The sequence below is a fragment of the Lytechinus variegatus genome, chromosome 1, assembly GCF_018143015.1.
Source record: "Lytechinus variegatus isolate NC3 chromosome 1, Lvar_3.0, whole genome shotgun sequence".
NCBI lineage: Eukaryota > Metazoa > Echinodermata > Echinoidea > Temnopleuroida > Toxopneustidae > Lytechinus > Lytechinus variegatus.
In genome coordinates this window covers 91,268,902-91,340,990 of record NC_054740.1, presented here as the reverse complement: position 1 = coordinate 91,340,990, position 72,089 = coordinate 91,268,902, and the positions used below count along the sequence as shown (strand labels likewise).

The 72,089-nt window shown below is 35.6% G+C and overlaps 3 protein-coding genes across 3 annotated transcripts in view; all 3 read left to right on the top strand.

The window, feature by feature from the left end:
* The window catches only part of LOC121428493, an 11,320-nt gene extending 2,667 nt beyond the window's left edge, over nt 1–8,653 (top strand). The window contains exons 2-3 of the mRNA XM_041625130.1: nt 7,471–7,668; nt 8,331–8,653. Coding sequence (XP_041481064.1) covers nt 7,471–7,668; nt 8,331–8,501 — 369 coding nt within the window. The 3' untranslated portion in view covers nt 8,502–8,653. The remainder of the gene's footprint in view (nt 1–7,470; nt 7,669–8,330) is intronic.
* Nucleotides 8,654–15,165: 6,512 nt separating this feature from the next.
* On the top strand, nt 15,166–60,431 carry LOC121405588 (microtubule-associated protein futsch-like). Its single transcript, XM_041596521.1, has 11 exons — nt 15,166–15,303; nt 15,926–16,057; nt 29,514–29,552; nt 38,377–38,499; nt 38,742–39,002; nt 40,198–42,818; nt 53,651–53,792; nt 54,442–54,585; nt 55,747–57,705; nt 58,134–58,275; nt 59,367–60,431. Exons 1-11 carry the CDS (start codon nt 15,166–15,168, stop codon nt 59,954–59,956), a joined length of 6,291 nt encoding a protein of 2,096 aa, XP_041452455.1. The 3' UTR covers nt 59,957–60,431.
* An 11,117-nt stretch (nt 60,432–71,548) lies between these two features.
* Nucleotides 71,549–72,089, top strand: part of LOC121428485 (stomatin-like) — a 2,863-nt gene continuing 2,322 nt past the window's right edge. The window contains exon 1 of the mRNA XM_041625117.1: nt 71,549–72,089. This exon is cut by the window's right edge and continues 2,322 nt beyond it. Within this exon, the coding sequence (XP_041481051.1) occupies nt 71,947–72,089 (143 nt within the window). The 5' untranslated portion in view covers nt 71,549–71,946.

Sequence of the window (72,089 nt, the reverse complement as noted above, 5' to 3'; positions counted from 1 at the left end):
GCCTCTCTCTCTGTCTCTCTCTCTCTATATATATATACATACATATAAATATATATGAATCATGAGATAGAGACACATATCTCACCAACAAATTAATGCGAGCACGAGCTGAAATTTCTTTATATTCTGACCTGAAAGCTTGATATTCTAAGCATTTTTGGTTCCAATGATTAAGATGGGTATCTAAAAAAACGATAGATGCGAGTGCGAAGCGTGAGCTGAAAATTTTGATATTTCGATCTGTAAAAAAAATGATTTTAATGGATGTTTTTAATAAAGAACAAGATATTTATCCAACAAAAGATTATTGCAAATCGAAGCAGGAGTTCTTTTGAGGTTTAGAACTGAAAACGGGACATTCTATTCACCTATTTAATCATGAAAATTATGGGTTTTGCTGCAGAAATGATGCGAGCGTGAACTGCGAGCTGAACATTTTTTTATATTCCAATCTGAAAAGCGGACATTTTGAGCAAGATTTTAAATAAAGAACTAGTTGTGCATCTCAATCTCGCTTGCTGATTTCTTTGTAACATAGCAATCTTATTTTATTTTTTGCACATGGAGGATTATTGGGGGGGCAAAATGATGTGTTTGCCCCCCAATATTTTCACTGGTAGGGCGATCGCCCCCCTACCCCCCCCCCCCCCCCCGGATCATTGCCTCTGCTGATAATGAATATAATAATCTTTTAAAAAGTAATTTACTGTTCAAAATATGATCAGGATTTTATCTCTTTATGAGCTCCTTTACAGGTACATATTAGAAATAGCCATTGTTGTTCAGGGACATACTTCCCACCAAATTAGTTTTGACATCCATGACGTTAGTCACCATCTTCAGATTCCCTTTGTCCCACGTGTGTGATTTTATGTTGCATTTACGTGAGCAATGTGTTATTCGTTTCCTTGATCAAGGCATTTTGAAAGGTGTAACATAGGTGGCAAGGGGGCCCCACTAGCTGCAAGAAAATGTGTGAGCTGACTGAAAAAAAAACTTTGATAGAAGCTTAAAAGCTGTTTTTTACATCGTCGGATCCTTGCAAAAGGTAGCAAGAGGGGGAAAAATGGGTTTAGCATCATCATCGGTCTTCATAAAGTGCACTTTGTTCTTGTTTGTTAAGAGATTAGATAAAGTGAATGTGATTATGAAGGAAGCATAGGCAGATATGAGTAGATACAGCTGTAGAGTGCAAGTATATGATGAAGAATGGAGGAGTTCAGATGGAACTTTAAATGGAATAGTTGCCCAAAAAGGGCAAAGACCGACACTTTCGATTATAAACCCCCAGTGGCCACTGCAGATTCCCAAAAGCCAGGCTTAACACACTGGCAGATTACAAATTCATGCCCTATTATCATTGTTCAGCTTGGCGAAGATTTTCACGCCAGGATCTCCACCCGAACAAATGCCCAGCGCTGCAAGGAACGTTAATGGAGGGGGATTGTCGATCTCGAGTTTCGTCAAATTTCCTGGACGATGTCAGGAGGTGTCTGATTTCAGGACCAAGATCAAAAATTCAATCATCTTTCCTTTTCTTTTGAGAGTGTAAGTAGTTTGAAGACCACAGCAACACTCTGAGTAAGAGCCACCTTGGAGGGCGAAACGGTTTGGCTGGTCTGCTTTTGTACTTTAACAGGACAATTGTAGAAAAGTGAAAAGGAAAAGCGTTGTCACTGCCAGTGGCAATTTTTACACCTTGGCACAATCTGCTAGATGTCAGAAAACTCTTCAAACAAGATACTCATTGGTAGTTTCAATTAAAACAAAAGGACTTAGGTCCAATAAAAACAAACACAATCATATCCTGCTTCTGTCTATACTTTATAGTTCAATGTGCATTTCTTGGCTTCCAGTCTTCACTTATTAGGTGGTCTGTCTATGACAGATCACCTATTGATTTCGTCAGAATTTTCTTTATTATTTATTATTTATTCTTAGCCCCTATGTTTGTCGCCAACTTTTCTCGGAATTGGCTGAATCAATTTTGCTGATTTTTTCGTCATTTATAGAGTCTATCATAGAGACGGCATACGAATCTTTTAAAGGTCATATGGTCATGATGACGTCATCTACGCGCCATTTTGTAAAATTCTTCATTTCATCATATCTTCATTATCAATTATCAAAAATCAACAATATTTACATGACATTAACTTCAGGTTAAAGGTCAAATGTCAATGTCATCAAAGGTCATGTAAAGGTCATGACGCGCGCGTACGCGCGCGTCAAAGGTAAAAAAATTCTCTAAATGACCTATAAATTTTTTTGGGTACGTTTCAGGTCATTTTAAGCATTTCAAAAATTTGCGCGCGCGCACGTATGCGCGCGCGTTTCCGCGCGTTACACCTTAACACAACGCAGAAAAACCGTTTCTTTTAATATCATTGCATTGCTAATAAAATTCTGAGCAATTTGATACCTTGATCAACCTTCTACAACCATTAATAACGAAATTAACACCCATTAAAGTTTGCAGCACGTGTGCGCGCGAGCTCTCACTATAGGCCATATATGGGCAAAAACATGCCTATTGTAAATTCACTGTAGCTCTTTAAAAAGTCCGTTGACCCCCAATTTTTTTTTCATATATCGATAGAGTATGAGTTGTAGATTTGATTTCATGTCACCATTGTCCCTAAATTATATCGTGACGTCATCAAATAGGCGCCCAAACTAAAAATTTTATTTTTTTCAAAAATGACGTCATCAAATTTATGCAAATTTGGCTGTAACTTCTCGAATATAGATCATTTTTCGCCCAGATTTCACTATGTTGTAGTTTATAATGTACTCTTTCTCCTCAGTTAACATGAATATTCGTTTTGAGAAACGCATCATTGCGTAAAACAGCGATGAAAAGAGGCATGTCATTTTTCCTCATTTTGCGTGTAATCTCTATGGGACATGACTTTTTCCCAAAACTAGATTCGACATTCCTCTATTTCGTGAGCCATATCTCCATTTTTTCTTGTCAGCTTTCCTTGAGCTTTTAACATGTTGTAGCTGAGATTCTGGGCTATCGGAAGTGTGCCCTTCATTTTTTGATCAGATGCCGGGATCATGCCCGTATTTCACTTGCAAAATTGGAATTGTAATTCTCAAAATTGCTTACGTGTAATCTCTATGGGAAATATCGTGGCTCAATGGATAACGCATTTGACTTGCTTTCTCGAGGGCGGAGGTTCGATTCCTGGGGTAGAAAAGATGATTTTTTTTCATTTTTTTTTTCTTTTTGCCACCTCTTACATGATCCTTTATGATAATTAAAAGGTATGAAAGTTAAAATTTAGCAAGATAAAACAGATTATAATTGTTTTTTTCATATCACATGTATTTTGTGTGTAATCTCTAAGGGACATGACTTTTTCTCAAAACTAGATTCGACATTCCTCTATTTCGTGAGCCATATCTCCATTTCTTCTTGTCAGTTTTGCCGGAGCTTTTAATATGTTATAGCTGAGATTCTGGGCTTTCGGTAATGTGCCCTCCACTTTTTGATCAGATGCCGGGATCATGCCCGTTTTTCACTTGCAATATTGGAATTGTAATTCTCAAAATTGCTTACGTGTAAAGTCTATGGGAAACATTAATAATCACATTGAGCAATGGTCAAAATTTATTCTTAGGATGTCTAGAATCAAGATTATCAATCATATCTAAATTATTCATTTTATACATTAGCCGACTCTGAATGAAAAATCATGACAGACCACCTAATTCGTCCGCATGACGAATTAAATTCTAGTTAACTTCTATTTTTGTTACATCTATGCAATTTCATTCTTTGCAACTAGGTTTGAGGTAGTTTCTACTGATCTCATAGAGAATGAATTTTCAAATTATCTTCTCTATGGTGACATTGGATGTTTGTAGATTGAATTGATTATGACATGCTCAGGGCAATCACCCTACACGATGAATCAAATTTCATTACATTTCTGCATCTCATTGTATATAATAAATCTCCGGAGCATTCACACCTCCTTCTGTCTTTAAAATTAATATCTTCTTACTTTAATCTCCAAAGTGGATTATATCTAGCATTTACTTTTAATGTTAAATTATACACGAAATAATATTTTCGTTAAAAATTCTTATAAGGTTCATGGATATCTTGCCATTTTTTCTTCAAGTTTTCAATATTTAATTATAATTAGTATTGGGCTAGTACTTGTATCAGTTTTCATAACACAATGGTACAGCTATCATGAAAAGTTCCCAGCTATTAGATTAAGTGAATTTATGTTTTTAAATAAATGTATATATATACACATATATATATATATATATATATATATATATATATATATAATGTTAAACGCCCCCCTCTTGATAATTCATAGTGATGTGTGAAAGCCAACTGCCCCTCTAATTTTGATCCTTCTATTGACCTAATCCAGGACAGATTGTTATTTTTAGATGAAGTAGTCAACACATTATATGCCTCTCTGATTAATTTCACCCATCATAATCTATTCTGTACTGTGGTTAATGTTTGTGTCTCTTTCAATCTCGTGAAATTATGCATACTTGCATGCGTTTGAGTGACAGGTTATTTGATACGTTCTAATATTTGCCCCTCTCCCTTCTCATTTCTTCATGAAATCTAAAGATGAAAAAATGTTTGCATTTTTTTTTAAAATTATCTTCCAGTTCTGTATTATTTGTTTTCAAGTAAATTTATGCACATTTCGTTTCTGTTGAACCAGATTACATCATTCTCATTATATCCTTTTATAAGTATCACAGTGATGGCGAGGATTAGAATAAGAAGTCATGAAAATAAATATACTATTTTCTACTAAATCAAAAAAATGTAAATAATCATCATTCTCTCATTGAGGTTGTTGGTCTCTCTTCTGCTTTGCTCTAATAATGAAATGAAATATAATGTATAAATAAATGAAGGACTAATACAAATAAATTATTGATGAAGTATTACAAGATTTGAACAATTACAATTTCATTGTTTATGTCTGGGTCTGGTCAAACTATTACTTAAGTGTTTCTCTAATTATTACCATACATTTCTACTTTTGTCAGGATGGTAACTTCCCTTTAACATCCCTTCCTATTTACTCCCCCCCCCCTTTCCTAGGTCTTTGCTTTTTACCCATTTTATTTATTGAAATACAAACTGGGTAGGATTTCATGAAAGTTCTTGTAATTTTCAAAGATAGGTATATAAGCTGGTGCAAATTTTAGCTTGTGATTGGTTGAGAGCAAATTAGTCGCTGAAAATCAGTGACAAAACTTTCATGAAACACCCCCTCCCCCAGGTTCTTCTATTCTTGGCTATCTTCAATCTCTTTGTTTGCCGAGCCCGCGACACATGATGCCGTTTTCATTCATGCTCTCGTCATGTGAATGTAGAGGTGTCATCTACACATGATTGCCTCAGGAAAAACACAAACAATAACAAGTGCAATTGATTTTATCTCGTCCAAAATTAGGAGGAAATTTCCCCAAACTGATGCAATCAGAGAGCCTTAATTGTCAGCTGCAGAAAAAAAGAGAAACCAAGGAATGTAATAATAGGCCCAAATCAGCATAACGAACGAGGAGGGTTAAAAATTATTTCCTTAATATGAAATTAGGAACAAGCTGTTATCTGAAATAAAATCAATCGTGTGATGATTGGAAGCTGGGGGAAGGTGATGAGGACCTCAGAATCCCGGAGGGCTTACTGTCAAGGCGAAAACTCTCAAGACAAACAATACAATGATATCAAGGACACATTAGATGAATTTTAGCTCTTGAAAATATTGAATTACAAATTTTTTACGGAAAAAAGAGGGAGGAGAGATTCATGTAACACCATCATAGTAGGGTTTGTCAGCTATGTTTGCAGCCAATTTCAGATTTAGTATTGGATTTCTCTATGGTAATCACAATGATTCGGTTATATGATTGATATAGAGGTAACATGATTTTAAGGCATTTCCACATTCTGATATTGGATATTTCTTTATTCCAAACAGAAGAAAAAAATGGTATTGAATTGAAGAAAAGAGAGTTGTTAATCTAAAAAAAAACATTTGTTAAAGTAACATACATTTATAGCAAATTGAGTTTAGGAATTGATGAAATTTATTATTCGTGATTGTGTTAGTAGAGAATTCTTGTAGGGTTCAACAGTTCCCAAGCCAAGTTCTCAAGCAAGATAGAAAGATCTGAAGTCATTATGTCATCTTACCATGCTATTAGAAAGAAAATTAGGAAAGAAAGGAGAGGACAAGGAAAAAAATATGATAAAGATGTTGCCTATTTTCCTTGGGATATCCCAGTGCTGTGACTCACATCAGCCTATCCTACGCTTTCCTCAATTACTGGGCAGAGGCTCAGTAGTGCCCCCCGGCCATGAATTATCAATAGATGAAATGAAATGTTAACCTCATCGACGGAGCTGGGTGTGAAATACATTTCAGCTAAGAGGCCTCTTGATTTGTCCCGTAATGAGCTCCTCTTACATCTAGTGTGATTTTTATTGCTTGATTAGTTGAATAAACTTAAGAAATAGTCAAGTATTTGTTGTTATTATGGAGGGCATCACCCTGTGTGAGGGGTCATCATGGTAACTGTTTAAGGTAGGATAACTAATGCTTCGGAGTGAGGTGCAAACCAAGTTCACCCACCATACTTTATTCAGGATGGAAGTTATGCTCACCAGCAGAAACTGAAAAGCTTGAATCAGTCGTCCCCTGGAGGACTAACTATTTTCTTCTCGTGTTTCCAGTCTGTAACACCTTAGATCATGCCCTTTCCATCTTATCATCCGTTGGAGGGGGCTGTCATCTTTTGTTTTTTAGCAGCATTTTGATTGGATGGGGCATTTGGAAGGAATAGGGGAAGTCATTTGATTGGTTTGCACCAGGCATGGTACTCTAGGTGAAAAGTTCATGAGCGACAAGACAATCGTTTGTGTGACATGGTGATGTGGTTCTTTCCAATGAGTGGCACCAAGGACAATCATTTTTATTTGAAAATAATATGTGAAGGGTATTAACTGAATTCTGGAGCAAGTTTTATGATTTATTTGAAAGGATTTGTCCTCATCATGAAATATGTGAGTATACCATTTTAATAGCAGGCTCTACTGAGTTCATCCCCCTACTACTCTTGACTACCTTTCTTTCACCCTCCATCCAAACTTTCTCTCCCTTTATGATGTAAAAGTTCAATCCAGGAGGACCTTTGAATAGTGTTTTTTAATTAATGAAGAAGTACCATATCGTGGTTAACCATTATCTTCATGTAGCTCTCTGTTTACCTATGTTTGTTCCTTTTGTGTGTGTTGTGAAAAAGGTTTTACAAAAACATGCAAACTAAATTGATTTCTGATCCAAGTCCCAGAACTGTAAACTTAAGAATGTAAAAACAATGTCTTCTCATTTAAGCTTAAATCCAGGTACATGTGCTTACATAGGCCTAACTATATAAAGTTGTTTTCCTTTCTTCTCACTGCAGAAAGAGACGACGATGCGGGAGCTGATGCAAGAGCGTGAGGCCCGTAGTTCTCTGGAGAAGCAACTAGAGGGTGCTGTAGCAGAGAATAAGTCGTGCAATGCTCAGCTGGAAGCATTACAAGAAGAGATCATTCGGCTGAGGAGTGCTAGTAGTGTGAACTCACTTTGTGATAATGCTGAGAGTTGTAAACGGTTACAGGTAATAATGACTTTAGAAATGATTTGGGTTCCCTCTCTGTCATCTAATTGCTGATTTAGATCACTGTAGTTAATTGAAAGCTTTTCTTTGTATAGAAGTTAAGTCCACCCCAAAAAATTGATTTGGATAAAAAGAGAAAAATTCAACATATTGCCAAAAATCGAAATAAAAAAATGAATGAAAAATAAGAAATAGTGACATTTCAAAGGTTTTGCTTATTTTCACTAAACATTTATCTCCTCAACCTGATGTAATGTCACAGTTCAATATTTATTTTGTATTTTATTATAAGAATCGTAGGATATCTGCAGATTTGGTTTTCAGGAATCTTTTGATAGACTCACAATGGCCACATGTTCAGATAGGAATTTTAAACTTTTGGTTTCAAATTTTAATGAGGAAAAGTGTGAAATTTTACCATGATTGCAAAATCTTGATGAAACATGCCCAATAAATATCATTTGATCATCATTCTTTAAGTATGTTGTATTTTTCCTTGGTTTGATCCAGGATCAAGGGGGGGGGGGGATATCGTCATATGTAACCCTAACACATACCTCAAGACTCTTGGATTCAGCACTTAAGTTTCAGACCTGCTAAAAGTGCTTAAGCCCTGTCTTAATGAATTCACACATCATGTTCTTTTGTTTCCATGACAACAGAATGGGTTATCATCAACTGACACTGGTCTTAGTGATGTGGAGAGAGAAAACTGTAATGTAGTGGTATCCAACAAGCAACTTGAAATAAAGGTAAGCATGATTGGACTTGATCTTACCTGTGGGTTATCAGTACTCCATGTTCTGACGAAGCAAACTTACGATCATTTGTGAGGATTATTAACTCTCTGTCATACAGACTATCTAGATCTCCATGGGTGACCCTATGTGGAGCTTAATAAGTTTACTGTTACATTAGGCTCTCAAACAATCATTGTATTAAGGACTTTTTTGAGTTGCCATTTGGCATTGATTAAAAGTCTGATGAGATGGGAGGGGGGCGTTTCACAAAGTTGTTTGTAAGTAAAGAGTGACTTTAAGAACAACTGGTGGTCCTTTCTTGTGGTAAATGATTTTCACCATTAAATGTTCATTGGTGATTAGTTCGTATGAAAGAAAGTTTCACAAGTCGCTCTTGACTTACAAGCAGCTTTATGGAAACACACACTTGATCTTGAAAGGAACCAATGTAGACCCTGAGAGGTTACCAATTTTTACCATTTTGCCTGTTCCAGACAGAAGTTGATGTTTGCAGAAGGGTCTTGTCATTTCACAAACTCCATTTTAACGGTTTAGAGAGCACGTGGATAAATGAGATGTAAATGCCCCCTCTTCCCAATCTCATCTGCCTCTTAAAATCTGAAGCCATTTGTTCTTGCTGATCATAGAATTCAGCCTGAGATGTTGAAATCTTACCCCTTACTGACCATCAATCTCAAAACAAGAAATGAGGTACCACATTGAAGCTCTAACATAGGAAATGTTTGACATTTATCATACACCCAACCATTGATCCAGTGTGATGCTTGTGTCACAGTAACGTCTACTTAAGAAGACCGGTCCGACCAGAGTTTCCTCTTGGTCATGAAATTAAACCTGACATGAATTAATATGAAAGGCATCACATCATGGTTTTCAAGGGTGTTGCTAGACCAATCTAAATCCAAGTGTCTGACAATTTTTTTTTATTCACCAGGCAAACTATTCTTGTGCATTGTTTTTTTTTTTAAGTTAAGAGATGCAATGAGAGAACAAGAATGAGCAAGGTGATCTTTCTTCTCGCATTTCTTCTACTTCATTATTTTTTATGATAGTTTGGGCACATTGCATGAATATTGTTAGCTGTTTCTAGAGTAAAGCATTAATATTTAGAGTCAAGCTGACTACTCTTTGAAAGTTTCTCCATAATATTTCTTGAATTTATAGTCAGAATAGTTATTAGAACGATACTGTCAAATGATGATCTCATTAGATCAAACCCAAGTAAGTAAGGCATGAACATCCCATTCCCACATAGGGGAAACACTCCCAGTACAGACCCTCATAAATTCACCCACAGTACTCTTCAATATCTGTAATTCTGTCTCTTTTATTCAGGTTGACAAACGAGACAGTTGAGGGCAATTATGGAAATTGAATTACTTTTCTAATATGGATAGAGAAGGCTTTGAAAGTTGGGCTCCCAAAAATGCCAAGTGGTTTCACTTTTGTCAAAAACATGGATGTCTGAATTTTATCTTTGTCAAGTGAAAATGCCACTTTACAACTCTAAACTCATTGTCTTGTGTGACACTTGTGAATGGAAGTGATTACTTGTGTTGGATGTGACATATGAATGACTGAGGGAGATTTTTTATTCTGATGTATATGAAATGATGATAAAGAGAGAGAGAGGGGAGATTTGGATAAAGAGTGGTTATATTGAAAAGAGAGCTGTAGAGAGCAATTCTTTGGGTGATAACTAATACTAAAACACTATTAAGACACTTATCACCCGAGTGTAAAACAATAGAGCTTATATTTTATATTCATATTTAATGACAAATCAGTTCCCTTTTCCTATAATTTCCTTCAATCATTTCACCCTATATTCCTGATACATGACAATTTGACATACATTGTATGTCAAACTGAGGGAAGTGGTTCGGTTCAGGTTGATAGCTAATCTGAACTAATCTGTAGGATAAGACTTGAAGATAATTCACTCCTGGATATTGGCGGTCAGCGCTTGTCATAGCTTAGACTTTGAAGACACAGAGGAAATTATGTGGATTTATGAACGGATGAGTAAGAGCTACAATTTATGAAAATTAATTGCTTGATTGATAGGTTTAGTACTATTGATGACTCAATAAACTTGGAATTAATTTCCATGGTAACGACGTGGAATTTGTTTGCCAGTTGGAAAGGAAACACCTATGGGCATCTTAAGAATATAAAAAAGCTCATCATGAATAAAGAAGCAAACTTAATAAAATCCAATTGAAAAAAATCCCCAAAACTTTCAAAGCTGAATTATGTTGCTTGCCATTGGTGTAAACTTTAAGCTGTATATAGAAGTTTTCAGAATTTGGAAGGCAGAGCAGAATACCTCTTAAGTAAATTTAATTACATTTTGAAAAGGGGGTCAATCTTTTCAGTACAGTACAGTGCGATCATGTTACTCATGTTTTCCACAAAACATTCCTAACAACATTTAGAAATCTGGCTATACTCCCTTTTCCCATGATAGCCTGATCCAATGTATCAGTTTCCTAATCTCTACAGGTTTGTGTGTGACTCAAATGGAGGGTGTTCTATCCTAAATTATTAAATGCAATTTTATAATGGCATTTGTCAAGGAGTAGCAGTTTGAAAGGGAGAATGGGAGACGGTTAGGCGAGGAGAAGAAGGGAGACGGATGGGAAGTGAATGAGATGAGATGGATGATAAATAAGGATAGACAGAAAAGAGTCTGCATTGATAGAGAGAAAGAGAGAGAGAAAGGAGATGGGAAAGACATTGTAAGAGAGAGAGAGAGGGAGCAGGATGAGGTACAGTTATAGACGAAAGGGATTTTACCGTAGAATTGGGTTAATTGATGTTGTCAAGATTCTAGAGTAGAATTTAAGAGGCATTAGTATAGTCTTGATAATGATTGTGGCATAACGAATGATTTAATGAAGAGGGAGGAGGATTTCATCCTAACCTAACCCAGATACTTTGACGACAAACAATGTACTTTGAAGAATGCGATACTCATTTGAATGTATTGGTTGCACAATGAAGAGAGATCTTATTTGATTAATGTTAATCCTTTCTGATTATATTTCACCCTTTGTTTCTTTCTATGACCATGCTGAGGCTAATATAATGTCAATTTATTTGCAATTAGATTTGAATGGAAATGGGAATTATTTAGAAAGGATAGCCTGAGGGTTTAATTACATCAATTGTGCAACATAAAAGCATGGATGTACGTTACGATCACCACATTCATGGATGAATGTGGAAAACACATCAATACTAGGGAGATAGACCATGACTGGACTAGTCACTAGGGCTGCGTTTATACGACCTCGACCCAGAATCATGATTTGAATCACCATTTGAATCATGATTCAAAACAGCAGCATGAATCACGATCCGACAGAATCAGCGTTTATACGACCATCTTTCTAACGCTGTTTCTCCCTGAATTCAGGCCGATCCAGTGCGCATCACAGTGCGCAGTTTGACCCAGGAAGTATAGGTCAACATTTTCGCACGTGTTTCTAACTTCACGTCGGCTGCTAGATTTTTGCTGCCGCCGGAGCTAACGCGCGATCGTTTGTGCAAGTGCAACGCTTACTCGGCTTCCGAAAAATAAATCTTTTACTTCCAGAATTCCGTGTATTGTACCTCGTATTGTTTTTGATCGGGAACCAGAAGGGGTCATCATCCTCCCTCCCACCTCCCGATCGATTTTTCTTGTCTATGATGGTCCTGTACTGGGCACGAATTCTGTTAATTTTGTCTCGACAGGCGGTGCCACATCTCCGTTGAAATCCCTCCCTCGCAAGCGCCGCTGAAAGGGATCGTCTAATTTCTTTTATTTTTACATTTCCAGGATATTCTTTGAATTATTCTTTTAAATGAATAAAATTGAATTCAAAACTATCCTAAGATGTGTTACATTTAGAATTAGTACAATATCCTGGGATTTATTTATTTATTCTAATCCTGTAAATTAGAAGTTTAAGAGTGGAAATTTTCTAAACACAAATCAGTACATTATTATCATTTGAATCAATTTGTTCCATAAATATTGACATGAAGTAAATGAAAAATAAATCACTTAATATTCCATTTCACCAATTACAATTGTTGAATGATAATCGAGATTGGGATGGTAGCAATTTTTAGTTTATACATGTATTTGCTCCCGTCACAATTTGAATAATAATAATAATAGCCAATTTTTATAGAGCGCTTTTCCCAGAATGGCTCAAAGCGCATTACAGCATATAACTACCCCGGTCATTGGATTCATTTCAATCCCGCACGAAAAGTGCACAATTTCCACTCCCTGGGGAGCATTCCTTGCATTCATCGCAGCCTCATTATGGCGCTGGCAAAATCAAACATACAATATCTTTCGCATCCTACCAGGTACCCATTTAGCACCTGGGTCGAGAGTGGCAAAGTGTGGATTAACGCCTTGCCAAAGGACGCTAGACCACGGAGGGATTCGAACACACGACCCATGAATGATTTTAATATATTCAAACAATTTAAATTATTATACATTATTTCCTATGTAAAGTATAATGTTTTTCCATTAGAGTATTTGAGAGAGAAAGGTTTGTATAGGAGTGTTACAGTACTTTGTTTGTTCTAAATATGATCAATAAATCTGATCAATATCATCTCACTCCCCGAGGTGTATTATCTAGTGTGAAAAGGCTTTTGTGGTGGTGTCATACTGTAGTAGTGGTTTGTTCATTTGACTCTTAATTTAATAGTTGGGGGTTCAGATCCCACCAGATACTAATGTCCTTTTCCAAGGCACCTATCTATGTTTATCGCTCTCCACCCAGGTGTTTGATAGGTATCCAGGAGGATGCACACATTAATATAAATAAATTGGCATGTGTGTACCTAAGGAATAGAGCTTGACCAGCAAGTACCTTGGGAGGAGAAATGGTCTTTTTATGATTTGACATTAAGATTGACCAGGGTATAGTATGTAAATAATGAACAATGCTGGGATAATAAGTGCTATTTTTAGAAACAGAATATTATTCATAGAATTATGTTTGCATCATTTTTAAAATAAATTATTACTAACATTAAGTTGAATATATCAAGTGGAAAAAGAAGGATAGTATGATAAGAATAGATTAGGAAAGGAATGGAGAAAACCTCAATTTCTATGATTGAACAGCATTACCTTTATGCATTTGTCACACATGTATGCAACTAAAATAGGGTCCACATGATTCATTTAAAAGATCATATCTAAATTGCCTATGGCTTTGAAGTGTAGAAATGTTTAAATTCATCACAACTGACGTAAGGACAGATTTAGGGGGCATGTGATTCTTTCGTGTATGTTCCTAACATTAATTTAGAAATGAGTCAGGTGCCGGAATTAAGGCTACTGAGTAGGAGGAAGTCTCTATTCCATTGCTGAATGGACATAATGAAAACTGGTTCAATTCCAGGTTATACCGATACATCTTACAATTTCAAAGTTACTGGTTTTGATTAAATCATGAAAAGGGCACATTCTGTCCCCTTCTTTTTATTTTTTTTTAACCTGGCTTCAGAATATATAAAAGGAAGGATAGGAGGAGCTTCCCTCACCAAAATATGGACCTTGTTTATGGCCCCACCTGAGAGAAATCACTTGTCAAGTTTAATCACAATTTTTTAGGGAAAACCCTTGAATTTTTTGGAAGAATATTGTCAAGTCATAGGGTCAATATGGTGGCATGGTTATGAAGGTAACTAATAACCTTCTAAATTTAAGCTCAATATTAAAAAGTGCCATGAGAAAGGATAATTTTGTGTTGGGATTCGAGATGATACACTGATAAAAGCGTTCTTGTCTTTGTTCGATATAAGAACCTGATTGCAGTAAAGAGTTTGTTGCAACAATACCACGATTAAAAAAAAATTACTTAACAGTATACCGCTGCACTCTTCATTTTTGAAAGATAATTCCTTCATAATATTTCCTCCAGTTTATACATATAGGGCTAAGATGAATTCAAACACCTGCTGAATGTTCTTTCATGATAGATTGTCAAAGATAATGATTATTTAAAGATTTACCATCAATACCCCCACTCCCAGCAATTGTGTTACAAGTACGTCACAGGACATGAATACACCACTCTCCTGGCAGCTGCGTCCCTATAAAGGAAGGAAACATATTTAAAGGAAGATAGATTCTCAGGCCAGATTTGATGTTATGTTAACATAAAGGAAGATTTTGGTTAAAAGTAGAACTGACTAATTGTTTGCATCTAGTCATCACTTGTAGAAAAGTGCTCATGACATTGAAAGATGTCGTTAAAATGTCAGTTCAGTCAGGATTGGTTTGATGATGCATTTGTCCACCCATCCATCTTGACTTGGAACTTGGCGGTTGAGATGATGGTTTGAGATGCTGAATGGTTTTAACTAACCAGGAAGGAAGCTAGAGCTTTGATAGCAGTAGCATTCATCAGGGGCACACTGAGAGCCTAAAGCAGTCGATAATCTACCCTGATAAACCCCCTTCTGAAACGCATTGCAGGAGTGAGCAGACTCGCTTTGACGTTAATAGGAGCTGTAACCGCCACAAAGGAAGAACCCCTCACTTCTGCTTCAATTTATTCTGGTAGTTTGGGAAGAGAGTGATTGTAGGGTAAGATATAAAAGAAGCCCAGGGCAGCACTGAACCTTTCTTCAGATAGAGATCAGATCAGTTTGGATGTATATAGTGTATAGATTCCTAGCTGTTTGTTGAGTTGTATGAATGGATCTCACCATGATAAGACGGGAGACACTCTTTGTTGTACCAGGCTGCTGTGTCCAGGTTTCAGCTGTTACAGAGGATAGGACTGAGAGTAGCCATACCAACGGAGATAGATATAAAGGATATAACATGAAGAATATTAATGATATGGTAAATCATTTTCTGATATTTGATTTGGCAGAACTTTTTGCGCGTATGTACACTGTGCGCACCCATATAGATCTTGTGCGATCGTCACTGCAGGTGATGGAGAATGATGGACCGAAAAATTGAGTGGCAAAATTTGCGCATACTCAAACTAATTCATGACCCCATGGGCTGAAAAAGAGCAGCGAAATAAAAAAGGTCCATCACTGCGAGTTATGATTGATGGGGGAAATACCCTTTATCACATGACCAACTGCTGACCAATCCTGTAGCAAGATTCTTAGTATGTAGAATAGAAAACAAGATTGGGCAAAGATGCATAAAGAAAGTGAGATGGATCTGAAGAAGAGAGGGGTAAAAAAAGGGATATCAAGAAGATAAGGAGTTCTTGGATGAGAGAAAATGGAACAAATGGAAAGAAAGACAGCCAGAATGGAAAAATTAGAGATAGAGATAGATATTGAGGGAGAGATGGAAAAAATGGAGATGAAAGAATTTGGAGTTGGGAGATTATAAAAAAATATGCTTTCCTTCTTCTGTTCACAATGTATTTTTGTATTTACATTTGACATAGCATTTCCTGTAATATAGTTATTTTTATATAATTTTTTTATCTCTTTTTCAGGTTGTGAGCAAGGAGGTTGTGAAGGAGAAGTCAGCTCTTCTAGAGAGATTACGACAGTTGGAATCAGAGAACTCTGCTCTTGTTCTGGAGAATGAAAACCAGAGAGATACCTACGATCAGTGCCTTGATGAGGTATGTTATCATCTAACAACCAACTAATCTATGTACCTATAACTCAATTGAAATTATGCATTGCTATATGGTGTAATGAGGTTGAGGATTTTGTTATATCCTTTTCAGGAAAAACTGTATCATTTGGTATAATTATGCATGACGAGCCCTTAAATACTTGCTCTGAACTCTCTCTTTCTCAAATATTTATCTGTTAGAAGGTGATTCGGACTTGATATTGGACCACTGATTTAATTCCATTCATTGATTACAGAAATGTTGGAATTCCTACAGGAATGAGCTTGTCAGTGTCATTATATTTTAGGTCTTTGGAAATATTATATGAATAACCTGTGGCTGTTTTACATTTCAACATTCAAAGTCATGTGATTTTCATCCTATGAATTGCCTCTTGAGGAGAATTGGTCTGCAGGAGAATGTCAGGTTGAACTTTACTTGCTCTCCATTGATGAGGCAAGGTTACGGTCAAAATAACTTGAGGAAAGATGAAATTGGGAACGACTGAGATATAAGACTTGACAAATTCTTTCAGGTCATGCACTTGACAGCATTGATATAAGGCATCTGTACTTCTTGCAAGAAGTAGTGACAAATCATTTCGAAGCATAGATTGATTGGAGAGTTCTGCTTATTGGAATATAGTCAGGAGCCATGCAGGGTAATATATCCCTCTAATTCTCTACTATATAAACCATACTTGCGTATTAATTCCACCTCAGGCATATCCAGATTATCTCGGCCTTATTCAGGGGGTGTTTCACAAAGTATTAAGCATTAATAAAAGTCACACATTGAGACCAGAAAATTGAAGGTGAGCTTCATTTGGAGGAAAATCCAAATGAGGGGTAGTTCTCTAGATGTCATGTTAAAAAAGACAAAAGCAAACACACAGATCAACAGTTTGATGGTAGTGAATTGATAAAAGATGTGTTCGACAGTCTTCCATATCCTACTGATAGATGATATTTTTTTTTAAGTCACACAAATGGAGTTATTAGAACCTCATAGCGATCAAAGCCAGATATTTTGGAAAATTACCAGCTTTCTATTTTGAAAGCTCACATAGGTAAGAAGATAGTGTGAAGAGATGATAGAAAGAAAAGGGAATGGATAAGGCTTCAAGTAGAAATGATCACAATGAATGGAAACCTGATATGTGGATTAGTAGATTCAAGAAGCCCTTCTAAATCTGTAAAGGCTAAGATGATCTGGGTATCTTATCCAAGCTTCTGGCTCTAATCTCTTCTTGAAATGTCAGATATATTTAGTTCTGCTCAGGAGAATGCTCAGAAGACCCAGTAATCAGATCTCATCCAGTTAAGACCTTATAAGTCTGTAGGTTTAAGATTGAACTCACAGAAAATTTGCCTATTATGCTCACTTTGGAAACTGTCTGATATCTGACAATAGGTGGAGCTATTCCATATCACTTCTTGAAGGAGTTTAGATAATTCTTTGCAGTTTTGTTGTGCATGACATAGAAGTCTGGATATAACAAAGTCTGATGTGAAATATTTCTTTGAAGAATAATTAAGTTGGGGATGTTACACCTCTTCATTGATTTTAGCTTGAAATATTATTCCTAACTGGAGATTTTTTTTGTTCTTTCCAAATAACTTATTGCATTAAACCAAATGGTCTATAGGGGCTATTTTACAATTTATTGGGGCTATAGTTGACATTTTTAAGGTCAATTTATCCTAAACCTCTATGTATTTGTTGGCATGTGAATAGTATTGGCTCTGGATAGAGAGATTGAGTGAGAAAGGAAGTTGTAGAAATGTATTGTTCACAAGACAGATACCATGATTTACCATCCGATTCACATCAAAGAGATATGTGTAGACAAGGATATTTCCTGATAGGGAGATTCTAGACATATTGAAATTGTTTCCTTCTACATTTATTCTTAATGTTTGTATCTGCACTTGGTTCATGACTTCATGGTGCCACCTTGAATGGCAATTAGGTGCCAGACACATCACTCTGACTGAATGAGAGCAAGAAGGGCAGTAGACCATATCCCTCTTTATGCCCCTAACATCCTTCTAGCACTGAGCAGGTGATATAATTATCTGATTAGGTTAAATATGAGGCTGGACCACAAGACTTGTTAGTATGTCAAAAGCCAGACAATGGAAACTCAATCACCCTGCTACTGTGATGGTGATTCAGTGTTTAGTGAGGTCATATTTCATAATTGGAGGGTATTGTTATCCATTGACTTTGACATCATATAACAGCATTGGTGTAATTAACAGGATTGAACTCCAGAGTTGATTGGTCCTCGAAGGGGAGGTAATGGGGGGAATGGATGGAAGGCTTAAGATGCACAAAATAGAGTAGTATATTTTTTCATCTAGGGCATTGCTTTTATCATGTTTTTGATAATGGAAATTTTACTCAATAAAGGTATTCTGACCTACTGGCATGAAGGGAAAAAATACATTTAAAAACTTACTGATGGGACCATATACTGTATTTGTATACATGTACTTCATATTAAAACATGAATATTTGGTGAATATTTCAAATGCTATTTTCCCTCTTGAAATAGATTGAAGGTTATATTTATTATCCTGAACGAAGGTAAAATGTGATATGATGTGAAGGTAATATCATATTTTAGCTGGAATAAAATAAACTTCATTCTCTACAATATTAAAAAATTATACTGAAAGCAATTCCATTGTTGGGTTACTACCAGCAATAAATCATTTACGATTGAATGTTTAAAAAAATGCAGTTGAATATAACAAGGATCAGATTTTTTATTGTTTAATGTGATGGCTAGCTTGGATTCCTCTCTTAGGGACCTGATAATGAGGAATGATGCTTCACTTGGTTTCAAACCTTGGTCAATGAACTTGAAGCCTCCAACTGAGCTGATTATGATTTGTTAAGAAGAACCGAATGGACATTAGTGCCCATGTATTCAGATAATGGCTATCTGACCCGGTGCGTGTTGATCTGATGATGGATATCTTGGTCCGGGATATATAACTGGACCAGATCCAAGATTAGAACTCTGGTCCAAAGAGAGGTCAGACTTCCATTTCAAGGAAGGATGAGTCAAACCTGAACCGCCAACCCTCTGGTCAAAATATTTATCCACTTTCAATCTGATAAAAACATCACCATTTATAGCTCAAAATAACTCTAAGCCTATTTCAAGAAAGTTTTTTAATTCATTGCACAGGCCTATGTAGATTTTTCAGATCAGATTCTGAGACCCTTTTCATAAACCTATCCTCCAATTAGCCGCCTAAGAGTAATGCGGATAATTCAATAAAAATTGCGTTCATAAACTCCGAAAATAAGCCGCATTATTTTAACGAGCGCCCGTCATGAAAAAGGCGGATAATCGCCATGACAACTGGACACGCCCCTCCGATGCGGTTGTGTTGGAAAAGGGTGACCTTGTGACCGCACCATGGCAATTATCCGCATTATTTGGAAATGCGTTCATAAACTCAAAATCTTGTCCCGATGCTGCTATTATGCGGATAATAGCAGCATCAGAGTAATGCGGATAACTCTTGTCCTCCTCCAATTTTACGACCAAATTATGCTGCTATTAGCCGCCTAATTCATTTTAATGGGGTTTATGAAAGGGGTATGAGACATTTTTGTTTGCTGTTGTAATGAATATCAAGTTCATTTTACCATTTAAGGTAAATTATTAACTGTCGATAGTTAACCAAAATATTGTTGATGATTGAATGAGATGTATACCAAGTCTTTTTATAGCATTTATTCAATCATGATTTTTATTCTTGAAAGATTTATATAAAATGGATATTATTAAATATCTTTAAAAGCTATAAATTGTTGAAGGCCTCTGCATGTATACCCTGTCTGAGAACACCCTGCAGGCAATACCTCTCAGAATTTTTAATGGTTATGGTTGTACAAAATGGCAACATACATTTTCTATTAACAATCACGTAGTCTGTAAAGGTCAGACAATCCTGAATAAAGTTCCCAGCTGCCTTTATAGTTTAAGTTCAGGTATAGGCTTGTATCTGAAGGGGAGCTGACAAGGCCTCACCAAATGATTTTTGCTGAGGTACAAGGGTTTATTTCTAGAATAATAATTACTGGTTTTGTTTTCAGAGGTTGATCTTTTTTAACACATCCCTCACGTCAGGGAAGATGACACATAAACCACTGATGGCGCTAGAAACATCCTGCTTTTAACCCCCCCCCCTTCCAATCGACCTTCCCCTAACATGTCTAATTGAGCTTGATTTTAGTGACCAGTAATGGTTACCCCCACCCCTCTCTGTAAAATTGTATTTTTAGATATAGCTTCTTTTCCATGTCATTAAAGCTCTAAGACAAAGGTTTAATCCTTGCCATTTGCAACAGTGATGAAGAGTTCTAAGTTGCTTGGTCCCTTTTCATTTTTTTCCTTATTTTATATTGATTTTCTGTACTATTTTTTGTGAATCTAACTATATCTACGATTCTGAAAATATTTACTATAGCCCCAAAACTTTGAAATATATAGGCCTAGATGATGATACAGATGCAAAAAAATTACAAATAGGCCTATGTTGTACTTAAGATGGTGTTGTTCATGCGCTCTTATTTGAGTGTGCCAAGCATTTCCCATCAAACAAACTTTGCTGAAAGAGTATAACTTTACAATAGGGTTGTTACATCGACCGACTTATACCTACACTAGCTGATACTTAGGGTGTGTTTATGCTTCCATTGCGAGGACAGAATCAGCGTTCTCAAACGTCAATTCAAAACGCCGATTGTAAACGTGGTTCTAGGAGTGCTGTTTATGCTTAACTTTTCAGAGGCGAAATCATGATCTCCAGCTGGCTTCGCAGGAAATCGAGGTCAAATTGGGCGCGCCTTTTTTGAAAGTTTTTTTTTCAGAGTGTTGTTATATCGTGGAGATAACATGGGGCAAAGGCACTCGGCAAAGCAACTGTATTTGCCCGCGGATTTTCATCTCACCAGAAGCATGTACCAAATGACGTCATTTAAACACGTTTATGATCATGGTTCTGTTTATACTTCCCCAGAAAGCCTGATTCTGGTCAAACGACGTTTACAAACGCACCTTTTTGTGAGTTTACGATCGCCGTTTTGAAACAGCATTTAAATGAAAGTAAGCATGGACGCAACCGTGTTTTGGACTAATCACGTTTGGAAACGCTGATTCTGGCCTCAAAAGTGGAAGCATAAACACGGCCTTAGTTAAGTCTTCCAAAGAAGAATTAAAAGATTGATATTCAAATAAGTATATAAAATAGTTCATGAAATGGTAACCATTCTCCATTACATACCTACACTGCATGACAGTGGTCGAGGTAGACAGACTGGGAATAACTTCTATGCCACCCCTTACCTAGACCCTGTGGTCATGAACCCAGCATAGTCTAACCCCTAGATAGAAACCATGGAATGACAAACCTGTTAAATGATTTCCAAATGTCTGCTCTGTCATTCTCTATTCTATCTCTCCATGTTGACAGAGGGTGACAAAGGTGTGATCCCACAGCATCTCTAGTCTACTCACCCAGCTGTGCCCCGGTCCCATATCTTACTCAACTCAGTCATGTTCCATGTTTGTTAAAGCCTGTGTATAGCTTTGGTAAAGGGTCAATAATGTGATTGATAATCGAATATCATTTAATATGACAGTCTTACTGAAGCGTAGAGACCGTTAGATATTTTTCCAACTGCACTTCTCTGAGAAAATTTCAAATATTCAAATCTTGGATATATAGCGCCCTCTCTCGGCGATGCTTGTTTTAAATTTAAAAAAATGGGCATTCAAGCACTTATCTTATAAATTTAGTGATTAGATATCCAAAAGTTACAGACAAAGAACATATCTTGAAAGTTTCAGCCCATTCCATGATTTGGAATAGGATTTAATTGAAAGACAAAAACACACAGATATTTTAACTTGATCGGGTGACCCGATCAAGTTAAATTTCCATGTAAAATCGCAAAATTTATCCTGTAAAACACATTTTCATTTCATATCCTCCACATCATAACTGTTATAGGGCATATCCATTCATATTAGCTAGCAATGAATTGGAATAGTGATAGGTGCATTTTGGTGGATTTACCAAAACTATACACAAGCTTTAAGGCCTGGTCACACGGCCCGAGCGTTGTTCGAGCAGTCGTGGAGCGGTAGGGAGAGAGGGTCGAATTTCGTTCACAAAATTGGGGAAAAAATCGAAAACAAAAAATAACAATCAAACTTGAAAATGGTGAACTGTAGCGAGTGGTGATGATTTTTCCTCTCCGCTCCAACAACGCTTGGGTGGTGTGACCAGGCCTTTACAACCAGGAAGACAAAAAAGGGGGGGGGAAATAGCAGGGGGAGAGGGGAGGGGGTATAATGAGAACCATATTAGGGGGCAGTTGCTTCTTTATGATTGTCTGTAGGGAAAATGTATTAAAAAGGAAAAGGGAGACCAAATTAGAACCATCATGTGGGGGTAATTTTAGAGGGCAGTTATTTATCCACCTCACCTAAAGTCATGTGTTCTTGTTTAGCAAGTCTCTCTACCTGTGATGACATTACAACTCAATTTAAAGCCAGGGTTAAAGGGCATTTTTATGAGGGTATTCCTATGTACTCTTCTTGGGGATTAAAACTTCTTTTTATGTTGTAAAAACTGTGATCTATAAAACAAAATTGTGGTCCATTTTCCTTTTATTGTTATGTTGACAATATGTGAAGTTCAAGGTGCTTATTTCATTTTAAATTATTTTAATATTTGGTTGCTTCTAAAGGTACCATCTTATCTGTTAAACAAAGGTGAATGATTTTTCTTTTTTACATAGTACGATTACATAACTTTGCAATTATCTCTTGAGATGCAAACACAAAAGACAAGACTTTATTTGCTCTGAATCACTGTAATCTAGATTAAATATAGAGAGCGAGATACAAAGGATAGGTCGTTTTCATGGCTACAGCATGTTGTAAAATATTCTCTCTTAATCTGTGTGAGACCATTTGATAGATATCATTAAAAGCTATTTTACCTGTGGAATTCGATTAATTGACCTAAAGTAATTCTAGCAATCCATCATGATTTGTTTTGTATGGTGTTCTGACTGGATTTGACAGAATTGTATCAGGATTACAAAGGTGCCATATCGTAATAGAGAAGTGAAGTACCATAACCTTGATATATAGCCTAATGTGTCCATGTCAGTCCAGTCATTCAGTCATGTCTTTTTCTTTCTTTGTGATGAGCCGAAGATTGCCATTCACTCAGAGGAGATAATTGAAGGATAAAAGAGGACAATACAGGGATTGATTAACAATGCTGGAAAGAATTATCGACTGAGGCACATTTCACAATCCAGTCACTTGCCAACTGATTCAGTCAAAATGCTCGGCTCTCTATTAGAAAGGAACTTTGTGGATATGTATTTTTGGAACATGAGCAATGTTTGCCCGGAACTTAAAAAAGAAATGTGAATATTTACAGATTAAACATTCTTGCTGAAATGTCATCTTTGAAAGGAAATATTGATGTTTTTGAAGGTTCTTGCTGAATGTTCATCTATAGACATTTGGAATTTTGTTATTAAGGAGAATCAACAAAGGTATGTTATGCTATTTACTTTTCTTTCTTTTGAGTATATCACAGACTTCTGTTCTGAGGTCAGAGAAAAATGTATTGCACATATCTTACTGATTAGTTTGTCAATATTTTGGAATTAAATCATTTTGAGTTTCATTAACTGATAAATAAGGCTCAGATATGCCTTTGGAGTGAGAAAGGAAATATAATACGATATGCAAACTTTGGATGATTAAGTAAATATTGCTATGCAATAAAAAAAAGACTTTGACCTTAGTTGATACATAGGAGAACTTCGCAATGCATAATTAAAATGTTGTTGTGCTCAATTACTTCATTCCAATTGAAGTAAGTGGCCTTAGAGGGAAATATTAAATCTTCATATCTCATTCTCTCTACATTATGTGGGTGAGTTTCTAAATAATCTGTCAGATTCTCCTTGTATTATTAATATTCTAGTGTAGTTCATTTTTATTTTTACCACACGCTGTTGTGTGGAAGGAAATGATGTATCTTTGGGAAAGGAATCGAATGGTTGACCTGCTAAAGTAGTCATTGCTTTCAGAGTAAGCAAACTGGAAAATGATATTCCAAGGATGCAATTAGAAGTCTTTGCAAAAACATCCTTTGTCACAAACAGCTGACCATTAGCTAATGACAAGGAATGCTTATAAATGCTAACTAACAAGAGTTTTGTACAAGACACAAACAACAGTTCTTAAGGTACTCTAGAGCACACACAGGATGTACTGCTAAAATAAAGTTCTTTTTTAATTTGTCTTTTTCTTTCTTTGTTCCATTTCCTTTTCTACACACTTGTAGTTGAGATGAAATGTGATTTCTACATTGTTTTTGGATTGCCAAGGAAAACACAAATTTGGATTCTGGTAAAATTCAGTACCTTGTTAACACAAATTTTACTACAGAAAAAAATCTTTAGAACACCACATTTATTTATGAAAATTACATGACCTGGATACTTTTGGGGACTGACTGCATTTTTCTTTGTGTGTGGGGAATGTAGATCTCCCTGAGGGTATCAACAAATATTGTTAGTATAATGAAACAGCAACTTCAAAGCTATCATGCTACAATATCACAAAAAAAAGGTTTATTGTCAAGGTAATTTACTCTTTGTAGAGGAGAAAAGTGCCCTTTGCCATATGAAAATATGACTTCTTACTGCTGGTTTGTCGGAAAGTTTATCCGATTTGTTTCTTTTCATTTATGGTATAGCCCCAGGTCAGAGATTATTCTTTTCTTACACTAGTTATGCATCAAATCCACAGGCAGCTAACCAAATCTTGGGCTTACAGAGAACTAAAATAGAAATGTGTAAGATTTGGAGTGTTAAGATGATTATGATAATACCACTTTGGCTGAAAAAGAGAGGGGGAGAAGGTAGGAGAAGATGAAATGAAAGAACCAAATTTAAAACATGCGAGAGTGGTAGTAGATGAACTGTTTTCAATGTCTGCAGTTTATATTGGTTCTGCTGAACAAGTGCTCAAGATAGGAAATACTGTATCGAGGAGTGACTTTCATGAAATCATCTTTGGATTTTTAATACATTCTTTCTTCAGTCATTTGTGTTTTTGTTTGGCAGATATCAGGCTTGCAGGTGAGATTCATAGATTTTTAAACAGATTCTATTAGGGCAATTTCTTGTGCCATATTTTCAAGCTTCATGTAGCTTTTGTATGCCATGAGAATCCTCAGCAGTGTGATCAAGGTCTCTCTGGATAGGAGCAATGTGACAAGGGGGGATATTGTTCTGAATATGGTCTTGATGCAAACACAAAGTTCAATAGAATCTAGTATCAATAAATCTGATGTAAAATCAATCTTGTAGGTGATTCCATCCAATTCATTTTGAGAACACGAAATGGATGGCTGATGTGGTGACAAAATTAATTCAAATAATAGAATGAGTAACTCTGAAAAATTTTATTGCAAGCTATATATTGTTTGTTAAACTTGTGTAATCTGCATAAATATTGCATACTGTTTTAGATTCTATCAAAATTTGTTTTGGTTTGTCAAGACAAAAAATACATAAATTTGGCAGCTGGTCCAAACTGGAAAGAGGATGTGTAATGAATATATGGCATGTCCAGATGCGTAGGCCTATTTAACCTGTAATCTGGTACCTTAATTAAATGCCCTGTTATCTCCATACACGTAATTAGGAATGGGCATGTGTCCATGTATATGTCCATGTATAACCCTATGTTGATTAGAACTCAATCACTGAGCTGTAAATCTGGATCCAATAAAAGCCTCATTTGCATAACACACACATGCTAATGATGTAGAGAGCATTGCTGTAAATGAATCCCTAATCCCCACCTATCTTTGGCAACATATTCTCTGGTTTGGCTTAATAAGGGGTAATCAATGAAAGAGGTGATTTGCTTTTAGGACACGTTTCAATTCTGCCTTTTCCTGTAAAAAAACATAATCAGTTGGCAGCTGGGTTTGCTTAAATCCATCCCAGTAATCCAGAGTTTAAACAAGCTTTTAACCAAGAGATTGGACTGCATTAGCGCTGGCTGAATTCGTGTTCAGGGTTACAGCATAGCTACATCTAACATATAGTACTATTGGAAAATATCCTCATTTGTCAGTGGACAACAGCAGTTGCCATTCTACTTCAGACACATAAGTCACAATATTTTGTTTTGTTTTCATTAAGGATGTTTTTAATGATGTTTTATGCTGATATGTGTCGGGATATGAAAGCACAAGACTTGCATTGCTTTGTTTGTGTTATTTGAGACCACTGATTTGGTCTACTAATGTTGGACTTCATCACTTGGACATACATGGTATCTTGGAGGTAATGTATTTATCATGATATATGGAGGAATACGGAGGAATAGATCCAAGATTTATGTTTCGCTCTGTAATTGTTGAATTTTTTTTGAGGAAGTGGTATTTCAACTGATTTTAATGATTCATTTCTGATGGAAGAAGATATGTATGCAGGCCTCAAAGCAGTTTAAATTTAAAGTGTTTTGCAAAAGCCAGTGTTTCGGACTCTTGTCATATCCAACCATGATCTTATCAATGTACTACTGTTATATGCAAGTAATGAATAGAACCAGAGAATTTATCATAATTAGCTGAATGATAATTCATAGAATTGATGACAAGTCAATATCATAATCATTTTGCTTCTGTTTTATGGTTGAACATTGTTTTTCTCTTAATTTTCTAAATTTGAGTCTGAAATTAGATTTGTCATGCTAGTAATTGAATTTAAAATTATTTATCTGAAGCAAAACAAAATGTTCTTGGATTTTTTTTAGAAAATACTCTTGACTATAAAACAATGCAATCTGTGATAATATTTCTTAATGTAATTAAAGTTTATAAGTTATACTGTGAAATTCAGTTAATCTCATGTATGCAGATTACTGATGATAACCTAGATAACAACACATAGCTCTTGGCACTGTGAAAGATTTAAATCTAATTTTACAATTTTTCTGTAAATCTACCCTTTCATAACAGTCTATCTCTTGGCAAGCTTTTACAGAATTGTTTTACGGAGTACCCTAAAAGTCACTAACCCTAATATCAAATAGATTGAGTTTTAGATAATCAACTATTCATGATGTGAGATAGTGAGACTTTAATCCATTATGGATTAAAGTTACCCAAGAAATCAATGTTTACAGTTTTCACAGCAATTATGGTTCAATTCAAAGTTTTATTCGATTCCAGTAAAAAATCAATACAAAGTATAGAATAGAGTAATGGCAAAATACATAGTACAACAATAAGGCAAGAAAATGAAAGACAAAGCAAGAGAATAAACAGATACAAATGACAATGAAAAGATTATTGGAACTGGGTTGTCATAAACACCTATGAAGGTTTGTCAAGATAACCACCCTTATATGAATAAAATAACTTACATTAAAATTACAAATGTGATCTTATCTCTCAATTTTGAAGATTCAATCAAATGATTATAGATTAATCACTTTTGATTATGAGAGTGAATAACTTATTTGCTCATATTTCATCACATTGTATTCTTTGATGGCCAAAGTGAAAATGTATTTAATGTTACGTCGACTATTCTGACCTTTACTCAAACTGAAATGAAGTAAAAAAACAAAAAATCATGCCCTTTTCAAATTTGTTGAACTAGTTCACATTTTATCACTTGTATGTTAACTGATTCTCAAGGGTTATTATTAGTTCTAAAGGTATGTTAAGATGCAGAGGTTTGGTCTGGTATTAATGGAGTTCAGTTCCTTCCTTCCTTGATCAAATCAAAGATATTGAGTGAAGAACATCAATTAAAATCACCTTCAGATCAAATTGATCATGACTTAGGACTTCTGTATGGCTGGTTATAAGGAACAGAAATTCAACATTTTCAATGAATGACCTCTGGTTTTGAAATCAACGCCCAATTCCTGGATGTAATTGACATCATACATGAAATTACATTTTCAGAATGATTGAATGTCGGTTTCAAAACCCCTACCTATCTAGATTCATGTGGTTATAATGAATTTGAGATAAAGCATTAAAAGGTTGATTGTGAAACTGTACACCCCTACACTTTGAGTCAATTAATGCCTGTGATGATCGCATGTTTACAAAGTTTGTAGGTGTGGTGCAGTTCTGTGTAGAGGTGTTGTGGCTCAGTCTCAAGACTTTGAACCACAATGTCTGGGATTCAAATCCCATCGCAGCACTTGCGTCCTTTGGCAAGGTGTTTATCTACATTTGCCACTCTCCACCCAGGTGTAGCAAATGGGTACCCGGTAGGAAGGAATTCCTTGAATGCTCGAGCGTCCGATCAGGATAGCCGTGCTCATGCTGGGGTAATAGTATGCAGTGCTTAGAAACATTTGTATTAATCAAGCACTTAATAATTGTTGAATATTATTATTATTCCCTAATTAGCAAGTAATCAATAACTACAAAGTCATTGTATATGTACTCTCTTAATACTGAATAGCTAATCTAGTCTCTAATCACACTCCTCAAGCAATTTCAGGGACTAATCCCTGTTAACGTTGTTAACAATTCTTTTCAGAGCTAACATACAATCAAGAAAGAATAACAAACAGTAGTTTTCAGGCCTACATACTTGATGTTTACTGTATTATTAAAAAAACCCTCAATTAATCCCTTTCTAGTGAACTGTACATTCTTGTACAGTGCATTACAGCTCCTGGAGTGAACTATTCATCTTTTTTCGACACTTCACTCTCAAAATATTAAAATCTCACCCCATAAGGACTGGTCCCTTGTCTCATTCCAAGAGGAGTGTAATTAACGACTAGATTAATTCTTTTGTATTTGGAGAGCAACAAATATCTCTTTGATATGCCTACATTAAAAAATGAAATATCTAACTACCTTAAGCATTTCTCTTGCAATTCTCTTGCACTGTGGGTTCAAGCATGCCTCGATTTCCAAGCTGGTTATGACATTGGGGCAAGATTGTATACCTTTTTTTTCTTGGGCTACATGAAGACTATATCTTTGTATAAGAGATATCAAATCACACTGTTAAAAAATAATTCAAACAGCGCTGTTTACTATGTGAATCGCACAGTAGTTACTTAAAAGGTTTTAAAAAGTTTTTAAATTCTTAAGCAACTATGCTTAAATCATTGATAATAAAATATTTGAATTTAAACTTTGTTTTCTAAGATTTTAAGCACTTGATTAACATGTTTAAACAACTACTGTGCAATTGACATAGTAAACAGCATTGTTTAAATTATTTTTCACAGTGCACAACTATCAATTGATTTTTGTATTTAAGATGATTGTGTTTGTTATTACATGTAAATGATTTGACAATTCTCTTCTGTCTCTTATATTTTCTTTGATGCATACAGGTTGCCAACCAAGTTGTTCAGGCACTGCTCATGCAGAAGGTATGTATAAATTCAATGAAGGGGAGGGATATGGTTCGTGGCAAACTGAAGGGTGTTTGGGTATACAATATCAACCGATCAGGACATCATCTTCATTACATAATCATCATCACAACTATTGTTATCACTTCACCATATCATCATCATCACCATCATCATCACCACCACCATCATCAGCACCACCACAACCACCACCAACATCATTATAATTATCGTCATTATCATCATCATCATTATCATCGTCATCATTATCATAACTACCACCATCACTATAAAAAAAATAATCAATTTTATTGTTCTAAACAGATATTAAAAAAAAGATATCCTCAGAAAATTCATTTTGCCCAATCAATCATAGCCCATGCGACCACTTAGTGGCAGCAGATGGACGTTGCTCTATCCCTTAAATCGTTGAACACCAAACAGGGTAGCAGCAACTTCTATATTTTAACGTCTTTTGGTTGACATGGCTGGGGCTTGAACTCCTGACCTTCCCGTTGTGAGACGGATGCTCTAACAACTGAGCCAACACACCAGTGTATATCATCATTAATTGTTATGTATTACATTATTTTAGTATTATATCATTGTCATCACCATCACTACCATCTTCCTCCTCTTAATCTTCACCATCACTATTACCATCACTACTAGACCCCTTCCTACAGGGATTAATCTTACAGGGCATTTATTATATTCCTTCATATCTTTCAAGTCTTCACATAAGTTCATTGCCCTCCTAATATCACTCACAAGTAGAAACAATTATCCAAACTTTTGAAGTCAATGACAAACATCAATTTCATTGACACCTTCTAAACCAAAGGAACGGAAATAGTGATCAGTGATTGCCCTCTCTACTTCAGGTAGGTAGGTGTACGTTCTTCATTTCCTATTCTCTGACTAAGACACCATCAAGATGAGTCAGATTGGTCAAGTCCCAGACGTTGAAAGATCCTACCAAGGGTTTTCCAGGATATTCAAAACCAAGATGCGCAAAAACTTGCTATTGTTTATCATAATAAACAGCCTATGATAACATCATCGTTGAAGTAAATGACTATTTCAGCTTCAGTATTTTGTCACAATTTGGTAGTTCTGAGATGACTTCAAAATCAGATTTCTCATTCTTAGTAGTCAGTGCTGAAAATAGATTACAATATATCAAAATCAAATCATGAGTAGAAAATGTTATTGACAAACTGAATAGGTATTGGAAGTAAGAAGGAAAGGATGCTAATATTCTTGCACATCTTTAAGAAATATATAAGCCAAGAGATTTCTTGTGGAAGCCCAGATCCTGCTAATTAGTGTCCTGTCTTCTCACCAAGCTAGGATTTCCCTTCAGCTTCTCCACAAATCTTGAAGGAAATTTAATTTTAGAGTGGCATTAATGACCCCATTTCTACTTCATTACAACTGTCTTTCCTGTTAAAACCAGACTCTACATTACCCCCTTCCCCTCAAAGTGTCGTAACCCATTATGTGGCCCTCATAGTTCGGAACTCAAGCAGCTGGATGCATATGAACAATAGACTTGTCTGGCACACATTTCTTGCTCATTAAAATTAGCCTTAATTAATTGGGTTTATACTTAGAAGCTTTGCTACTCACTGATATCTTTTGTTGAGGTCTACAATGTTTTTAACTATCATTAGTATCTGAGGGAGTTGTACATTTTTTTCGGGGGGGGGGAGGTGTTGTTAAGATTGATGTAGCTGTTTCACTGAATTTACAGAATTGAAAACGTTTTTAGTTTGCCTAATGTTTGTAGAGTCAATTTTTCTTTAATCCAGCCTACACTTATGATGGAATACTATTTATGGTTGTTGACTTTTGTGAACATTATTTAAGGTATTTTGGATCATCCATGACATTTCACTCCCTTGTTTGTATTTTCATGCATTGACAGTAAGATAAGTTATGAAGATATTTGATAAAGACCAAAGTTGAAATCTATAACATGTTGGAAAAATTATAGTGGATGTTGATCATTCTTAAGATTTCTGCAGAAGAACATTTGAATCGAAATGCTTTCAGTGAAATCTTTACCTCGGGGAAGTGAATAAGGGGGAATGGTTATTATTTTCAGTTCTTTGTTAAAATCACCCAAAAGCCATTTAGATAAGATGAAGCAGAATTTTGCAGTGTCATTGGATTTTGATGTCTACCTTAGTAAAGAGCATACACTTAATATGCTATATTTACAATTACTACATTTTAAGCCATTCCCGTTAAGTGGATTAAGAATCAGTAGTATTCTGTGATTTGCAAAATTGTTTTAAACTCTTGAATTTGATATCATTATAAATAATTTTATGATTAAGCTTATATTGATAATGCTTATATTGACATATAGGGTCAGTATTGGTGATATATGATACAAAGAGCTATAGGTATCTATCATGATGTCAGCTCTAGTCATCAGACATGTACTGATAGAAACAGATCAAACTAAGCTGTACTTTAGTCCAGCTTATATCCAGTTAGTAAACTGTCATGATAGCTGGCTTGTTAGATTTATCCTATGGTTCATTCAATTTTGTTGTTGTATATTAAGTTGGAAGACTCTTCACCAGATAAGTGTTCTGTTGGTAGGAATTATTTTTCATATTGTGTAGTTACATTTTCTTTAGCATGTCCCACTGGAAGCTCGTGTTGATTCATTATTATTTGAAAGGCTGATGGCAAGACTATGAAACCACCGCTGAATCAGAGTTTGAGTTACTATTAGAGTTAGAGGGAGAGAGGGGAAGGGATGCATACAACTATCTCTGATCAGTCGTGAAGAGGGGGGCAACGGGTAAGCAAGGGAGCTCTATATAGGTGATATTTCTAGCCCTGTCTTGTTTCTGGAGGATATACATCTCTGAGCGTGCAATGAATGGGAAGCAATAGCGGCATCCTGATGGTCTTTAAGAGCCACTTCAGAAGTTGCCTCATGAGCGAGAAAATAAACCATGTTTTCCCTGTATCCTGTGTCTAATATTTCATGTGTCGTTGGATTGTATTCCATCTGAAAGTCAATGAATCTCAATTTCCTCTAGAAGGCATGCTCAACTCACAGTATTCTTTGGTTCTTGAAGCATCTTCACCCTGGGAGCTTGCTGACATTATTCTGTGATCATGGTAAAAGCATCTTCCAGTGTATACTGACTTTGTCATCAGCATCATGAAGTTTTATTGGTAAACAGAATATGACAGCTCCGGAACAACATTTTGACTTTGCTTGACACAGACACACATGGAATGGATAAGTCAGGGAACAGTATCTTATCAAGAGTGCCTGTGAATCACCATGATGATTTTATCCAGGGCAAGGAGTTGGTCGGGCTTGGATAGTGAAACATCTCAGAACAAGTGTGAAGACAAAAAACACTAAAAAGAATGGGTTAGACCTGGAGATTTCTCTGCAGTTATTGGTTGTGTTTTTCTGCAAGGTGCTCGATGGTTTGGTAAAAGAAACTGTGCTACCAGTCTTCAAGTTCAGGGATGCTCATCTTCTGGTTTTCATATGTGATACCAGAGCAGTGGCAATGTGTCTATAGAAATGGAATAATGGATATTATTTACGTTTGCTGAACTTGAAGGACTTTTTCTCTTCAGTCAAGAGGGTGGAAGAACTTTGAATTTTTCTAAGATGGAGGATATTTTCTTTCCTTGGCTAGATCTGATGGTCTATTTCTCTGTCTGCATCGGACTCTGGTATTTCGTGTCACTGCAGGTAATGTCTAATGTTGAAATGATATTTTGATATGGAATTTATTGTTTCTGTCCTGTCTGTGATACTAAAATAATACAACTATATTTAGATTCATTGAAAGGAATTTAGTTGGTTTTTTTTTCAAGGAAGTATACATGTATTGATTTGTATCTAATTTGTTGCTGGTCTGTTGGCATATTGATGAGACATGGTTAGTTGAACCAAGTTAATCAGTATATTTTGTAATACATTCATCCCCAATTACCAAGTCCATCAGAGAAGGTGTCAAACCATCTGTCCTCTTGATAGTCATTTTGTTTTATTATAAGCCAGGTATATCAAACCATTAAGCTTGTTACTCTTATTGTTTCACTTTATTTGTATTCCACTTTTCTTTGAAATAAAGAAATTATTACAATCAACCCTTTTATTACAAGAATGTTTAGACTAAAGGTGACATGATTCTTGTGGTTTAATTTTTTGCAGTTTTAATGACAATTATTTTCATTTCATTCTTACTTTTCATCTTTAATATCGGGCTGTTTCAAGATATTGTATTCAATTATGAAATGGATAGACTATAAAGGTAGAAAGAATACTTTGCAAATTAAAGTTGAGGAATGTTTTTTTTCAGTTCCATCAGTACTTGTGATATATTTGGGAGCCTTTTGCCCTTGGATTGTAATCCATATATTCATGTTGGTCTGTAGCTTCTGTCACATTGAATCATGATATGATTATATCATAAATAGGGGTTATTTGAGGAATATGCTTAGCTTGAAAATAAGGGAGGAAGCTTGCAATCACAGATGAAATGTAAGAGAGAATTAGCTTAAGTTAAGTCATCAGTTGTCACTCTAATGCAAGATTTGGATCTGAAGTTTAATATCCGTCCTCGTGCTATCCACCAGAATTGCAGGAAAAGTTTTCAGGAAAGGTTCTCCACTTATTACCTGCTCTGATATCTAAATGGATGGATGACCAATTTTTTGTGAATTTCAGCTGATATTTCAGTGTTTGTTTGTTTTAGAAGCCTTTGTGCTATTTCATTGTCATGGTATTAAACATTATCAAATGAATGATATGAAGATATAATGGTTTATATATCTTTCCTTGATGACTTGGGAATAACCTCTACATATTATGAAGGGGCTTACAAAAATAGATTAGTTTTATTACTTTTTGTAGAAACCCTCCTTTTGGCATCTTTGAATCACAGTCATGATGGCTTGATCGTTATCTTGTTCCAAATGGGTCTTAGGAAAAGCACCTCCTCCCAAATAAAAGTCATGATGACCTTCGTTAGGGGGAGGCTGGGCATTAATGTTCTTGCCTCTTTGCCAAAGATGTAATCCCTGTGGAATAAGCAGACATTAGCATGTCAGTAGTGAATAGACAGAAGGGTTCTAAATCCTACGACTGAACTTGGATTTATGCCCTTCTGTGACTTACAGGTGATGCACAAATCCCCAAGTGAGAAAGAGTTTCTGCTATATCTCACCCCTCGGATATGATAAGGTCACATTAATGGTTAATTGTAGACAATGAATTTATTACAGCCAATGTCAGCTTTCATTAACTTCACAATATGCCTATGGGTGGCCTTACTTTATTGGGATTTTACATGTACATATTCTTTTACACCTTGATTTCTCAGTCCGGCAATGTGTGTTATATAGGTTTAATTTAAAAAAATTGTTCTTACACATGTAAAAGTTGTTCTTTATTAATTGGCTGAATTGAAGATGAATGTTTTCTCTCTTTTGAAGCAATGTATCATTAGTGACTTAGGGTAGCTATTATTATATTCAATTTTTAAATGATTAATAACAAAACACAAAATATTTGTATAATTTTCTTAACTTTTACCCCCATAACTATAAATTTGTTACCAACAGCAGCACAGGATAGGGGTGTGGCATTTATTTGAGCTTAGGGCTGATCTAACAAAAGATAGTTCCACTCTTTTAGATGTCCATTGTGGAGCAATTATTGAGGAATCGGCAAATAATAAACATCACTTATTCATACATTGCAATCCAATTACTTTTAGTTTTGTGAATAATTTCTTCTTGTAGGTCTTTTAACAACATTATTTCTTTTAGTTTTTTTTTTATAAATCACCTTTTATTGATAAAAAGGGAAACAAATACGATACACCCAGGTTATCTGTTCTAGACGAACAGTATACAGGGCAATATAAATTGAATATGCATAAACAAAGATAAACATATTTCTTAGCTTTAGTATAGAATATTTAAAATAACAACCTGTTGTTCACATTTTGATTCATCAAAGTCTACAAGCCTTCAATATGGAATACATATTTTTTTTCATCAATTCATTTTAATTGAGCTTTGTCTATATCCATATTCTCACTTTGTCTTGCTTACCATGATATAGGTTATCCCTTCTATTTTTGGTTTTGGGTGGAAGGGGTACCCCTACTTGATTACTAAGCTTAATAGGCATCCTGTCATGTAAGGATAATCACACTCACCTTCTAAGAAAAGAAACCTTCAGAGGTGAACGAAAGTCACAACCATCTCATTAAACTCAAGACTTGCCTGGTCAAGGGCAAATAGTACTGATCACGGGGGAAATCATTGATTACTTTGATAAAAAGCAAATATGTTGAATCTTCATATTGCCAATTAACAAATATTTTCCATTTTAAGTCTCTAAAATTAAAAGCAATACAATCATGAGAGAAAACAAAAACTTTTTGTATCTTGGGAAATTTCAAGAGTTGCCATTGTCACATAATTTTATAAAGGGTCACAATATTGATTCACAATTAAAGTAAGCAGCCTGAAATAATAGCTTTTTGATGTAAACCTGTCTTGAACCATGAACCTCTCAATCATGAGACCCTTTCCCTTTCTCTGAACCATAATGCAGATGTCTGATAGTGAGGATGAACAAACTCTATCAAAGGATTTTCTCAGATATCATCTCTAGAGACCATTATTGGCCTGACATCAACATCAAACTTATTGAAAATAAAGCATTATGACTGGATTATAAATTCAGTTTGTATTTGTTGGTATGACCCATATAAGTGTTCCTCTAAGGAGATGATATTCAAGACAGGTGGTGGCCGAGGGTGTCACTTTCAGAGATTATTTTGGTCATTGTGATAATAATTTGAGTCAGAAAGGACAGAGGGGCATCCCCTAAATATCAAAAGGTACAATTTCATAAAAGTCAAGTCAATCTGACTGGTGTGTGTTAGTCTTTCATATTTTGACTTAAAATCTTTCAGTTTTTATGCAAGTATTATCAAAGGCTGTGTAATAGTATCAGCCACTTCTAAACTATGTGGGCTGTTTCCATTTTATCAAATTTAATTTGTTTTACTAAATTCTATACCTCTTAATATTATAAACTGTCCTCTTTTTAAGAGGGGGGGTGGGGGCTCTTTCTAACCCATCCATTACCCCCCCCCCCCTCTCCCTCTCTCTCTCTCTCGCTTTCTTTCCCTCATGTGTATTTTATTTTCTTCCTACATGATTATTGATCATCACTGAACAATCCCTATGTCACCCTCCCTCCCCATAATGCACATCCTTCCTCCTTGCCCTATATCTATATTTCAGAGCCGACCAGCTACATAATAAACTTTTCCTTAGATTTCCAAGGACCTGCTATAAGTCTTGTGTCATTCTATTTTTGGCGGAAAAATGAATGTTGCGGAAGAGCCCTAGGTTTTTAAAAGCAAGTCTTCAAATATTGAGTGGTAGCTAAATTTGGACAATGCAAGCTGTTGTGTGGATTATAGAAAAGAGATGAAGAGCTTGAGAAATGTAGATCATGGGAAAAAAGGAGCCAGTAAAATTATTTGTATGTTACATATTGGATGGGAAATAATCAAATAGAAATAAATGAAATCATTGTCAAGTCACATACTCCTCATCTTCGATTTCCTTCATGACAAATTTCACTTGTTCGATATGCTGCAAGAGACATTGTGGTTCCATTTTAAAGAAGGTATTTTACTGAGATTCCAAAAATACTTTTTTTTCAAACCTCAAAGGCTCTTCCAATCTAGAGTATATATGACAGGTGCCAGCAGTTAAGATGAAAACAAGCTGATGAACATGGAGAGAAGGATATCCGTTATTAATATTTAGAGACGGTCAATATGAAAGATAAACCTCACAAGGTCACCTGTGTGTATAAACCATAGAGGCAAAGTAGGGGAGAGACCTAACACCAAAAATAGCATTCATTCATTTTATATCTGAAAGCCATGGAAATTAAAATTTTGAATAGAGTTGAAGAAATAGAATAGCTTCATTTTCTTGATGGAAATGATGTAAATATTTATTTTAGAGTATGTTCCCATTGTAAAGGTATATGGGGGCTGGTGGAGAGATAATATGCACAATAGAATTCATTTGTATCATTATATTTTGTGTTACCCATTTACAAAATAGGTTTTTATTGAACACAAATTGACCTATGTTTGGGCCGTTGTTAGAGTTAATTTAATTTGGAAGAATTTGATGAATTTCCTTCTTTTCCTGTCCTGGCAGAATAAATCAAGTTAAGGATGAGACAGGAGGAGTGGAGATTGATAGGGACAGAAAGGAAAGGGGCTGGAAATATTCATATCCTAAATCAATTGAGAAAAGGAATGAAGAGTAAAAATAAAAATGTGATAAAGATACATTCAATGGAAGTTTTTCTTAGTTGATTTTGGTTTTGACAATATTTGATGCACATTGTTCATATTTCAAGCATGAATACTAAAGCATAGGGTGGTTACCTGAAAGCTGTGCAAAGAAAGCCAGAAGTATATGCAAGTATTCCTCTCTGAGTATTGGAGTATTTATACTAGGCTTATTAGACATGTCTCTTACCAAATCTTCGTTGTGCAGAGAAGAAAGTATCTGGTGCTTGTTAGGAGTATCTTATATCCTTGCATAATGATTTTTAAAACAATCATTTGGTTGTGGATGAATGTGTGTAATAGAAGGTGTTTGTTTTGAATATCTACCTGTAAATGTATTTTATCATTTGGGTAATCAGACATTCTCTCTTCTTATTCCCTAATTCATGTGATCATTAATATTCTAACAATTCTCTCTCTTCTCTTGTTTTGATTTTTTCTTGTAGGATTTGCGTGACGAGTGCCTGAAGCTGCATGGTAGAGTACGAGATCTGGAAGTTCAGAATCGGAATCTAAGGTGCCTCTTTGATCAGAATAGATTCAAACAATCCATCCCTTCTCCATCACAGGTAAAATTGTCATTCATCTCCTTTTCCTCCACTTTTTTCTAAATAGCCTTTTTTCCTTCTCCACCTCCCTCTACTGATCTTTTCCCTTTGTCTCCTCCCCATTCTTGTATTGTCATACTATTTTCCATATGATTTTTTGTGAGTTCCTCTCTTTCTTATTCATCACTCTGCTTTCATTGATGTATGATTGAATATACTAGTCTACTCACTTATTTCCCTTATTTCCATTTCTACACCTACAGTCTTCTTCACATCAGCAATATGTTTCCTACGGCAGTACCTCACCAGGTTTGGCAGGTTGTTCAATACCAGTCCTTACACCCTCAGCATCTTCCCATTCTTCACCTTCATCAGCCTCACCTGGTCTCTATGCACCCTTCAACCATCCATTGAGGACCACCAAACATCAACGGTCAGAACCTGGTCCTTCTGGTTCAACCCCAGAGGGTGGCAAGGATCCACCGCTTAGCCCTCGCTTGTTGCAGGGACAGGCTCCTAGGAAGGTAAGGGCCATCATCAAGGGGGTTCTTTGACTTCATTAACCGGTGTTTTAGCACTGTTAACATATGAGGTGTTTCACAAAAAGTATTTTCTGACTTTATACAGGGATAGTTATATGTTGATAGGTAATGAGTTATAAATCTGTTGTAGAGTGGAACCAGGTGTTCTTGTATGGAAGCGTATGGAAATGACAGATATGTTAGACTGTCCATGCCATTAGTTTCTCTCCATTAACTCTTTTGAGGGAATTGGATATTTTTTAGAGTAATGTTTTGTGTAGCTAGAGATGATCAGAATTAGTTTTGTTTTCTTGTTTGGAACCAAAGCTCTGTTGTAAACTGGTTAAGTTATTGTGAAAAAGCCCATGAATATATCATGAAGGGGAAAAATGTATACCTCCAATTCACTAATTGCCAAGTGTGATGAGACAGAATAGTTTGAAAAAATATATTTCTCATAATTAAAATGAAATGTCAAATCTTTTTTTTTACATTATATTACTTTCCACATCTGATGCCTTTCAGATATAAATGTCATTGTATCGAAAATATTTAATTTTAGGAGTTTTTTCCCCCCAAAGTTTTTTTTTTTTAATTACATCAAAAAGAAGAATTAATTGATTCTTAAACATTATGTTTCAAGTTATGCAGTACACTATGAATACGCTGAAACCTGCAATTGACCTGCATTTCTTCAATATCAAATTTCCAAATCAGCCGTATCTAAATCTTAGGAAGGAAAAGTAAATCATGACATGGCAAACTGGCAAAGTCAAGGTTAGGTACGCATCCTTCCTTGAAGTTTGTTTAGCGAATATTGATGTATATCCATTGCATGGAACTGTATCACATCCAAAGAGCTTTCTCAAGGATCAAAATGGAGAATGCCTTTTCAAATGACTCACCGTTCTTGTTTGAAGCAACTTTTGTAATGAAAATATTCTGTTTTAAAGAAAATATGAAAAAAAATAGAAATCATCTGAAGCGGATTAACCTTGGCATGATTAAAACCGTAGTATTTGTCCTCATTTTAGATAGGTAGAGAGTTTTTTTCATGGTTTAGATCACTTTATTTTGGCATTTCCTTTCAAACATTTTGAAATATTAGGTGATATAGATACAGCTAGGGATGCCCACAACCCTTCATGCATTAACATCTTTTGATACATGATTTTATTCTTTTTTTTTGTTTGTACAGCTTGACCACAGTGGTTCCCCAGTGAAGACAACAGACCAGTCCAAAGAAACCAACCCTCAGTGTGACACTTATCAAAGGCTAGTCAGGCAACAATATCAGCAATACCGTCATCACCATTCCCAACAGCAGCTTCAACAACAACGCACACTACCTCAAGAGATCCTTAGACAGCTGTCGGCTCCAGCCAATTATCCAGCATCGTCCTCTCCACATCACGCAATGCAACAGGGTAGGACACCAGCAATCAGGGGCTTGGATCAGATGTACCCCTTCCTCCCATACCAGTGTGAAGTGTCTGGGGTAGAAGGTGCAGGTGAGGGGATGGGTATGGAAGACTACTCTTGGTCCACAAGTCCTTCAGATGCATTTCCGTCGTCCATGGGGCATTCCTCTTTGCCGAATACTCCAGGAAGGATGGGTGTCTATGATGAGGCCTTGAATGGTAACATGCCTCTCAGTGGAAGCCTTGGGGCTAGGATCGCCAAAATGCAAGTGATGGGAGAGGATAGGCTTGAGAGGAACTCACCACCAGAAGTGCAGGATGGGCGCAATGGATACATCCTCGGGGACCAATACACTAAGCCTTATGTTCATGCACCATTCCATTATGCTCAAAGTCTTCTCAAGGAGCTACAAGAGATAAGTGCCAGCGTTAAAAGCTTTGAAAGTCTCACTCTAGAACCTAAAGCCAGTCACCAGCAGAAAAGGAAAGCAAACGATGGCCAACCTGTCCTGCAACGTCAGAAACTTGCCAAAAACTTTTCACCAAGTGCTTCCAATGCAAGCAGCGAGTCTCTCAATAGTGCTACCTCTCCAAAACATATGATGGACAGCACAAGTAGTATGACAAGTACAGAGAGCATGGAAACAACTTTAGAGAGGATTCCACCGACAGTTCTGTCTCATGGTAGTCCTCTAAGACAAGAACATCATCTTCAATGGAGACCTGAGTATGGAGGAAACAAGGTTCCTGATAGAACTTCTCAATTCCCTCCTGATACCCCATCACCTCCTACCACAGACATTGAACCATCAGAAAGGGACTATCAGCACTCTCGCTATTTGCGGAATAGACAACACAGTGGTGGGTCCTGTCCAGAAAGAGAGTCATCATCCAGGGAACATGAATCAGATAGCAAGGGTGATATCAGTCTCTCTTCTGGTAAGGGTAATGTGAACAAGGCCATTGATCGGTATCAGGAGAAGGTTAAGAATGCAATGAGTGGGAGAAGAGACAATCAACAACTTCCTGTCAAGAATCAGATGCCTGCTCTCAGCATGAGAGACAAAGATGCTATTAATGAGGCTCAAAGGAACTTACAAATATCTCAAGATAATGAAATGGCTTGCGGAAAGGTCTCACATCAGCCTGTCAGAGATGATGGAATAAAAGGGTCGTATTCTGTACAAGATTCAAGCTGTTCAAGGTCAGTCTTTGGCAGGGTAAAGGCACAGGTGCAGAGCAGCAGTACTGGATATTCATCTGAGAAGACAAAGTCCGATGAGGATGTTCTCGAAAGTGTAACTACCCAGGTAAAACCTAAGCTGAGTAGGCAACGTGCAGCTGAATCAGTAAATCAGAATATAGAGATGCTGGCAGGAGAGGGCAGCATGCATCTTTGTCAAAATTTAGCAGAGAGTCCACTGGAAAAGAGCCAGGCATCAAGGCAAGCTTTGCCACAGTTGAGAGACAATGACCCTGATGACATGTCTAGTCCAATTTGGAAGCGCAAGTCACAGATGGAAGCATATAGGTTAGATGAAGATGAAAAGAGAGGGGACGGGAGAGATGATGTTGATGAAAGTGAAGATGCAGACTCAAGAGTTGCATCATTTATGACAGCTCCAGATGTAAATGGCAAAGAAGAAAATGGAAAGCTTTTATCGAAATATGGAAATGAGGCAAACAGCAAATTATCTCCAAAGCATTACGCTGGTAAAATGCAGTCTCCTAAGTCTTGTAGAAAGTCAAGTTTACCACTCCCCGCCCCATCTGCTGTTACTGTGGCAATGAGTAAGCCATCTGGAGCAGGTCTGTCGCAGAGTGTGGGATCAATTGCTAAAGCAGATGTCAGTGTGGTAAATGGGATGAAATCAGCTCAGAGTGGAGATGCAGGGCTAGATAGATTGGGTACAAGTAAAGCAGTAATGAGAGATGAAAGCAGCACAACAGCAGGAACAAAGGATGAGACTGCTTCCAAACCATTACTGTCAAAAGTAGAGGCAGGGAATGACCAAGGGAGTAAGAGTGTGGTGAAGGTACAAGGTAATGTAGTAGGAGCAGAGAAGATGAGACAACAAATCCCAGTCAGGACTAGCAGAGAAGCTACAGAATCTCTCCTGCAGAAGACCAAGATGCAGTTCAATCGTGGGGAGGTTGGGAGATGTTCTCTCGGGGCCAAGATGACACAACTATCCAAGAAAGGTGCACCGTCTCCATCAGAACGCCCGTTAGTATCCCACAATGCAACAGGACGTGGCCCTCTAGCCATGGCTGCCTCCGCCAAGGCTGTGGATGTACCTGTATTGGAATCATCGCCACGGTTACCAGGAAGACGGCAGATGACTCCTGAGCATCTACGCAATGAAAGAGATTCTCTTGGAGACATGGTTGAATTCACGTGAGTAGACATAACTCTAATCAGTTTGAAAGTTGAAAGCACTTCATTCAAAAATTCAATATCCGATGTTCTTTTATGTTGATTATAGCATTATATATTATCTTTTTAAATAAAAAAGCTAAGAATGTGTCAGCTGTTCAGTGAAGCTATAATCACACAATCAATCTCTACAAAGCAAATTCTAAATATGAACATATTCGTGCTCATATATTTGAAAAATAATAATTGAAAACAAATGTAATCGAAAAATAAGCAACTTGGTCACATAAAATTGATATTATGTTTTATCAGATGATGCCTTATGCTGAGAACAGTTAAAAAAGATCTGAAACTGCTAACTTGTGCAACACTATTTGTAGCAGACACTGTATTGAACCCATTTCAACTGTACAGCACTTCATTCAACGTGTTAATGGAAAGTAGATTATTTTACTGAGGAAAAGAGGAAAATAAATTAAAAATAATGTATATGGTATTGGTCAGGGTATTGGAAGTCATTGTTGAGCTCTAAAAGATGTTAATATCTCACTCTCCAGTTAGACAGCAGCTTGGGAGTCACTTAAGGTCCCAGCTGTGTTTGCATATATCAGTTTAGAAGTCTCTGTTGTACAATGTATCCGGTCTCTAGTCATCTTCAAGACTGAATTAATCATTGTCTCTTTATCTCTGTATGTCAACTCCATTTCTGTGAGACAACACTGAATACTTCATCTCCCTTCTATTTCACCTTCCATCTATCTCTTTCCATTTCACTTGATATACATTGCTCTTTCTCTCCACATCTATGTCTCTTTCTATATCTTTATACTGTTATTTTGTAATTCTCTCTCTTCTTGCTATAATGTCTTAGTACAGTTGTGCTCAAAAGTTAATGAATCCAACCAGAAAATGCACTTCATCATGGAGCGCAGAGAACCTGACTTAAATATAGAAAACATGACAGATCAGTTTAAATGTGTTGATTTTCTGGTTCGGTTCACTAACATTTGAACACCACTGTATGTCCCTTTCTGTTCATATATCTCTCTGTTTTCTCTCTCCTATATTGTTCTATGCGCAGTTACTATTTTTCTCTCCTGTGTATATTATTCTCTCTCCATCTATACAATCCTATATATCTGTCTTTCCATTTATACAATTTTTTCATTCTTTTTGTTCTCACTTCTCTTCCCTATTTTCTCTCCCCCCCCCCCTCTCTCTCTTTATTTCTCCCCTTTGTCTCTTACATTTCTCCTCTGTGCCTCTCACCATCTCATCTTATCATCCCTCCCATCACCTCATCATCCTTACCATCTTGCTATGAAGGACACATATTCTCATTCCATGCATAGCTATGTATTAAGCTCACCCATGTTGAGAGGTTCCCTACATCACTAGAAGATCGATGCCCTGTTCCTTTTCAAAATTCTTCCGACATCACATGTCCACCAGACAATGGCTTCACTGGTTAGGTTTAAAGGCTACATTCACACTTCTTCATAATCACCTACAATGTAGTTCATCCAACAGTGAAATAAATTGCGGCATTGTCAGAAATTTATTAAGAAAAGCAATAATTTGCCTTTTAACAATACTTTACAGCTTGACAGTTCTTTGTTCTTCGCTTGTACTGTATTTGCTCCCTTTGAAAATTTGCATTTAAGGCAAATATTAAATCTACCCAAAACACACTCAAGCTAAATGTTATCATGTATTTAAACCACTTTCACATAGCTCTTGGAATTCCGATGGGAGTTATTGATGCAATAACATTGCGAGTAAAATAATCAAAAGACATGATTATAATGGAATCCTAATAATGAAAAAAAATTGTAAAAAAAAATCTTGTCTTATTTTAAACAAATATATTCTAAGGCTCTCAATACAGTGAGGTTGATAGTATGTCTTTCTGATATATTGTCATAAAATTGAATTTCGTGGTATTTGAACATTGGAAGGAAATCTTGTCAATATTTCTTTTTGCAATCAGTTGCAGTTCACAAGTTTTTATTAGTCTTTGTTGTTCAATTAAAAAATAATACCAATATTTGGTAATTATTTAAATCATCCTATATTTCATACTTCTTTGAGGAGAAGTTTGCTTACCCAGTCACATTATATTCATTATCATGCAGGCTTTGATCTCCTGAAACATAGGCTGTAGAATAATGAGGGGACTTCATGGATGAGATCTGTTACTGAAAAGTTGATCTCTTGTTTCTTATCTGTCAGTCAGTAAGATAAACATAATAATCTATCTGCATTACTGATGCTCATCTGCGATGGTGTAATTATTTCTAGGTTTTGTGTTTGCATCTCACTATGCATGTCTTTATCCCTCTCCCCCCCCCCTCTCTCTCTGTTCCTCTCTATTTCTCTCTATATCCCTTCCTTCCTATGTCCCTTCTCTTTCTGTCATCACCATCCTCTCTTCTCTGTCCTATCACCTGGTAGCTGACGTTCGTCTGACTCTGGAATCCATAACATACACACACACAAGATCTCCATCTCCAGTAGATAGAAACTTTGTTGGATTTAAACTGTGTATTCATCACAATCTGACTCACAAAGAGAGAACCAAGGATAATGACTGTCTCTTGTGATGTATGATTCTTTACCTTAAATGGATTTTGAGAACATGTCATGTTGTACCTTTCAAGGCTTTGTTTGTTATTCTGAATTCTACATCTCCTGTCAGAGCGCCTATTTGATGTCCAATATCACTTTATTTTCACTTTATTTTCTAAGACTTCAGACAAGCTTTTCTATTGAATAAAAGAACATGGATTCAAACACATGTCAACATAAATTTATTTCAGTGAACTGAAGTTAACATGTGATGCTCCATGGTGATACACATTTCTATGTTTTTTGTGACAGAGATCAAAACAAGTTTGTTTATTTCGCCTTTCATTTATAAGGTTAGCTTTTGTTCTCCTCCAAGGAGAATACCTTATCCTTGTGACATATGTTTCATATGAAAATAATAAATAACTGCTGGTAGTACTACTACATCTGTTGTGGAATAACATATGGTTTCTTCTGTTTGAAATTGGATGACTTCATGGTACTCTGATTAAGATTAGATTACATATTGACCTTCCTTCTAGTAGTTCAAAACAGTGGCATGTTCATGGATGGCTGCTTTCATTTCTGGTATATTTTTAACGCATTCTAATCAAAGAGGGAAACTATACTATTTAAAAGAGAAAGAAATTAGGTCTCTCTGATTTGTGAGATTACAATGTAGGTATATCATTAACTTAAGTGAATTTTTGCTTGTGGGTGTACAAAATGTGTTTGAAGTCTAACCTGCTTTTCTATATGACAATATTATTTTGATGAACAGTATTGGAATATTTATTGATATGGAATTGCGTTATTACTAGAAATTAAAAGAACTGGGAGACTGATGAAAAAGTACTCATATTATAATATTATATTCATGTTATACAAAGATAAAGCATGAGAAGTTGTTCATAATGAATGTTTATTTTGTATTAACAGGACACCCATTTTTACCTACTAGTGACAAATTTTAGTAAGGCTCTAATATGATTTGGATGCAATTGTATGACCATTTCTAATACCTTGGTCACATTTGCTCTACGGTGGCCATACGGCGAGTCAAAAACAGCCGTTTTATTAATCTTAATTCAAACCACCTATATGCAGCTGGTACAAAAAATGTTTAAAATGGCTGTTTTCAACTCGCCGTAGAGCAAATGTGACCAAGGTATTAGCGTTATCATTTGACAATCGTATATTATAACCACAAAGAGTAATTCCATTGATTTCATCATAAAAATGAACTTTTGGTGACAGAAATAGTCTATTGATAGTGGAATGAAACCATGGTTGACCCGCATCACTCCAGTGAATAACCATTGATAGTCTATTGATGAAGATGAGAACAATAATAGAGACAGGTGTAGTGAGATACCTCAGTAGGCGGTTTCAAACCGCCTCGATCACAAGAATCCCCGTTAAATTACGAGAACTTTTTGAGGCTAAAAAATACCCGTTAATTATTCCTGCATTCACACCGCCCCGAAACACATCCTTCGGGATAAGTTCCCGAAGTTACGAGCATGCGCAGTGTGGTCTGAAAAAGCAGGCAAGGCGGGAGATTCAAAATCTCTTGCCCAGCAGCCACCCACGCCGCCGCGCCCAACGACACGCTGGGATAAAAGTTCCCGTAAGTTGCTTTCACATCGCCAAAATACCTGCGACCTTGGAAAAATCCCCACGAAAGTTCTCGTAATTTCGCCAAGTACCTACTATTTAGCGGGTATTTTCTTTCGGGGAAATTACGCGTAGTTTGCTTTCACATTACCAAAATACCTGGTATTTTCTGATCGGGGTAAATTTCCCGATCAGAGAATACCTGGAACTGGCGAACTTCGAGGCGGTCTGAAACCACCTGATAGGTCTCTTGTGAATGACTTCCTACAAAATATGGTGGAAAATATGATTTATTTATTTTATTTCCAGGCAAAAGACAATAAGAATATATGTAAAAGAAGAAGAAATCACCACCGACTAGTGCCTGAGGATGACTAAAAGAAAAACTAGTTTCTGTTATTAAGCTCTTCTCACTAGTCGGGGTTTACAAATATACAAAAATGAAATTGGTATGAAATGACAATATATGTTTAGATGCATTGCTTATTAAAACAAAATATACATACATTGCTTATTAAAACAAAAAATACAAATTGATATTGGTAATACTACTATATCTTCAGTCAGATGTGTGTAGTCCCAATATGCAGTACCCTTGAAATGTCAGTTAACCTTATGCGTAAAGTTTGGTTCTATTTAGATTGATGCAAGTACAGGCCTGTTTGATGTGATATGATAACAAGGCTGATCATTCTAATGGAATAGGAATAATACTACATACAACAATGAGATTTAATACTACATACAGTAGACCTACATCTTCCTAAAGACTCACTAAATACAGATGTCAGTAAATCCGTAGTTATGTTAAATGTAGATACAGAGCACTGGTATCGATCTATGACGTCATACTACTCAAGTGGGGGGGATGAAACAATAGATCATCCCCCCTTGGACAGTAGATTCACAACACAAATCAACACCCATGATATATTGTTTTGTTAAATGTAGATCCAAACTTCTGATGTTGTTAAGGGAAGGGGGGGTGGGTAATCGTATGCTAAGTTTGAAGATATTTTATAATTACGTTTTTCTTTTCATGCATTGTCTCCTCTTATATACTCAACAGTGCATGTTTTCTGCATGTATGATGTGAATACTCATCACGCGGCGTTAGAACAGTGGTGAAGTACTATGACTGCAGCTATACATAATGCAAATTCTGCAATGCTTTGAATAAATCCAATGGTTTTAGTGGGATCTGTTCAGCTGTTGTTATGTTAGATCGCTGGTATCCATGTTATGAAATGTTAAAGCAGTCTGGATTACACATCCTTGAACAATGTGCATTATTTTCATTATTGATTTCACAGCATAATGGATACTGAAATGCAAATAATAATAGCAATACCGACATATTTACCCAGGGAACTTCAGTTCTGAAAACTGTTCTTCCAACAGGCCCTGCTAACATCTTTTTCTATGGAATAAAATGTTACTATTTCCAGACTTATCCCCCCCCCCTGGAAAATTCATAGCCCTCCAACTGTCAACGTGTTAGCGAATTCACTGCTCTAATTATTTTTGTATGTCATGTTATGCTTGTGCTCTTTAGTAAGTTTGATACATGTAGGGCTCCTATGTTGAAGAATGTCTGATTTCTGTTCAAATCAAATCCCTTGAATTTGTCAGGTGGATGTGAAATCTGTCATTTATTTTACTTCAGTTAAGAAATCCCCTTTTGACTGATTTGAACAGGATTTGAACATCATTTTGTGATATTCATTGCAAAATTAAACCAAGTTGCGTGCATGAAGAGAGAATTGAGTAGAGAATGAAAATATTACCCTGAGGGTAGACTTCAGATCAGAGTTTTGTCAATATTTATGAAGTTATTCACAAATAAAATTCATTTTCCTATCTTGATTTGATTTGCTTTCATTTATCAATATTGATCATCCTCTCATCCTGAAGTAGAGTGACTTTATGCTCCCTGAATTGGATAAATACCACCAATATTTTATCATATTCATTGGTAATCTGAACTCCAAACAGGATACTACACAAAAGGTTGACATGAATAACTTCAAGGCAGTCTGTTCCCATTGCCACCACCATGGACATTCTTTCTTACTATACTATGATCATTAAAATGGGGTCACTATAGCCATACAGGATATTCATGTCATTCATGAAAGCCACTTGAGCATATTATGATGGTATGGATATTATAAGAATTTAGATTAATTATTTCAACATTTCTATTGTATTATTTAGGTCAAGAGTGTTTATTTATCTTCCTTTTGTTTAGCTACTTGTAGAACACTCTATCATTGCACAGTGATATTTCTACCAGCTTCTCCTATGTTCTGTGACCATGAAAACAACATTAACAACATATTAATTCCATTATTATGTAAACAAGTCCCAAATGCATTCTTCATTTTGCTTTTTGGATTCTGACAGAAAGTAAAATCCTAAATACAAGGAGTAAGGATTCGATGTTGAAGCCTCCTTTGATAGTAATGGACTAAGGAGTTGCAAATCACATTTCTATAAATCACAGTTTAGATTTGGCAATGTGAACATGGTATCGTGCACTTGTCAGTATGGAGTCAAAGTTATTTCTATTGTGGTGTATGGTAGTCTTCTCATTGTGAACGTGAACCTGGCTACACAATGCTCTTTACATGTAGATCTGTCATACCAGCAGGGGTGGTATTCATCTTTTAAGTGTCATCTAAGGTCCTAGTGTCATCATAGGCCAAGTGATTATTCTCTCTCTCTCTCTCTTCATTCTTTCTTTCTTTCTTTTTCTTTCTCCTCTTCTTACCCTCCCCCTCTCTTTGTGATATTTTTTTTTCTATTTTCATTTTCTATTTGGCCTTCTCTTGTCTCTTCTGTCACCCATTGTTTGCTTTTCCATTTTCTTATTTAAACACCCCCCCATTGGTACTTATTCTCTCCCCTCTCTCTCTCCCTCTCTCTCCCTCACTTTCTTTCCTTTTCTCTCTTTTTATGTCTCCTCCTCTCACTTCTATTTACTTTTGATTTCTCTTTTAAATCTTTTGCTTTACTTTTTATTTCTTCATGTTTTCCAAGAACTGTGTACTGTGCTATATTTTTTAATATTTTCTGTATTTTCTCCTTTTTTCCCTTGCCCTCCTTCCCCACCCCTTCCTTACCCCCCCCCCCCTTCTTTCTCTTGATCTCTCTCTATATATGATTGATACCAGTATAATGTATAGTCTCCTCACCTTGTAGTTGTTCACCCTGTGGGATATCATTGAACAAAGTGATACCATAGCTGTGACGCGATGTGATTGCTGATGGATGTCTCCAACGAGGAATTCAGCATTCCATTTCATTCACAATCGAGTTGATCAAACAGAAGGGTATCATTTGGTCGCTTGCAGATGATAGACGTGTTTTGATCAGTCAGAATTTTTGGATAACCTATCTACTGTTTCGGTCATATTATTAGGATATATACTTTAACATTTCAATGCTGTTTGTTGTGACAACTTTTAAACTCTGAATTCATCATTTTGCAAGGAAAATTGGTAAAAAAAAAGTATCAAAGTTTTGGTTGATATTAAGTTTGAAGATTTGATGAAGTGATACCTATTATCTGGAGCGATGCAAGGCAGAATTTCCGCATGGATCAATAAAGGATGTATCATGGATTAGGGATTTTTCCTGTGAAGTGAAAATTGACAAATGATTCTTGATGGGGTTCTGTGATTGTATATTTATGGATGTTTCTAGGACCCTGTATGGTGTGATTAGGAAGGAAGTTTGAGATCTTGTGATGGATGGATTTTTATTGCACTACTTTGATTATACAAACCAACGTGAAGGAATTTTTCTTTGTGACTGAAGATTTATTTGATTCCCCTGGCCTGTCAGATTGTTTTTGACAATGGGACTGTACAAAATGAACCATGAAAAGATGAGGTGAGTGTAAAAGATTTAGAAGTATTTTCTAATTTTTTTGTCCATAAATTTTAAACCCATGTAAGGAAATCTACCTAATTCCCACCTCAGCAAACCCCACTGGTGTATTTTATGCCAGCCTGGTTGGTTGACTAGTATACTTAAATTTTGAAAGGGTATGTATATTAGAAATCGACCTACCGTTGGGCGGTTGGACTAGTAGTCGGTTGGTTGGTCAATATATTCCAAATCATGTAGATCAAACTACTTCCTCAGTTTTTCACCCATGGCTCACAAGGCTTGGTACATGGATTGGTCTTGGAATGTGGACATGTAAGAGATTTAAAAAAAAACCTTTTTTGGGGTTTGCCTGCTGCATTGACATTGTAAGGACTTTATTTTGCAATAAGTCAGTGGGATTTTTTTTTTCACTTAATATTTTTCTCACATATGGCCATCTTGAGGCAGTGTATTAATCACCTTCTTGATCTAACATGATCACCTTGCTTGAAGGCCAAAGTGAAATGTTTAGCTTTATGATGAGGTACATTTCTTTATGTTATTTATCATTTTTCCCAATAATTTTATTTTCCAATTTTGTTCCAGTGATTGAACACCAATGAGCTGTAACAGTCCGATTATTATTTTAATAGGTTTCTTTTCATGGTATGTGTGTGCCATATGACTGTAAAAACATGTTGCATTTTTATGTAGCATGGACTGATTGAATATAGGTGACAATGATGTATACAAAAAATTATTGCAGCAATGTAGAGAGTAGACTCTACTAATAGTACTGTAAGGTTGAAATGAATCATTTCTTTTCATTCCAAGTTAACACTAGTGACCTGTCACATATACAATCAATATTGTGATTATTATCTTAGATCGGTGAAAAACTGTGTACAAATGAATAATAGTTGATAAAAAAATATTTTATCTCTTCAGGGCTCAGGGTTGGCAAAAAATGTGTTGTATAGACAGATTGAAGTGCATTATTGAAGTATCTGATGTATCAGCAGTGGTAGTATTGAGCCAAAAATGCGAAATAAATAATAATCTGCAATCCCAGTGATAAAATAGCTCTTCACAAGAAAATTAAAGATAAATAGCAAAAGAAATAGTTGATGATGTTTTATCCAGGACAGTGTTTAATTTAACCCATTAATGTCTGTTGCAAGTCATCTATTGTGAATCAACCAAACAAAAACATAGAGCTATCCGGGGTGAATGCTGTTGTTATTTTGATAATTGAAAAGAATGACATATGAATTGATAAATGAAGAGCAGGATGGTGTCACTGTATGAGCTGCTCTTATAAGTTGATCAATGGAATGCACTTTTATCTCGATAGGTTATGCATACATTACCATATAGACACAAATAACATAGACATCTGACTCTGTTTTCAATGTAAACATGAACAAGTATGCTAGGCTTGTCATGAGTAGAAATAATGTTTTCCTTGAACTAGATCTTGATCAGATGCATTCTGTGACAGTGTTGCTGCGCTCTTTCTTTATTACGGGCATGATATTCTCCTGACTGAAATCAGAATTCTGATTTTTTTTAAAATTTTATTCAGATTTATTTTTTGTGCATGAAATCCTTTGTGCAAGAACATTCTCATGCTGTTTTTTACTGCTTTTTATAGTCAGATGATAAAACTATCATCGTGCAGGCTCACCTTGAAAAATCACTTTTGATTTCTTTATTATGCAAGAGCTTCTAATCCCCACCAGGATGCCTCGGACTTTGTCTTTGTCAGTGACTTAGTGACCCTTGATTATTTTTCAGATTTTTTTAGAGGGGAATATCATGCCTGTTATCATTTTTCTATCCTTTGCTCTGATTTTTTGTGTGGCTTTGCTGAATTGGCATATACATTATTTACCTTATATTTATAAAGTCGTGATAATTGAAAAATAATAACATTTGCTCTTTGTTTTCTGTCTCAATTTTTTTCCTATGTCCCCTCCTTACCTCTCCATCAGACTGTCACTGTGTCTCCCTCCCTCCTTTCTTTCTTCTTCCACTATTCATTCTTTTTTTTCCTTCCTTCCCCTCACCCCTTTCTTTCTATTATTTATGTGCCATTCTGTCTCACACACCTTCCACCTATCTTCCATCAATCCTTCTTACCTTCCGTTGTCTCTATTATCCTTCATTCTTTCCCTCTTTCTTTCTCTCACCGATCTTCGTCTTGACTCATGAGCCTAAATCAAGAATTAAAGCTCGAGAGTTGGGGCTAACAAACATTTAATGGAGTTGCCATTTAAAGTGGGAAATAGCAAGTGAACATGAAAATTATCAATTGTCATTTCTTTTTTTTGTATTTATATGTTTTATTTGGTCAACACTGACCAAAAATAAAAATAACAGATCAAACATAATTAAAATATTAACAAGTGATCATAACATCATTAGGGAAAAAACATATATAATGATAAAAAGAATAAATAAGAAAAATAAATAATAAAGAAAAAGAGCGGAAAGATTTATGCAATGGCACAGACGTGATATTTTATACAACTTCGATGGCAAGTATTTGCATATATTCCGGGTAAACATGATACATATAATGATACATGTAAAGATGACAAAAATTATAATTCAAACTTCCATTTCTTAAAATGAGCCGTGAGTTTATGTCTTTTTTTGGCCACACAATTGTCAATTGTCATTTCTTCTTATTTTCTTGCTATTTTATCTTGTATATTCACCCACCTTCATCTGCCTCTCTCATCTCTTATATTATGTAATATTGGCATCATTTCTTTTTATCTTTTCAGTTCTCAAAGCATTGAGGAGAGAGCATCAGTCCAGAGTATGTCAACTGAGTCTCTTCAGTCGGGTAACTCCTTAGGATCATCAGCAGATTGGGATTCTCCTAGCAAGAACAGTTCCACCTCTCAGCAGGCTTCTACCCCACTGGTAAGATCACTGTGTTCTTAATCAAGCCTTCATGTTCTTCTCATCCATTCATGTGCTATGAGATAATTAACCTTTGCTAGTACATGAACCAGATCTAAAATCATTCTGTGGTGGTTCACTTTGTCATAGCATAGTTCTACATTTATATTAGGGATGTATTCTGCTAGTTTTGGATGTACCTCTTTTTTGTTCTTTGGTTTGCCAATGATTTGAGAGTTTTTGATCTTTGACTCCAAAGTCATGTATTCCATCACATAGTGATATGCCAACTTTCAGGAGTGCTCCTTTAGATTTTTCAAAATGTTATAGTGCCATCCAAGACAGTGCTCTTATCACATCATATGCACACAGTTTCATATCATAGTATTTATAGATATATTCTTTGAAGAGTTTTTCATGTCTTTTGTTTTATTTAATTCTTCCTCATTGTGTATGGATAAATGGTCAATAATGAGTTATAAACTACCTGAGAAACAAATGGTTTGCCTTTTTTCCCATTTTCCAGCTTGAGGAAAATAGCCAAAACTATTATTTTGTTTCTTTACCATTATGTGTATACTTTCTAGTAATTTTGTTAAAAGATGCATCTCTTCAACCTTCAATCCTAAACAATTATCTCAAATCAATTTCATTATATTTTTGTTACCAGGGCAATTTGTTATCAAGTGACTCTGAATCCGAGGAAGAAGAAGAGAGTGTAAACTTTGTTGATATGTGGAAGGCTCGGTCTACTCCACCCATTAAACTACCAGACTGGGATCCTAATAAGAGCATTGAAGAACATAGAAAGAGGGTAAGTTTGCCCCACCCACTAAGGTAGAATAATCACACTTTGCTCATACCATATCTTTTACAAGTTTCTTTTTTAAGAGTTTTGCAGAGCAGATGTAATAACATTTGATGATTGAAATTCACCCAAAAAGCAAACCATTATGTCATATATCCAGTGCTAATTCAGAAATCTTCTTCAATTAGATGTTGAAGTCTATCAAATTCAATACATCAAAATACAATGGGTATTCAGTGAATATGTCAGATAGGCTCAATCAAGAATCCATACTGCATCTAGTTTATAGTCCTAGATCATATAGCTTTGGATTAATTGTAATGCTGATTTTTTTTTTGCAATTGATTGTATTAATCATCCATTTCAGTCAATTGTACAGATGAACAATATGATTAATCACTAAACTAAGTATAACATGGCCATGATTATGGATTTGTCTGACTCATATGTGTGAAGCAGACAATATACTACTTGAATAGATCAATAGATCTGTTTTAAGTCGCAGGTGCATTCTGTGTTAAAGGGAAAACTATTAAACATGCTGGCATACGATAGCTTGGGGTTTAACTTTTGCACAGATACAACATGCAACAATATGATCGAAATACATTGTAAAATCACAATACAGTATAGTGATTTTACAATGTATTTCAATCATGTTATTGCATGTTATAATACATTATATCTGTGCAAAAGTGAATCCCACAGTTATCGGATGACAGTTTTGGTAGGAATTATTTTGTTTCAAGATATTCAATTGAGCTAATAATGATAATGATTATAGTCATAGTGATCATAATGATGGCAGTAATGACATTGATAATGGTGATATTGGTGATGATGATTATGATGATGGTGATGATGATGGTGATCATGGTGATCTTGATGATAACAACATTAAAATAGAAATTATTATAAAAACAGAAAACATGAAATCGAAATAATATATTCTGAAAAGAAAAAAAACAATTAATTTTGCATATACATGACTTTGATAAATCCTCAAATCTTCTTTACATACTAATGGCATAATACCTGAATATTTGAATTGAAGACTCTTTAATGCACCAATAAGTCAAAAAAGGATATAAAACCCTAACTATTAATATTTGAGAATCTGAACTGCAGTCCATCCTTGAATGCATGCTCTTCTTTATCTTATTTCAGATGAGAGAGTCATTAGAAAGAACAGAGAGTGCCAGTTCTGCATCTAGTGAGCAGTGGATCCTCAGTTATCCTATACCAGATGACCCATCAACCAGATCAGGACCAAGCAGCAGACAAAGCAGTGTTGGTAGTATGACCAGGCAGGATTCTTCTAATTCTAGATCAGGAGTCGCATGTGATGAAGATAGGAAGATACTCCAAGAACTCTTGGAGAAGGAGCATAAAGCGCAGAGTAGGAGCACCAGCAGCGATAGCAGTCCAGAGGGGAAGAAAGAGAAGCAGCAAGTCATAGGTTCAAACCACAGCTTGGGTGATACATCCATCATGTCTGATTTTGTATCAAGCATAATGGCAGAGGTGAAGTTGGAAGATGCGACTGCAAGAGGAAAATCCAAATCAAAAGGGTCCAAAGATGATTTGACAAGACCCAAGAAGCTTCTTAACAGTCCATTCATTAGATCTCAGAGTATGAGAGCTCCACCTAAACCATCAAGACCGGAAAGGACAAGAATACCAAGTGGTGGAAACATGGACAAAGGAAAGGTTAATTCAAGTATTCCAAAACCACAGTCTCATAGTAACAAATCTCTTGCAAGTGTCAAGAAATTGGACACACCTAGTACTAAACCGTCAAAAACTGTTCAGAATCATTCATCGAGTGATAGCAAAAAGAATGGAAGTGGGCTGACAAGAACTTTCATGTCCAAAGCTTTATCAAGAACTACTAATAAAAGTGCATCAGACAGTCCGACTTCAAATCAATCACAGTGTGAAATGACGAGTCCTACTGCTTCAGAAAAGTCTGGAGGGAAGAGTAAAAAAGCAAATTCAAAAAGTGGGAAAGGAAAAGGCAAAGGGAATGACTGTACACCAAAGGGAAAATCAACTACTTCGGGTGCCAAAGACCCTGGATCAGCTAATAAAGATTCCAAGAGTAAAAGTAAAATACCTCAGTTAATCAGACAGGGTTTAAAACAAAGTCCCGGAAAAACTGATTCAACAAAGAAAAAAGGTCAACAGAGGAAAGAAATTGTTGTTGAGTCTCCAAAAACAGCACCAGCAGGGAGCGAAATGCTAAGAACAGAAAAATCATCCAATTACAACACGAGTGCTTTCACAGAAGTTGCTCCGCTCACCAAGCAGCCAAGTTTTGTCGTAGACAATGTGCCTTTCATTGATGATTCTTCTAGAAGTCCTACCAAAAATGAGAATCCCAACAAAACCCCATCACCGAATGATGAGAAAAATCTTTTCACAAGCCACTTAGACCAGCAAGGTGAAGCACTCTGTGGACAATCTCCCAAACTAAGTCCTCGACTTCTTCAGAGACTTCGTGCCAGTGGTATTGAGCTTGCAAACAGCAGTGGTTCGGACAATGACTCTGTCTTCCTTCCCGATGAACCACGTCCTAGCACATTGCCGATTGACTCGGTACACACTTGTCCTATGGGCAATGGTAATGTTACAAAGCAATGCCAACAGCCAGAAAGAAGAGAAAATGGTTCCACTTCAGAACTGCACCTAGATCAAAAGGAGATTGAAGACATTAAGAATGGACTCCTTGTAAGTGAATCAGATGCTCTCAGTATTGGCAGCTGGAGTGCCAAGTCAAGTGAATTTGGGCTCAAGAATTCATTTTTGTTTGGGAATGGGGATTTGGGAAATGTTGGGACACCAAGCAACAGAAGTCTTGGTCGAGGAAGCCTTGACAGGGGAAGTATAGGAAGAGGAAGTCTTGAAAGGGGGAGTACTGGGAGAGGGAGTCTAGCACCTTCTGTCTCATCGAACCCTGAAGATTCTACAGAATTAGGAAGGACGGCAGATGATGAGGTGGATCCCAAGAAATATGATGTTCCTTTGGTATCCACAGAGATGATGGAAGACTTTGAAGCAGAAGATCTCTGTGATGAAGATGGGATGAGCAGTGATAGAGAGAAAGAGGCACAGCTCACTGAAAAGGTATGTAAAAGATTTGAAATAAAGCAAGTCTTTTGAAAATCAAACATCATTAATTCAAGCATTCTTATGTGCATCACAGTAAACTATATAAATATAAAAAACTAAAATCATTATGATCATCTTTTGTCTTTTTTTTGTTTTCAAAACAATTAAGAATTTACTAATTGCAAGAACAACCACACAATATTTTTGCCTTTGTAATGAAAATTTACTGGATTCCAGGGGGATTCTATTTTAAAAATGATAATAAATATTCTATGATTGATTTTATTTCCATAGGTTTCAGAGACTTGATACTGTGCCTCCTGAGTGTACACAGGTACTACCCATGTTGGTGACCTATTGTGTCTTCTTGGTGAAATTTATTTGGGGATTCATCATATTACTACATCCTTATCCTTTTGTCCTCTTTGTTTGAAACTGTTCAGGAACGAGCGAACCTTCTTGATTCTCTCTTTGAGAGTGATGATAGTGATGGAGGTCTTGATGGCTTCTTAGATGAATCCAACGAATCTCTGCTTGACAGCCACCCTGATGAAAAAGAGTTCATGAAACTCCTTGGCGACAAAGGTAACAAGATTTAGTTCATAAAAAGCTTTGTGGCAAAATAATATATTCCACACTAATATGATATTTTAGAAAGTCCACTTGTCAAGAGAACATATCTCACTATGACAACATGCTTTCTTGTTAAGTTGACTTGATAAGATATTTCATTTCACCACAACTACAGATTTTCTTGTCAAGTTGACTTGGTGAGAAAATGTATGTTGCAATGTTTACTCACACAAGTTCAACATGGTTTGATAAATATCTTCATTGACAAGTTGACAAAATATGGATATTATGTTTAGATAAAATATATCTTTGAGATGTCAACTTAAATGGCACTTTAAATTTTCTGTAAAAGTCAGATTTTTGTTTTCATAATAGTTAAAAGGAAGTCTACTTAATTTTTTTATTGGAGCCTGGTGGTCACTTTTTAATCCTTTTTAAATGATGAAACTTAGAGGTAGTATTCTATTCTTTGATATAAATTGTGTTTACATAACACAACCTAAATGCTCACAACTCATCTAAACCTCACACATCTAAAACAAAATGACATCCAATTTTGTTAGAATTGACTTCCATATACTTAAAAACTAAGAACTCATTCAGGACTAAAATGTGCACAATGTAGGAACATTTCAAGCCATTAAAATATAGTCTCAGAAGTAATTACGTACATAGACATGATACATTGCTGTGATCAATTAAGAAAGGTTATACACCTCAACTTTATACTTGGTTCATAAATGCATAATATGGTAGAGATGTTCTGAGTATAAGAGTAAGGTGACAATCTTTATACAACTAAGAAAACCATTTGGAAGTGACAATAAACTCATGATATTGGAGTTGCAAGGTCACAGGTCATGGAGATCATGGACCAAGTTCATTCCAGAATGCATATGGGAGTGACGATGTGATGATTATGAAAGATTAAGTGTGCAGTATAATGACAGAGGCATAAATTTCTACTGCACACCTTTGAGAATCCATCTATATCATCATGGTACTAAAAACTGAATTGTCTGATCATTGGCTGTGAAATGTGTGTGTAACAGAATAATTTAAGTCTTGGTCATTAAAAAGTGATGATATTTTTGTTGTTTCAGGAATGAAGAGACAAGTGGTACGTCAATCTGTATACTGTCGAGTGTCCCTCATACAAATGGATGTCTTCTCTCTCTACAATCGCTTTGATGATCAGGAGAAGGAAGCTCTGGCATGCTTTGACTTCCTAGAAGAGATGCATGCAAACAATGCCGGTGAGACACACTTCACTGATGACCATCCTTTCTCTGTGATCAGTCCAGGTGTTAGGAGTGGTAACTCTGATAATTATGATGGCAGCGGTGGGATAAGTGATCACTTTGGTAGTAAGGGTACAATCAAGGATTGCTTTGATACTAGCCTCATGCAGGCAGGTGATACTACTAGTAGTCTCTTTGGAGATGACCCATCAGATGCCACTCTTGTTGGTGAATCATTCACTTCCAAAGGTTCTATAGGAGAGAGCTTACATGAGAACAGTGGAGACTTTACTGAGCACTTTGATGGAGATAGTTTCAGCAGCCGACATAGCAACAAGGTCTTTGATGGCTGCTATGCTATTGGCGACTTCAGCGATCACCTTGGCAACAGGAGCAATCTCTGTTCCAGTATGTCCTCCTCATCAACAGCTAGCTTGTCTTCCCATGAATAATATTTAAAAATATCTCAGCTTTTTTGCACTTCATAACATTTTGTATCCCCAAACCTGCTTGCCCCAAATTTGAGCCTCCATTTTTATATACCATTTGTAAGTTTGATAAATATCCCCATGTTTTACTTTGTCATTTGTGAAGTTCTTTTGATAACTTTTTGTAAACTGTATCAAATTTTCAAACTAAATGAAATGTTGGTTGTCAGTCAATAACTGTTTTTATCAAAGTACCTTCAATTCATTAGTTATCATGTTACCTGTAAATTGTTAGACTGCTATGTTCATTACAATGTATGTTGAACTGCAGAGTTCAAATGTTTTCATAATTATGCAGCAAAATTCTCATCAAAAAATAAGTTATTAAAGGGTCTAAGAATAATTTTAAAATTTTGTTGGTCCTATTTTAGGTTAGTTATAAAGAATGGATGAATTTTGTTTTTTTTAATATGTCAGTGCAACCAGTAAACATCTGATTTTTAACAAATTCAGTTTTTTCGAATTTCAAAATCAAAAGAAGTAAAACATTTTTTTTTAGTTGTAAAAAACACTGTTCAAATTTAGCTAAGCCCCAACATTTGACTCTTAAGACATTTATCTTAAAATCTAGAGATGTCTTATTTTGCTGTATATTTATTAATTACTAATGTCTGAACCACATTGTTCCACTCCTAAAACCATCATAGAGAATGATTTTCTTACTATGTACTTAATAAAAGTCATCTCAATTACTTTCTGTATGTGACAACTACCTCATGAATTGTTTCAAAGTGCCACTTGACATTAACAGAATTCAGTCTTACAAAACATGAAATGGCGTCAGGCTTTCATGTTGAACATCTTTTAGATTGGTTGCCATTAGACCGAGGTCAACTTCTCACTTAATCTTCTATTTAAAGGGCAAAGTCTAGAGGTAGTTGACATCAAAACATGACAGTAGAATTATTGTATCTTTTTTTCTTGTTGGTTTTATGTGAACTTTGAAGTAAGTATGTGTTTTAGGATTTGTGCAATATTTGTTTAGAGTTTGTGATGTCATCATGATAATCTTTAACTTTATTATGTTTAGTCTTTACTTTGTTTGTACTGGTTCTGTTTGTCAAAGTTCTGGACACACTGTACATGTATCGTGCCTATGACTACCGTCAGGTATCTATTAAAGAGATGTTTGCAGAGATAGATAATTACGTAGGACATTGCAAAAATAATGACTTTATAATCTTTTGAAGATTACATGATGTTGAATACTAAACAAGGATATCTCTTCAGAAATACCATTGGAACAATAGGCTGTTAGAACTGTAAATGATGCATTACTAGATATAATCTTGTTCAGCCAGTGTTTTCTTTTCTTCAAAACTAAAAATATGATTGGATATCTAATTGTTATCATCAACTTATGCAAGTATGATTTAATTTGCGGAATGTAGATAAAATAAAGCTGTAATAGTTGTTAAGACAAAGAAGATAATTGCACAGTTTTGATTGTTTATCAACATAGAATCTCTGCAACACTCTTGCTTTCTATGCATTAATCCATCTTGGACATGTCTCACTCGTCATTCTCACATGATTTATAAACCCAATCTATACAAGGTAACTCAGGAACATGTATTATTTGTGCCATTGGGGAAATGGCGATTTCAGTTCACAGCATTGACTTCATAACCTTTTTTTGTTCATCTACTTATTCATATATTACTCTTTAAATATCTACAGGGAAAATATTGACAGCATTGCCTTCTCTACTTTACGTTTAGAGAATATGTATTGTTTGGTGCTAAATTTTGCATTTCAATCATAGGAAATTTATTTATATATTTTTTTTAATTCAGCTCTTCTCGTTTCAGGATTCGTGGAGTGTCATGGGGCAGACTTGTTGATTCAATTTGAAAAGGCTGGTTATTATTTTATTTATTTTAGAAAAAAATTAACCTAATCAATAAGATTAAGTGTGAAATTAAATTTTGTTTAAGTTAAAGCTCGTGTGGTTTTAATGTTTGACATTAAATGTAACCATTACTTAACACTGCTTTTTAGAGAAAAGAAATGTAAAGAACAGTAGCAAGTGTGTTCAGTTCTGCCTGAATTCTGGAGGGGAAAAAATAGTAATATTGCAAAGAAACTTGCATGAAATGCGACCAAGTATATATTCTTTCTTGGAAACTTACATTTATCAAAATGGATATTATTCTAAAAGAACATACATGACTGCAGATATTGTTTCTGTGTATAGAAGAGTAAATAGCTGTAAAAAGATAGATAATATATGTGAATCAGCATGTGTATGTATTCATATTTATGTACATTAGATTAAATATTCATTAATACCACAAGTGGAGTGGGAACTATATTTTCCTTTAATAAGAAAATTAAAGAAATTAAAATTGAAATCATGATATAAAAAAATGAATAATGGGAATACTCTGTTGAACCCCAAATCAGTGATTGTTATGTTTATTTGTTTCTCAATTTACATTGCAATTACCTGCAGTGCAAGACAAATTTGAGTTTGTGATTTTGATTTATATTGTGATAATGGCTGAAATAATCATAATTGATGTAAATGACTGACACAATCAATTGTCTATTCATTGATTTTAATTACAATGGTCTTGCTGTTTTATTAAGTTATTCATTGTTTTTAGGACTTCATTCATGCATATGTATGTTTTGATTTCATGTTGTGAAAATTCTGAATTTGGTTTTGTAATTGTTGAGATCATGTAGGCCCGAGAAATGGACCAATTTCACACAAAAATATATTATGAAACAGAGTCACTTTGTGCGACTAATGATTTCCTGGACTGATACAGGTGATAAAGAGGATGTTGATTATAATTGATAGTTTTGATAGTGACATTGTTTGTTTTATATACAGATGTGATGGTGGTTGTGTTTGTGTATTTTATGATGATCATGATCATCATCATGATCATCATGATGATCGATGGTAATTATGACGGTAATGATGATGATGAAGGTGGAGAAGATGATGATGATGATGGTGGTGATGAAGATGATTGTGATGAAGATGATGGTGATGATGATGATGGTGATGATAATGATGATTATGTTGTTACTGATAATGATGTTGATAATGATGATGATGGCGATGTTGATGGTGATGGTGACAATGATGATGATGGTGGTGATGAAGATGATGGTGATAATTATGATGTTGATGGTGTTGATGATGGTGATGGTTATGATGATGATGGTGATGATGTTGGTGATGGTGATTATGGTGATGATGATGATGAGGGTGATGATCATGGTAGTGGTGATGGTGATGATGAGGGTGATGATGATGGTGGTGATTATGATGGTGACAGTTGTGATAATGAGGGTGATTATTATTATTGCAAATTATATTTTTTTAGTTATAATGTATATTCAGCTGAAAGTTGCTGTTGATACATGCTTTATAAAAATACAATGAACATAGCAAAATTAACATTAAATGATAATTACATTATATGATAATGATGTTGATAATGGTGAATAATTACGATGAATGATGATGACTAAAATGATGGCAAGGATATTGATGATGGTGATGAAAAGGATGAGAATGATGGAGAGCTTTTTTGTGCTTGTAAAAGATAATGAAATGACAAGTCATGGTAGTTGTAAGGTGGATGAAAAAGTAATGTCTCATTTTTAATAGTCTCACCTGCATAGCAGAGTGAGAATATAGGCGTCCCTTTATCAAAGAGGGCGGCATCAACATCAAATCTTAATCGAAGGTTAAGTTTTTGAAATGATAGCATAACATGCAATGTATATGAACCTAGTTCATGAAACTTGGAAATAATGCTAATCAAGTATTACTTAACATCCTGCCAGAGTTTCAGGTCACATGACCAAGGTCAAAGGTCATTTAGGGACAATGAACTTTGGCCAAGCTGTGGGTATTTGTTGAATTGCATGATAACTTTGAAATTTTATGAATCTTATTCATAAAACTTGGAAATAAGAGCAATCTAGTGTCACTGAACATCCTGTGCGAGTTTCAGGTCACATGATCAAGGTCATTGAACCTTGGCCATTTTGGGGGTATTTGTTGAATTACAATCATAACTCTAAAATTGTATTGGTCTAGTTCATAAAACTTGTACATAAGAGTAATCAAGTATCACTGAACATTCTGTGCGAGTTTTAGGTCACATGACCAAGGTCAAAGGTCATTAAGGTCAATTAAATTTTGCCATGTTGGGGGTAATTATTAAATTGCTGTCAAACTTTCAAAGTTCATGGATACAGATTATTAATTGTGGACATAGGGGTAATCAAGTATCACTGACAAGTCTTCGGTCACATGATCAAGGTCAAATGTCATTTAGGTTCAATGAACGTAGTATTGCATCATGAATGGTGTTTTTGTGAGTAATTATTTTATAGTAGTTTTCAAAGTCAGTACTGCTGCTACATGTATATTGAATCCTGTAATGCAGGTGAGACTGCCAGAGGCGCTCCACTTGTTATAAAATTACTCATACAAATTCAAAGGAAATTCTAATGACATCATTACTCAGAGTGTAAAATAATTGTAAAAATCAAAACACCGTTATGGCAAATATTTTTTTTTCCAATTTCTTTTTCACCCACAGTAGGGTGTTTTATTCAATAAACCATCAGTTTACATGTACATCTGCTTCCACAGTCAATGTGGTTTCAGTTTACATTTGCTTTCAGTCAATGTACTACAGAAATAATCAGATAGTCAAATAGCTGATAATATATCGTCTTATTATGAAATAAATCATTTACAGTACCAAAAGCAAATACATAGATCTAATTTATGTAGAGAGCGAGAGATAAAGATGCAAAATTGTATCTCGCAAACCGTTGAAAAATCTTTTTGACATTAGTCGAAAAGATTAATAGAATTTTACCAACGCTTTTCAAAAGATGCTTGCTGCATATTTTCACATGAAATAGCTTTTTCGTACAAAAAATAATTCTTTAACTCGTTGAGGATTTTCTGTGGCAAAAGACGAATTACAGCTAAATTTGATTTTATATATCATCCATTTTATCCAAATAATCATTGTATTTAAGGCTCTATTATACTTAATGGGAGTAATTCCAAAAAGAACATTGTCCATGGTTAATTTTAATACTAATTTGCATCTTTCAAACAGTCTCCTTTCAAAGTATGCCCATACTTTTTTAACTAAGTGGCATTCAAAGAACAGATGTTCAATAGTTTCAACTTGGGAGGTACATAAAGTACAAATACTACTTGATTTAGCTTGGATTTTGCCCAAATACAAATTCGTTGGAATAATACAGTTAATTAAGCAATATTGATATGGCAAATATTGATATCAATACAGAATGTAGAATCAAAGAGCTTCTGTTTGAAACTCCTTGGATGAACGATAACACCTGGGGTTATGACTAAACTTATGATGAAGTGCAGACTGGTTTACACATTTATATTTCATGAATGTAATTTAAGTAATAAATTTTTTTATCATAAATTTGAATTTTCACTCACTGATAGAAAAAAACCCAAGTAATTGCACTGCTGCTCAGTGTGGCAAAATCGTTCGAATAAAATAGCGCCCTCTACATTCCATTAAAAAAAATATTAATAGACTTCTTCAAAGCTATTCAATATTCTAAAACCTTCCATTCTAAATCCAGACCCGGAATCGAGATAAATATAACTTTAAAGTAAGAGCATCTAATGATGTGAAGAAGAGCAGGTGTGTAACTAAGTGAGTTCTAATTATTATTTGTTAAACCTCCCAATACCAACCAAACTGAACTGGTCTACAAGTTTACGTTCTCCGGAGAGTCGAAAAATTAAAAGAACTATAGTGAAACCTGTCTATAGTGACCACCCAAGGGAAACACAAACTGTGGCCTTTATAGACAGGTGGCTGCTATAGACAGGTTCTTATACACACAATCTGCCTCCCTGGGGATCGGTTTTAGTGGTCACTATATAGGCAGGTAGCCACTATAGACTATTTACGGAAAACTTGTTCAGTATATTAAAGAAATCACCCGCAGAACAATGTTCATTCTTACACGTGTATGCATATGTCAATAAGAACCACTGAAAAATAAAACCAGTTCGAAGACCGAGGATATATCAAATCAATAGGCTATCATGGAAGAAATGTGAATTTTGTAAGAATATTTACGGAAATTTAGTATTGATCAACCGTGATCAACATGGATAATGCCATCGATTATATATATCAATTGGAGGTGCCGTGGCCGAGTGGTCTAAGGCGCCTGGCTATACGTAGAAAGTCCGGGGTTCGATTCCCGGCCGGGGCACCTATGTTCGTGAGCAAGGCATTTAATCTACAATGCTCTTTTATCTTGCTTTCAAATATGCACTATTGGTATCTAGGCGTGTAATGATTAGGCCTAAATGTTATGCGACTTTTGTTAGGCATATTATTGTTTGCGGATTTGTGATCAAAAATTATATCACAAATTGTTTCATTTCTCCTGCAATGCAACTGATATTTCATTCATTGTATTGATCATATCGAGTCATCCATGATATTCATCGGACTACGGAAAACACTGGATGTAGTTTTTCATACAAATTAAAATATGCTACTCCAATTATTATCAAAAAGTATTATTTTTTTTCGATACAATGTAAACGTCGAGGTAGTCATGTCCTATAATTTAACGTTTTTTCAGTCCTAAAAACTGGCTAGACCCTTTGTCTATAACATACAACATTCATAACCCCGTCATGCATTGAAAGATTTAATGAAATAGAATTGTTAAATTAACGCCACGACAATAGAAGCAAACCAGATCATATTTCTATTTACCAGCTACCTAAAGTAATCAAACCATGCACAGGCTCATAGATCACTCGTTTTACGCTCGATATTCTCTTGGTTCTATATACACCATACCCTGGACAGAGAAACGACATGAATAAGCAATGAATAGTAGAGGAAAATAGACATTACGTAATTATTGTCACTTCTTTTGTGTTCAAGGATCGCTTTCTTTGATCACTCTCGGCAACCGAAGCTCAGGTAACGGAAAAGCCAATCTAGCTTTCTTGCTTCTGGTGCTTCAATTATCTTGTTTAGATTAGCTACTTAAATAAGAAAGAAAATTCTCCTAAACTCTCTACTTCACATAATGGTGAAAATATTCTAGACAGCGGAGCAGTAGTCAACTATTCATCTATTCAGTATATGCCAATTTACTGAGTATAAGATATGTAAGATAATCAATGATAATTGAGTAGTAAATGGGTTAAACTGCATCGAGTGGATAGCAAGCTAGTGAATAATGTATAATGTCGTAAGCGAAGTAGACAGATTTGTTCTCCCATTGTAAAAGAGAGAGGAGTTCAAGGGTAAAGAAAGTAGTTGAAGCAAACAATAATTATTTCATGAGAAAGTCTTATAAATCAAGGTAAATAAAATTTGTGACCACATTATAATTATATGATCATGTACATTTATGTAAACGTATCTCTGGGAAATCATGAGATTTTAGCTCAAAACTTACAATTCTGATGATCATTAACAAAGAAAGGCATAATGTGGAAAAGTATATTGATATTGCCCATGTGCCTGGGAAAATGGCCGACATTTGTTTTGATGGAATTCCATGCTTATTTTGCTCAATTATACAATTATGCATTTACTTCCAGAGCCATTTGACACACATGTTTTATTTATACATAGTTCCGGGACATAGTTACCAACACTTGGGTGGTAACTTTACTGGATTCGGTTCTGTTCGAACTCATCTTTACCACAAATGGTATTTATCTTTAGAACTTGTATCAAACACAACAAGCAATCAGAAGCACGCAACTGGGACTCGGTTTCAACTTTTTGTTTCTATCTTAAGGACTGGTCACACCGCCCGAGCGTTGTTTGAGCGGTCGTGGTGCGGAAGGGAAAGAGAGTCAAATTTCGCTCACAAATTGGGGGGAAAAATCGAAAACAAAGATCGAAAAAAAAAAAACAATCGAAATCGAAAATAGTGAACGGTAGCGAGCGGTGATGATTTTTTTCTCTCCGCTCCACGACCGCTCCAACAACGCTCGGGCGGTGTGACCATCCCTTTAATCGCATCCACTGGTCGACGGACACAAAACGGATATTCATTACGGATACAGTAGACAAGTGTTCCCATTGCTAAATCATGTCCCGTGGGGTTTGAAATTGGTAATTTCGGCAGTCATCTTGGTAGAAAACAATTATATTTATATTTTCATCAAAACAATAGGAAAATAAAATTAATGCGCTTTTCACTGTAACTTTGAAGTAGGAAAGGAGTGCAATAGTTTTCTGGATAGTCCGGAATAGTTTTTGAGAACAGTTTGAACTGTATATTTCACTCCTTCCAATTGAAGACCGGGAGTGGAGACTGTCTGAGGACGACATGCGTGTCGGTGTTTTTTATGTTAGTGAGTTGACGTAAAATTTTCGAGACAATAACTATTAAAGCCCACATCTAGACTAATGCACAACCCTCCTAAACGATAATTCAAGAAAGTTATAGATATTACCACATAAATTAGTATTAATATAATGTAACCTTCAGGCCAATGTAGAGTTATTTCTCAAAATTCATTCACAAATCTTATTTATACAGTTCTCATTTTTTGAAGGCAAAAATCACCCCGAATGAAATCAATCAATGTATAAGCAGAATGCCAAACATTCTTTTCTCGACTCTTGAAAGGTTTTTTTTCATTAAGACGGCTTGCACAAACTGGTACATGACGTAATACTCAGACGCTGCTTCTTCAGTAGCATCACATGAAATTTCATCGTAATTCATATAGACTTGTTTACTAATACATCCAAATGCTATGTATATCCTTCTACACAAATATTGCTGTCAATTTTAAAGATTGTCCGATGTTACAAAAACTAATTGAATTTATGTAAATTATATTCCAAATACTGTATTTTATTACTAATAAACGTCTTATCATGCAGGGTTACATGCTGGAAAGATCCATAACATTGTATGCCTTACTTTTTTTCACAAATATTGATGAACCAACTCTTTTCCTCACGGAAGGGTGTTGAATGTGAAGTACATTTCCTGTTTATCACACATTGCAGAAATGTTAACATAGTTCAATTCAAAATGCATACCATTTCATCCTCAAATAAAAGAAATGTGTTTGCATTCTACCAACAACATGTCCTCGCTTCAGTTTATTTCTCACTTTTGTTTTCGATTCCAGTTTCATGCCAATCCTAGAATTCTGTCGAATTTTATAAGTCAATATGCCTACTGTATCATGTATATAGTATGATAGGCATGTATATACATACCCCCCCAAAAAAATACAGAGAATGACTTCTACTATTAATGTGATCAGAAATTTGTATTTTTGTGAATTATTCGCCTATGTCGCTTGATGTTTTTTAAAGAGTTCTGTTGTGTGTTTTTGTTAACATATATAAATGATTTATTGCATAACAATGACGTGTAATTACCATCTCGCTTCGGTGGATTTTTTTTAATCTTTCAGAAAAGACTTGCAAGTAGTTAATGCTATATTCACTGTTTTTATCAGAGTTGTAGAGAACGTCCTATCAATAAATTGCATCCACTGGGTTTATTCAAGCAAAATTATTATTTTGAAGATTGTTAACTGCGAAACGATATTTAATATTTCATTAGAAAAATATAACAAAGTGCATTTAACCTTTTTAAGAATGATGATGTATTTGCAGTAACCAATAACAACTTATCCTATGGCAGTATTAGGTTAAAGCAACTAATCCTATTTATCACCGCATATATACGGACAAGGTCGTTTGAGAGATTGTGGATAAATATTCCATATCCATAAATTACTATCCAATTGCAAGTTATTTCTGACGAACACGATCAAAATGCCATAATACGACCGTAAAAGCGTGATCGTATCAAAGTAATTATGAATTGAATAATCTAGTTTCCGAAAAGTACGAACTGTAATATTTGCATTGTAATTGCTTTTCCGCGTTGATGTATGATATGGTAAATATATAGTTTTACTCGTCATTAAAATATTTACAAAAGGCATTCTATTGTTTTTAGATTATTTTTCACAAAATTTCAAAGAAAAGTAATGATTGTTTCTCATTTTATACGTGTGGTTTAACCATAATTTTTTTTTATCTTATCTTGGCGATGCATGTCAGGGACGGATGCAGAATTTTCCAAATCGGAGGGGGGGGGGGCATTTTTGTCAAGAAATATTTGGACATGCAAAAAAAAAGGTAATTTACTCCCGGATGAAAGGGATTTATAGGTCATGACAAATTTGACAAGAAAGGTTTTCACTTGGGTGCAAATATTATGTAGTGCATGTAAATAATCCCATAATCAAAATGGTATATGCGTTCAAAATTCGCCTTTGCTTGTATTTTTATCATTTTGTGTGTGTGTGGAAGTAGTGGTGGTGAAGGGGGGGGGGGTACTTCTAAGATAGTGGCATTTAGTGAAGTCCTTTATTTTGCTATTATGTATGGAGATGGGATGTTGTTTAAATAGTGACGACCTGTACCTCCTTGGTCCGCTTCTTCTTTTATTTTTTGGCTTGACAGAAGTCCTCCCAAGTCCTAGACCGTCCCTTAAACGGAAATGTGCAAAACGTTTATTCAGGATCGCAAAAGTATTGTATTTTAATCAAAATTTCGCAAAATGGATTCGACATTCATATTTCATCTTGTACCTTCCATGACTGTAAAAAGGACCTATTCCAAGTAATCATTATTCTCTACACATTCCCCATATTGTTAAGACAGACACTTGCGAACTTGTTGATATTTACATTTTAATCCTAGATCATGTTGCAATTTTTATTGAAATATGATTTGAAATTACTCGACTGGGCGCATGTTGGCGCAACTGTGACACATAACACCACAAACGGGTGTATTCCAAACTTTATCTATAACTATTTATGATGAGGATGAGTGTGGAAATTTGTAAATGTTGGTTTAAGAATTGCAAAAATTGTGAACTCTTTTCACATTTTTTAACTGTTATCATGCAATATTTCGCCCAATTTCAGGTTATGATAAGGCTTTGAGATATATTTCTCTAAGCGTTAAACAAATTTTGTAATCAAATAAAGTTGGAATTATTCGCAATTTTTTTTTAGCACAAATCACTTTTCAGTATTCGTCTTCTTCCAGTCTGGTACAGTCCGCCACTGGCGTATTATCGTACCTTCCCATGAAACTTTCGACATCACAGTCACCACAAAAGGCCACAGTGTACCTGTCTATTATTTTGTACTTCTTTAGAAATTCGAAGCTACATGAATAAATTTGCATTTTGTTGTCACTCCATCTTTTTTACCTCCACGGTTTTGACCAGGGAGATGTTAGAGGTGATATCTCATTATTTTGACAAAGATGTGTATATGGACCCATGCACAAGCACAATAGAGTCGCTATTGTCCCCAGACAATTGGGTCCATATAGGATATGATGCTTGATACGCCCCTGGTGTAGAACAAGCCCGTATACACTACTACCCCCTCCTTTAGTGTAAAGTTCGCACATATGGAATATCGGATGAAACTGAGAATACTTTGAAAAAATCAATTCAGGACGACGCCCTGCACTACAGGCCTGTTACGTAATACCAAGCTGTTTCGTTTTGTGGAAGAATCGTGTCATATTTTCTGTAGTGAAGCAACGTTAATAGGTTTGTCACTATTTTGTTGACAAGTCTCGCCTTACGCGAACGCAGTAGTGCGTTTGAAGGCATTTACACTGAATATACATTACACATTATTTACCGTTAACAAGGAGGATTTCATCTATTCTAGCATACATTTAACATTTGATCGCTGAACAAGTTTTGTGCAATTTCATTTTGAAATATTTGGAGGAACGTTAAATTGCCGAACTGTTCAAAAGTCGCACCATTCGTCACTGGAAGTTAAAAGCGACCCTGCAAACGCTGTGGTGAAGGCATACTGATCTGGGCAAAATAACGACTGCAAAGTAGGATTTAAAATGGCAAAACGAGGAGATGTGGAAAATATTGAAATGGGTGTGATTGGAAACACATCTACTTCTAATGAAGGATTGGGTTTCTGTGGGATCATTCTTGCATTTGTTTCGATAATACTCGTGCTTTGCACGTTACCATTTTCACT

Excerpts from the sequence above, each read along its gene's own strand:
- LOC121405588 (XM_041596521.1), top strand. The coding sequence starts at position 15,166 with ATGATAAGACGGGAGACACTCTTTGTTGTACCAGGCTGCTGTGTCCAG. Across the intron at positions 42,819-53,650 it reads GGAGACATGGTTGAATTCAC|TTCTCAAAGCATTGAGGAGA; the intron begins GTGAGTAGACAT and ends TTATCTTTTCAG. Across the intron at positions 54,586-55,746 it reads TTGAAGAACATAGAAAGAGG|ATGAGAGAGTCATTAGAAAG; the intron begins GTAAGTTTGCCC and ends ATCTTATTTCAG.